Source organism: Carassius auratus, unplaced genomic scaffold, assembly GCF_003368295.1.
Source record: "Carassius auratus strain Wakin unplaced genomic scaffold, ASM336829v1 scaf_tig00216181, whole genome shotgun sequence".
Classification (NCBI taxonomy): domain Eukaryota; kingdom Metazoa; phylum Chordata; class Actinopteri; order Cypriniformes; family Cyprinidae; genus Carassius; species Carassius auratus.
This window is the reverse complement of record NW_020528444.1, coordinates 136,314-208,402: the sequence shown is the minus strand read 5'-3', so window position 1 is coordinate 208,402 and position 72,089 is coordinate 136,314. Positions and strand designations below refer to the sequence as shown.

The window sequence follows — 72,089 nt, the reverse complement described above, 5'->3', positions numbered from 1 at the left end:
ACCGGTTCTTCAATCGTGAACGAGTCAGTCTATTGTTCGTTATCTGGCTCGGCTCGGTGTTCTTCACAGCTGTTCAGTCAATGTACTGTTTGAGTAAATTAATTACTCCGGGATATTGGTTTGTTTGAACTCAGAGGGAGTGTCAGTCACATTAAAAAAGTTAACAGCTTAAGTCATTTGTGGATTAATGCGTATTAGAGATGCGAACCGTTTAAAACGATTCAGTTCGATTTGGTGAACTGAATGATTCGTTCGCGAAACGGAAATCCAGCTGATTTGATTTGAACTCTCTCTCACACAGACACGGAAGAGAAGACAATGCTGGATAAAGTCGTCGATTTTGCTATTTTTGGACCAAAATGTATTTTCGATGCTTCAAAAAAATCCAACCGACTCTCTGATGTCACATGGACTACTTTGATGATGTTTTTCTTACCTTTATGGACATGGACAGTATACCGTACACACAGCTTCAATGGAGGGACTGAGAGCTCTCGGACTAAATCTAAAATATCTTAAACTGTGTTCCGAAGATAAAAGGAGGTCTTACATGTTTGGAACAGCATAAGGGTGAGTTATTAATGACATAATTTTCATTTTTGGGTGAACTAACCCTTTAACAGAGACACGCAGAAATTGCAGGATTCATATTTAAATAGACTGTTCCGGCTTAATATTCACAGATATTATTCCATATCATGATTTGATGTAAGTGCAATGACCTATTTCTGATTAATTCATTCAAAATTTGGCAAATTCCGTGCCATTCCACGTTAAACTGTAAATTCCGTTTTTATGACTGTATTCCGCGATTCCCTCCGTTTTTCTGCATCGATTAAATCATAGGGGCCTAGTTGTGGTATGACAGCTCTATCTTGCAATGTACACACGCCAAGACGTTCTCTTTACGTTTGCCTGCGTCCTCAAATCAAAACACTGCTTGCAGTATGAGATTTCGGACGCAGCGCTTGTGTCTCCTTAAGCTTTGTGGGTGACGTAACATGTATCACATAAAAAAAAAAATCATTGCGAAAGAACCTGACGTGAGATTTAAAATAAATTTAAAGAGGCTTCGAGGCAGAGGAATTTGCCTTGAACATTTTTTGTAATCGAGTTACTCGAGGAATAATTTCAGCCCTAAACTGACCACCAAGCTAACAAAAATGAGTTGTCAGAACGTTTTACTAAAATTTCCTTCAAGTTATGAAAACGTTATTTTGGAATGTTTTGTATACGTTGAAAACGGCAAGTTTTTTTAATGTATTAAGAACATTTTTTGTGAGGTTTCTGCAAATGCTACAGGAACATTCCGTCCTTCCATTTTGAAAACATTACGAAAACATCATTATTGAATGTTCTTCAAATGTTTAAAATGTCCAGTTTTTTTCATGCATAAGAAAAAAAAATTTTCTTGGTGTATATCAGTGATCCTCAAATCTGGCTCGCAAGATCCACTTTCCTGCGAAGTTTAGCTCTAACCCTAATCAACCACGCATGAGTTTGCTAATCATTGTCTTCAGGATCATTATAAAATCACAGGCAGGTGTGTTTAATTAGAGTTGGAGCTAAACTCTGCAGGAAACTGGATCTCGCGAGCCAGATTTGAGGATCACTGGTGTATATGAATGTTATAGGAACATTCAAAAACGTTATGAAAACGTTGTAGGTGAATGTTCGTTAAATGTTTAAAATTAGAATTTTCTTTATGTATTAGGAAAGTTTTTTCTTGGTTTAAGTAAATGTTATAAAAACAGTCCATTCTATATTCTTGAAAACATTATGAAAATGTTATGAGTGAATGTTCGTTAAATGTTGAAAATATGAATTTTCTTAAAGTGTTATGAAAGTTTTTTCTTGGGTTATTGTGAACGTTATAGAAACATTACTTTCTATCATCTTGAAAACCGACACTGCCGCATCACTTCAAGATTCAAGATTTTTATTCGTCACATACAAAATGATATATAGCATATATAACCAGCAGTGAAATGTGAGTCAGGTCCACTCCATGGAGAGTGCAATTATTAAAGAAAACAACACAGATGAAAATATACATAAGTATATCTATGTAAGAATGAAATAAAAGTAAACAATAAAAATATAAGAATAAAATATAAAAAATGTATATTGTAGAATTAAATATAGAACGCAAAATAATGTGCATGAATGTAAACTGTAGTCTTAAATATTAAGATGTACAGGGATGTACAATGTGCATATATGCATTTTACTGTATTCTTAAATATTAAGATACACAGGAATGTACAAGGAGCAAATGTGCAAACAGGGTGACACTGTAGTGTGTCAATTTGAGGTAGTGAATAAAGTGAAAATGATAAAGTGAACATTAAGTGGAGGCATGAGGATGTTAGGAAGCGGGTTTTGAGTTTAAAATCCTGATGGCCTGGGGGAAGAAACTCCTCCTGAGTCTCTCGGTTTTTGCCATCAGGCTACGGTAGCGCTTACCAGATGGCAGCAAAGTGAAAAGATGGTTACTGGGGTGGATGGAGTCTTTGATGATTTTTGCAGCTCTACTTCTGCAGCGTTTGAGGTAGATGTCCTGCAGAGAGGGGAGAGCAGACCCAGAGATGTGCTCAGCTAAGCGCACAACTCTCTGCAGGGCTTTGCAGTCTTGACTGGAGCTGTTCCCATACCACACTGAGATACACTGAGTCAATACACTTTCTATGTCCCCAGAATAGAAAATTTTCAGGATTGCTGGTGAGACCCTGAATTTCCTCAGCTGTCGCAGATGGTACAGTCTTTGCCTGGCTTTATTAACCTGTGTTTGAATGTGAGTAGTCCAAGTCAGGTCCTCAGAGATGTGTACACCAAGGTACTTGAAGCTGCTCACCCTCTCCACAGGGGTCCCGCTGATCATAAGAGGAGTATAGGGCTGCTGCTGTCTCTTCCTGAAGTCCACAATCAGCTCTTTAGTTTTGCTCACATTCAGAGAGAGACAGTTGTCCTGGCACCATGATGTTAATTTCTCTATCTCATCCAAGTAAGCGGTCTCATTATTGTTGTGAATGAGGCCCAGAACCACAGTATCATCAGCAAATTTGATAATGGATGTGGAGCTGTGCGAAGACATGCAGTCATGTGTGTAGAGAGAGTAGAGCAGGGGACTCAGGACACAGCCCTGTGGGGCTCCTATGTTCAGGGTGATGGAGCTGGAGTTGTACTGGCCTAGTTTCACCACTTGAGGTCTGCCGGTGAGGAAATCAAGGATCCAGTTGCAGAGTGGAGAATTCAGTCCAAGGTCTATGAGTTTAGAAGCTAGCTTTAAGGGGACTTTAGTATTAAAAGCTGAGCTATAGTCAATAAATAGCAGCCTGTTATTGCTGTCAATGTGTGTGAGAGAAGAGTGCAGGATGTGAGAGATGGCATCATCAGTGGATCTGTTTGGGCGATAGGCAAAATGAAGAGGGTCCAAAGTATCCGGGATGGAGGAGCAGATGATGTTTTTAACCAGTCCCTCAAAGACCTTTATGACTATTGATGCGAGGGCAACTGGATGATAGTCATTCAGACAAGAGGGTTTATTGTTCTTAGGCAAAGGGATGATGACCTATTTTTTAAATGAGGTGGGAACCACCGATGTAGCAAGAGACTCATTAAAAATGGATGTAAACAAACCAGCAAGCTGATCAGCACAGGACCGCAGAACATTGCCAGAAATCCCATCAGGTCCAGCTGCTTTCCTTACATTCACTTGCTTTAGTGCCCTTCGAACCTCGTCCTCCGACACGGTGATCGCATGATGATGATGATCGCTGCTCTGACTGCTGCTTCCTGACACACTGATCGGCAGACTCATACTGCTTAGATTGCTTTCAAAGCGGCCGTAGAAAGTGTTTAGCTCGTCAGCCAGCGACGGATCTGCTCTCGCCTCTGCAGAGGATTTATTTCCAAAGTCACAGATGGTCCTTAGTCCTTGCCACATGCGTCGGGAGACATTTAGCTGGAAATGTGACTCTATGTGTTCCCTGTGTCTGTGTTTGGCGGCTCTTACTGCGCGCCGGAGAGCAAAGCACGATGCTTTGTACTTGCTCATGTTTCCCGACAGAAGGCCGGTGTTGTAAGCAGCAGTGCGTTTGTTTACTGCTGCACGGATTGATCTGTCCACCCACGGTTTCTGATTTGAGAATGTCCTTATAGTTATTGTATCCATAACTTGTTCGGCTAGCGTGTTTACAAAGCTTAACGATACATCCATGAACTCACTGACGTCAGATGAACTTGCGCGAAACATGTCCCAGTCTACGTCATCAAGAGCCGCCTGTTTCTGATTGGGCGGACCATCGCGTCACCACCCTCTGCACCGGGGGATCTTGAACGAGCCGTTGTTTATATTCCGGTGTGAGGAAAATGGCGGCATGGTCTGATTTGCCATGCTCCGTGAGCGAGCTTTGTAGGCATTCTTAAACTGAGTGTAGCAATGGTCCAGTGTATTCGATCCTCTGGTTGGACAGGATACATGTTGATAAAAATTAGGCATGACTTGCCTGAGTTTGGCTTTGTTAAAGTCCCCAGCAATGATAATAGCAGCGTCAGGATGTTTGTTGATGTTGCCGCTGAGCGCACCGTGAAGCTCAGACAAAGCCAAGCCGGTGTCTGCTTGTGGTGGGATGTAAACGGCAGTTATGATGATCGATGAAAACTCCCGAGGCAGATAGAATGGGTGGCAAATAATGGATAAATGTTCCAGATGAGGCGAGCAGGAGCGTGACAGAGTGGAGATATTCCTGGGGTCACACCATTTCTTGTTAATCATGAAACAAACTCCTCCGCCTTTGGATTTGCCGGCCTCGGCTTTCCTGTCCATCCGTAAAACAGAGAAGTTTTCAGACGGCGTTACAGCAGCGTCCGGGACCAAGGGCGTGAGCCACGTTTCAGACAAACAAAGGATGTTACAGTCCCTAATGTCCCGTTGGAAGTTTATCCTGGCTCTAAGATCGTCCATCTTATTCTCCAGAGACTGGACATTGGCTAGCAAAATGCTCGGTAAAGGAGGGCTGTGTGCTCTTTTCCTCAGTCTGTTGCGAATCCCAGCACGTCTCCCGCAGTGTTTCTTGTTCCGTCGCCTCGGGTGGTTATTCAGGTGGCCATTGTTCATCTTGGCGTTCCGGAGAATCTCAGATGGCCACGATGGGTTGGAGGATAAAGTGTCCTGAAACAGGTCAGTGAAGCGGTGTCCAATGTCCAAAAGTGTTTCCTTTTCATATATGATCAATGCAGAGGTAATGTGTTTAAAAAGAGAAAGCAAAAGTAGGTAAAAAAGTAAATAAAAACATAATCTAAGCGGAGTGACCTGGACGACGACCGGACTCGGCGGCGCCATCTTGGAGTCACTGAAGTGTACCCTCTCTTTCCCAGTGCGCGCAAACGCCTCTCTCTCTGCATCTGTTCTGTTAGCGAGTGCAGAGAAAAAAGTTATTTTGTTGTAGTCACGTTCATTTCCAATTTAACAGTTTGACACCAATCCTGCAATAAAGTGACTTGGCTAAAATAAGCTTCCTCATGTGCTGCATTATTTTCTGTGAGAAGTCCTACCAAGGCTATGTCATCAGAATATTTAAGTAAACTAACATTGGTGCTGTGCACAGTCATATCATTTATATAAATTGAAAACAACAAAGGTGACAACACACAGCCTTGTGGTGCTCCAGTATTTATAACAAGCTCATCTGAATAAACCCCATTCATTAAGACTCTCTGAGGGCGGTCAGTTAAGAAACTTCTAATCCAGTGAATGAGCCCACCATTCAGATTCATCCTATCAAGTTGTTCTAAAAGAATGTCAGTTTGCATAGTATTAAAAGCAGAAGTAAAATCAATTCTTATGCAAAATATTTCTTGTTAATCTCAGTTTCAACTGTCTCAACCTAATTTCGACTGTCAGCCATTTTGATTTTTCAAGTTCTGAAGGGCCGACATGATATCTATTGTTGAGGTTTAAAATCAACCTGACTAATTTATTCTGTGCTGTTTGAAGTTGAACTTTTATCCTCTTGGGTGTGCTACTGTACCAAGTAGTACAGGCACAATCAAAGTGTGGCTGAATTAAAGCATTTGCCAACATTCTTAAAGTTTCTTTATTTAGAAACTGAGCCTTACGTGACAGAAATGTTATTTTTTTGTTCACTTTTTGATAACCCTTTACCCATTCTTTCTCCACTCACAGAACTATTCAAATCACAACCCAAATATTCAACAAAGTTTTTAACTTCAATCCGAATACCACCCAAATAAATCCTCCTGAGAAGAGCCTGGGAGTAGACACTCGTGGCCCGGACTGTGATCGGGAGGATGAGAGGTGATCCCCAAGTGTCGCCCAGGACATTTGAATCAAACAGTGCGCCGTCCAGACCAGGCGAGTCCATCTGATCTTTATTAAGATGGAGCTTTTATACCTTGCTTTCTTTCTTATGAGGAAAGAGTTCAAAAGGTTTGTTTCCACAAACTGCCTACTTGGTACAAATATCTCACAGGCATCGTCTGTGATTCTCTCAGATTGCGTCTTTGCTCATTTACACTGTGTGATTGTCACTTGCTTGAATGAGCACCGATTTGCCTGTGATTTCAGCCATTTGTCGGCGATTTCTCAAAACCTGTCGGCGAGCCAAAAACTGGGATGAAATCATGCAGTCTGAACTTGGATTTACAGACATCACATCTGTGGGTAATGGAGTTGGCACAAATATCATTTTGAATATATGGCACCTCGGACAATAATGCCTGGCTCTGATTTGAACCCCAGAGACCAAGCCATGCAAAGTGGTCGAAGAGGCACCGTTATCGGGATCATCATTATCTCAGTCAGGTACGTTCAGTGGGGTTATTTCCGTGACTTGGGTAGATAGAGTTGTTGTTAAACGAATGTCCCCTTAAGTCTCTCTCATTGCCAGGTTGCAGAACAAGTAGGGTTTGGAGACATGGAAGTAGGCCTCTTTGCCAATTTTATTCATTCATTTTTTTTAATTGAAGAAATGATATAGCATACTCACATTTTGTCTCCATCCCAGCACTTTCACGGCAGCTACAACCATCTTTGTGCTGCCTGAAGGGATGCTGGAACACAGTACGGTAACAACATCAAGTGTTGTTGTCTTAGAGCAGATCACATCAAATCCATCTGGATCGGAGAAGCCTGCAGGACAAACAAAAATCTATGTTAGTTTATAATTACATTTGACACAGCCTCTATAAAATAGATGCAAAACATTCCTTAAAATTTATGCAGTAACCTATGTTGTGCCGCATCTTTTTAGATTCTGTATTTTTGTAGGGTATGTGACACTTACTATGACTGCGCGACACAAATATCTTAAAATTGTATCACAGCACTGAAGTACTTGTTCTTATTAGAGTTTTTTTTGCTGGAGGCACTCTGCAGATAACCTTCTACGGTGCAAAACCTCTATTTTCCACGCTTTCATAGGGCTGGCCATGGTTAGCTTCTCTGACGTTTGTGCGGCAGTGGTAGGAAATACTGAACCAGCAAAGTGCATATGACCATGCATTATTGCTGAATTACTTTGAACTTGCATGATTTCAAAGCAATGTTTTTATTTAACCCAAACAAAAAAGGTCCAACCAAATCCCCAACACTCATCTCGCACCCTTGATACCTGTGAATGCTGAAGTATTTGGCATTAAATTTAGGCCCTCTTTGCAGAACGAGCAGAATTGTTATGTCTGATTTGCACTACAGCTTGACAGACATCAATGTGATAAACAGACTTCAAAATGACTTACCTCTTTATTAACTGAAGAGCGATACTCATCAGCACGCTGCAATGTCGAACAACATACACGCTGAAAGAAATGGAAAAACATATTCAACACTGCATAGACCTACACAGAGATATTTGTTTCACAATGCATGCCCTTTCTGAATTTCCTTCTTGATACAATTAATGTAAAAATGCTCCTGGTTTCATTTAAATGTATTGTTTGTATTCCTATTAAAAGCAAATAAAATATTGAAATTAGATTTTTGTTTGTTGATATTTTTAACAACACTAACTAATCTTTCCTCTTTACTAAATCGGTACTTAAAAGTCTTACCTAACTCTAATAAATTCAGCCAGTCATAATTGGTGAATTCTTTGACGAAGCTGGCAACATGTGGATTCAGGGCCCTGTTTCTACGTTGCACCATCATGCCACTTTTATGGCTCTGCTGAAATTTGGCTTTGCATTTTGTGTTCTCTTGATTTATCCTGACCAAAAATCTGTAAATAGAAGATTATATCAAAATATAAATATACTGAATAATCAGTTATTATGCAACGATAGCATAAGTTGCAAAATTTTGAATGAAAATCAGTCCTAAGTTGACTACACTGGATACAGGTGTTCATTTTCTAGTACTCACCATGATCTGCCCATGCCAAACAGTTTGAATTTGTATGGATTCATCAATAGTTACCTTTGGCTGAATTCCAGGGTTGATACAGCCCCAGCTTGGTACTTCAGGTTGAAAATGTAGAAGGAAGCAAAGAAGACAGCCAGGGCAGATGTGAAGTCATTCTGGGGGTTAAATCTAAAAGGGTCCATCTACGCAGAGCATCCACTTTTTTGATGTCAGGATGGAATCTCCTGAAAAACAAATTTGAAAACTTGACCTTATAGGGCCGAATTATCTCTTAGAAGCAACTAAATCAACTGGTATAAGTCTGAATGACAACCTCACCCAGCATGATTAATCTTGGTGTATTTGGAAGAGTTAACTGAGCTTCAGCATCTGCATGGGAACTGGTGACCTGCATGCAAAAGGTCAGACAGAAGGAGTGCTTATGTGGGAGACAGCAATAAATCTTTATACAACTAAAAAATATATATTCATTGGCCATTATATGAATCCAGTATAATAATTACATCAACAAGAAGGGAAATGGCATTATCTTTCTCTTTAAAGAAGGTCATCATCAGCAAAATTACAGCAATTGTTGAGTCCATGTTTTTGCCTTGGAGACGTTTAATGTCGGCAAGAACAGTCTTCACTTCTTTTGTCCAGCGAAGAAGCGGAGTTTGGAAAAACTGGAGCACCCTCCTTCCTTTTCCAGCAATGCATTCTCTCAGCCTTTCGTCAAGTTCGGTCCCAGTAAGTGAAGTGCTGCATTAAAAGCTTCTTCATAAACAGGAAAGGCCATTCTCTTTTCAATTCATCTACACTACGTGAAGGTGTGGAGTTTATTGCAATGCGCTGACTTGCATAAGTTAAGGCCATCAAATCATTCACTCTTACACGGTCTGATCCACTTGGTTCTTCCTGAGAGAAAATTAATTTAAGTTCTTCTTTTGTATGATGTAGAGAGTCTATTGTCTCTCCTTCTGGTAATTGAGATGGCTGCCAGTTTATGCATCCATAGCTGTCAGTTTTTGCAACTTTTTTCTGGCTGTGCTGGGTGGACATCATTAGTATCAGCAGGTCTTTTTGGACCTGACCTGTTTAAAAGAGATGGTCTTCATCCCTCCTGGGGTGGCGCCACTCTTCTCTCTAGAAATATGGCACATAGTCTTAGTGTTTATACTTGACTAACTGGGGCCCAGGTCAGGAAGCAGACAGACTGGCTAAACCGACCGTCTGCTAGCTGCCTCCCGTCACAGAGGTCAGCTAATTCTCAGCACATAGAGACTCTTTCACCTAGATATCACACTATAGAGACTGTGTCTGTTCCCCGAACTAGAAAATACAAAAAACGTCCAAACCAAGTTAAGGTTAACAATTTAATTGAGGTTCAACAAATAAAAAACAAATGCAATATGGATAAACAAATGATAAAGCTTAGCTTATTGAATATCAGATCCATTTCTACGAAAACACTCTTTGTAAATAATATGATAACTGATCATAATATAGATGTGCTCTGTTTGACAGAAACTTGGCTAAAACCTGATGATTACATTATTTTAAATGAGTCCACCCCCCAAGATTACTGTTATAAACACGAGCCGCATCTAAAAGGCAAAGGGGGAGGAGTTGCTTCAATTTATAATAACGTTTTCAGGATTTCTCAGAGGACAGGCTTCAAGTATAACTCGTTTGAAGTAATGGTGCTTCATATAACATTATCCAGAGAAACCAATGTTAATGATAAATCCCCTGTTATGTTTGTACTGGCTACTGTATACAGGCCACCAGGGCACCATACAGACTTTATTAAAGAGTTTGGTGATTTTACATCGAGTTAGTTCTGGCTGCAGATAAAGTTTTAATAGTTGGTGATTTTAATATCCATGTCGATAATGAAAAAGATGCATTGGGATCAGCATTTATAGACATTCTGAACTCTATTGGTGTTAGACAACACGTTTCAGGACCTACTCATTGTCGAAATCATACTCTAGATTTAATACTGTCACATGGAATTGATGTTGATAGTGTTGAAATTATTCAGCCAAGTGATGATATCTCAGATCATTATTTAGTTCTGTGTAAACTTCATATAGCCAAAATTGTAAATTCTACTTCTTGTTACAAGTATCGAAGAACCATCACTTCTACCACAAAAGACAGCTTTTTAAGTTATCTTCCTGATGTATCCAAATTCCTTAGCATATCCAAATCCTCAGAACAACTTGATGATGTAACAGAAACTATGGACTCTCTCTTTTCTAGCACTTTAAATACAGTTGCTCCTTTACGCTTAAGAAAGGTTAAGGAAAACAGTTTGACACCATGGTATAATGAGCATACTCACACCCTAAAGAGAGCAGCCCAAAAAATGGAGCGCAGCTGGAGGAAAACAAAACTAGAGATATTTCGTATTGCTTGGCGGGAAAGTAACCTATCCTACAGAAAGGCATTAAAAACTGCTAGATCTGATTACTTTTCTTCTCTTTTAGAAGAAAACAAACATAACCCCAGGTATTTATTCAATACAGTGGCTAAATTAACGAAAAATAAAGCCTCAACAAGTGTTGACATTTCCCAACACCACAGCAGTAATGACTTTATGAACTACTTTACTTCTAAAATCGATACCAATAGAGATAAAATTGCAACCATTCAGCCGTCAGCTACAGTTTCGCATCAGACAGTGCACTATAGACCCCCTGAGGAACAGTTCCACTCATTCTCTACTATAGGAGAGGAAGAATTGTATAAACTTGTTAAATCATCTAAACCAACAACATGTATGTTAGACCCCATACCATCTAAGCTCCTAAAAGAGGTGCTTCCAGAAGTCATAGGTCCTCTTCTGACTATTACTAATTCCTCATTGTCATTCGGATATGTCCCCAAAACCTTCAAACTGGCTGTTATTAAGCCTCTCATAAAAAAACACAACTTGACCCCAAAGAACTTGTTAATTATAGACCGATCTCGAATCTCCCTTTTCTGTCCAAGATACTAGAAAAGGTGGTATCCTCACAATTATATTCCTTCTTAGAGAAAAATGGTATATGTGAGGATTTCCAGTCAGGATTTAGACCGTATCATAGTACTGAGACTGCTCTCCTTAGAGTTACAAATGATCTGCTCTTATCATCTGATCGTGGGTGTATCTCTCTATTAGTTTTATTGGATCTTAGAGCTGCGTTTGACACATTTGACCACAACATTCTTTTGCATAGACTTGAACACTTTGTTGGCATCAGTGGAAGTGCATTAGCATGGTTTAAATCGTACATATATGACTGCCATCAGTTCGTAGCAGTGAATGAAGATGTATCATATCGATCACAAGTGCAGTATGGAGTACCTCAAGGCTCAGTACTAGGGCCGCTACTTTTCACTCTTTATATGTTACCCTTGGGAGATATCATCAGGAAACATGGTATTAGCTTTCACACTGTAAACCCAGATTTTGTTTCTAATTAAACTTGCGAGGGATCATTACTTATTCTTTTAAGTTTAGTAAAAACCGGCTATCATTACTAAACAACATTAGTTGTTTTTACTATTTAGCTGAAAAATTCATTGCACTAATCAGGTGTAGCAGAGATTACTTGGTATGTTTAATTTTATAAGGAAGGGGAGGGGGCTAATTCATTCCAAGTGGAATGGTATGTAAAATAAGTATTGTAGCCTAGTTATCTTTGGACTTTTTAATACCCAAAAGCTTGCAGATAATTTGTTGACGCAGCTTTTTTCCATCTAATGTTACTGTTTGAACTTGTGCATGGTGTTAATACACTAACAATAGCTAACTAACGTTACTCAAAAAAGTGTCAGCTGAATGGCTCACATACCGGTGAGTTTGCTCGACTGTATCATTTAATATAAATGTAATTTTACACAATAGAAAAGCCATTCAACCGCTGTCGGGGCAAAGGAGTCTAGTACTCGCTCCCTCTCACTCTCTCAGGCCGGCTACACACTGGCTGCGTTGCGTGAGCGTGTCAACCTGCGTGGCGTGTCCGTTTATATTTAGACTCACATGTTAACAGGTTAGAGTTTACTGCCTGCTAGAAATAGAACCGACACCAATTCTTCACACGACACGCAAGCGTGTTGGAAGCGTTTCCAGGAAGAATACAAAAGGAAAATATGTTATGTAATTTTGACACAAATACATATTAATAAATGGCATACTGATGTTTGAAAGTCTATAGGTTTTGACATAAATACAGATAATATTCATATTAAATAATTATTTTCAAATATTGCACCTGTGAATACAGAACGGAATATTTTGTTGAACTGAGTCATTGAGCTAAAATTTTTCCTGTTTCTATTTTTACAGATCCTTGTGGTGTGAGGATGCTGTGGAAGTGTAAGTACTGTGAGTTTATGTGTGAGAAAAGGGGTTACCTTTTGAAACATTATCGGTTAAAACACAGAAACTATGGTAAGACTGTCTCATTTCCCTGCTTACACCAAAAATGTGTGTGCACATTCAAATCCATCAATGCACTTAAGGTCCACTTAGCAAAGATTGACCAGAAACCTTTCACTGTCAGTCATGTGATTTTTCTGCACCCTGCACAGAAACAGTATTTCTCACTCACCTGCGCAGTACACATTTAAAGGTAAATCAGTCCAGTGTTCATATAATGGCTGTAACTTTCACACAAATGTGTATTCTACATTTAATGCACACAGAAGTAAGGAGCACAAAACACACAACTGGAGGATGTTCAGACCAGAAATAGTCTCTAATGAAATGGCCCAAGAAGAACATGAGCCTCCAAATGACACCCTTGAATCAGAAGACAGTGAGGATTCTACCATTGAAGATCTCAATGATCTAGAGAAACATCTGGAGCACAACCTAGCAGCTTTTTTTTTAAAAGATGCAAACGGTCCTACACATTCCAGAAAGTACGGTACAACGAGTCATACAACAGCTGTACAGATGTGTGAACTATCCCAGCCACTGCTGCAGAATACACTCAAAGACATTCTGAAACAACAGACAGATGTAGATGATTCAGTTGTGGAAGAGTTAGTCAGGGCTGCCGCAAAGAGCAATGTGATCATCAAATTCTGTGGCAAGGATGGCCCCTTATCAACAACAAAAAGGAAAGCAGCATATGTGAATAAAAACTTCACAGAGGTTAAACCAGTGGGGAGTACATTATTGAAAGAGGAAAAAAATCTAGTGCTGTATATGTTCCTTTGCATCCAATGCTACAGAAGATGTTGAATAGGGCAGATATTTTGGACAAAGCTCTTCCCGTCCAAAAGCATCTGCAACATGAGTACAGTTCATACAGAGATGGCTCGTACTGTAATGACAATGACCTCCTTAAAGGGGAGGAATTCAAAATCGCTGTTGGACTTTATACAGATGATTTTGAAGTGTCCAATCCTTTAGGAACATCTAGAAAGAAGCACAAAATGAGTGCAGTTTATTGGGTGATCGCTAATGTGCCATCAAAATACAGATCCACACTCCACTCCAATCAGCTTGCTGTTTTGTGTAAAGCCTCTCATGTAAAAGAATTTGGCTATGCTAAAATTCTCCATTCTCTAATGAATGATCTGGCTTCTTTGGAGCAACATGATGTATATGTTGAGAAGTTGGGAGAATGTGTCAAAGGTACGGTTTTATATGTGGCTGCTGATAACCTGTCTGCTCATTCTCTGGCAGGATTCTTCTAAAGCTTTATGGTGGAAAGATTCTGCAGGTTCTGTATGGTGACGAGAGGCGAGATGCAAGCCAATGAGGTAAATTCAGGTGCTTTTGAACCCCGCACTATAGACACTCACAACCAGCAGGTGCAGGAGGTAAAACAGTTTGGTGTGAAAGGAGGGTGTGTATTGACTGACGGTCTGGAGCACTTTCATGTTGTTCGTGGGTACCCCCCTGACATCCTCCATGACCTTTTGGAAGGCATTGTTCCTGTTGAGTTAGCCCTCTGCATCAGACATGATTTCCAAGAAATATTTCACCATAGAAACACTGAACCATGCCATGAAAACATTTGAATATGCTTTTCATGACAAAGCTGACCAGCCTCAGCCAATTGCCCATGGCTTCTCTACCAAAGGGACCACAGGTGGTAATGGCCATGAGAACTGGGCCCTAATCAGGCTGCTCCCACTTATCATTGGCCATAAAGTCCCTGAAGGAGACAATGCATAGAACATTCTGCTGCTCCTAAAAGACATTGTTGAGTTAGCTGTCACAACAAAGCATACTGAAGAGTCGGTGCATTTCCTTGACTGCAAAGTGTCAGAACATAGAGACTTGTTGCAAACAACATTCCCAGATTTTAGATTACGGCCAAAACACCACTATATTGTGCATTACCCTGAGATGATCAAAGCATTTGGTCCCCTTTCAGATGTTTGGACTATGCGGTTTGAGAGAAAACACAAATTCTTCAAACGGGTCATTCGTAATGCCCACAACTTCACAAATGTAGCTCTCACATTGGCTGTTAAGCATCAGAAAATGATGGCTTACTATTTGGACACAAGTTAATTTTTCAAGCCTTCAATTGAAATGGACAAGGTCACTACTGCATCGATCACATCTTTTCCTGAGAATGTCCAACAGGTTTTCTGCCAAAGAGTTCCTCAGCTTACATCAGTTCTTGTTCCATCATCAGTCCATGCAGATGGAATTAGATATTGTGCTGACATGGTAGTCTCTGTTGGTTCATGTGCTGGCCTCCCTTCATTTAGACAGATCAAACAGATAGTGGCACCACATTAAAGTGGGGATTTCTAGTGAATTTTACGTTTTTTCTTTTGTTTTTGTTTTTTATGTATTTACCACTTTAATCTAAAGGGACAGTCACTATTTTCTCTTGTAAATCTGTGACACATTTAACATAGACACAACACAGACGTGGACACCACGCACACACACACACACACACCAACAACACACACAGCTTTAAATGGATTAATCACTTAATTGTCACAGGACATGCAGGTAAATGAAAGGAGAAATTGAATTTAAAATCCCCTTTTTTTCTACTCATAGTTTGGTTCATAAAATGGTGGTGTCTATCTGTAGATGTGTAAAATTATTTCTCAGCTATTTTTGTGATCCACATAGCAATGGCTCAGCAATTGAATGGCCTTTGGATATTTATATTTCTAATGACCTAATTATTGTTTCTATTCCCAAGATAACTACAAACCAGAAGATGCCCTTGAGGGTCATTCTAACAGAGGCGGATGTAAGAAAAGTCATCCTAACCACAAGGCCCTCTACAGTCACAGATTTGATAAGCAAGCTTAAAGAATCACTGGAACTTCATTATAACTGCAGTCTCCAATACCAAGACCCTGAATTCAATAATGAACTATGCAATCTGACACATATTGAAGAACTTCCAGAAAAACCAACAGTTAAAATCATGCCTGTCCTTGAGCTGGTACTTGTCTCATCTGATGAAGTTTTCAGTGACTCACCCAGATTTCACAACAGACCAATGTAAGTACATACATATTCTATACTTGGCTTTGCTTTTCTCAGGGTTTGTATAAACATCATATCACAATGCTACTCTATTAGTTGTATAATTCAATCCAAACATTGCTTGGTTTTTTTAAGCTTTCTTGTAGATAATTTATATGTTTTTCATTTTAGCTAGCTAACTTGTGGTACTGTGTTTAATTCCCAAAAGACAACAGAGCCAACTGCGATCCGGACACAGGTGCTCAGAGGGCTTCCTATCATCCTTGGGGAAAACCCCACAAACTTCTTCAAAGCAGGCTTTGTAAGTAAGCTCTTGCTTTCTTATAATTTTACCATTATTTTTTTCACCATGACACTCTTATGTTGATTAAAGTTGTTTTTCAAATGAGAAATATAATGTAATGATTGTGCTCTTCTGTTATTCTTTATTTAGGAATCAGATGATGATGATTGTTTTCGTGACCTCGACGTTGGGATACTTCTTATTGAGCGTGAAGGAGCTGTGCTCACATCTTCCCAGCATCTCAGTCCAGCCTCGCTGAAAATCATCGTTGAGGGATGATCTTAACTACCCCAAGACAATGAAGCTCACATTTCAGTTCATCCAACAGGTATTGCTCTTGTTAGGCCACACTGACCTAAAGCCAAAGCTACAGAGTTTGAAAAATCAGCTCGCAATGTAAAGAGATGTCAAGTCTACTGTAATAAACTGTTGACTTTTTTTTTTACTTCCTTACCTGTGGTGTAAATCTTTTTATTTTCTGTAAAACAAGCGGACCAACAGACACGCGTAAAACGCAGACACACACACAAACAACAGACACATTCAGTACCCACACGCAATACACATACAACACAGACCCACAAACAACACTGACACACCTACACACACTTGAAAGCTGAAGGAAGCATGCTGAAGGATGTGACTTGTGTGATAAACAACGTCTTATGTCTTTCTACTACAACTCCTCTCAGTTTTAATTAAGTTCTTCACGTTTATGTAGATGGAATTAGTTATTGTTCTGATATGTTGTTGGTTCATGCTCTGTTCTCCCTTCATTTAGGCAGATGAAACATCCTGTTTGTACGCGTTTTTTGTACATTTGAGTGGGAGTTTCTTGTCAATTTTGTTTTGTTTATGGATTTACCACTTCAATCTCAGGGGACATCAATGTTTTTTTCTTGTAAATTTGTGATACATTCAACACACACACACAGCAACACAGACACGGACAACACACACACACACACAACACACATGGACAACACACACGGACAACACACACACACAGCAACACAGACACGGACAACACACACACACACAACACACATGGACAACACACACGGACAACACACACACACAGCAACACAGACACGGACAACACACACACACACAACACACATGGACAACACACACGGACAACACCCACACACACAGCAAAACACAGACAAGACAAGACAAAGTTTTTTTCTTGTAAATTTGTGACACATTCAACACCCACACACACACACACACACAGCAACACAGACACGGACAACACACATGGACAACACGGACACAACACCGACACGGACAACACCCACACACACAAACAAACATATACGACACCCTCACACAATTGTTTCAATGATTTGAAATGACCTTTTTCAGATTAATCATTTTAGATTAAACGTGTTGATGTTGACCTGATGTTAGGTTTGTCATAAGATTGGCTGTGTTTTGCCATTTTTCTTACAAATAAAATGCATGCAGCATTTAGAGGTGTTTCTTTTTTTTCCATCCTATATAGTTGAACCAATGTTTTTTAACATATTTTTTTAAAAAAATCAAAAGCTAATTAAATTAGAGGAAAATACAGTAATTTTGTTAAATGTTGAGTAGCAATAAGTCATAAATATAAATACTAAGCTTAGGGTTCCATGTTAATACAACTCTACATGTTTAGTTTCAGCTTGTGTAAAAACTAAAGTGGTATAAGGCAACGGGTTTCCTCACGATTTGCGAGTAAAGTCAACTAATTCACGTTAAGAGTGCACTGTTATGCTGATGATACTCAGCTCTATATTTCCTCGCAGCCCGGTGAAACACACCAATTTGAAAAACTAATGGAATGCATAGTCGATATAAAAAACTGGATGACGAGTAATTTCTTACTGCTAAATTCTGAAAAAACAGAGGTTTTAATCATAGGGCCTAAAATCTCTGCTTGTAATAACCTAGAACACTGTCTAAGACTTGATGGTTGCTCTGTCAATTCTTCGTCATCAGTTAGGAACCTAGGTGTGCTATTTGATCGCAATCTTTCCTTAGAAAGCCACGTTTCTAGCATTTGTAAAACTGCATTTTTCCATCTCAAAAATATATCAAAATTACGGCCTATGCTCTCAATGTCAAATGCAGAAATGTTAATCCATGCATTTATGACCTCAAGGTTAGACTATTGTAATGCTTTATTGGGTGGTTGTTCTGCACGCTTGGTAAACAAACTACAGCTTGTCCAAAATGCAGCAGCAAGAGTTCTTACTAGAACCAGGAAGTATGACCATATTAGCCCGGTCCTGTCCACACTGCACTGGCTCCCTATCAAACATCCTATAGATTTTAAAATATTGCTTATTACTTATAAAGCCCTGAATGGTTTAGCACCTCAGTATTTGAATGAGCTCCTTTTACATTATACTCCTCTACGTCCGCTACGTTCTCAAAACTCAGGTAATTTGATAATACCTAGAATATCAAAATCAACTGCGGGCGGCAGATCCTTTTCCTATTTGGCGCCTAAACTCTGGAATAACCTACCTAACATTGTTCGGGAGGCAGACACACTCTTGCAGTTTAAATCTAGATTAAAGACCCATCTCTTTAACCTGGTATACACATAACTTACTAATATGCTTTTAATATCCAAAACCGTTAAAGGATTTTTAGGCTGCATCAATTAGGTAAACCGGAACCGGAAACACTTCACATAACACCCGATGTACTTGCTACATCATTAGAAGAATGGCATCTACGCTAATATTAGTCTGTTTCTCTTATTCCGAGGTCACCGTAGCCACCAGATCCAGTCTGTATCCAGATCAGAGGGTCACTGCAGTCACCCGGATCCAGTACGTATCCAGACCAGATGGTGGATCAGCTCCTAGAAAGGACCTCTACTGCCCTGAAAGACAGCGGAGACCAGGACAACTAGATCCCCAGATACAGATCCCCTGTAAAGACCTTGTCTCAGAGGAGCACCAGGACAAGACCACAGGAAACAGATGATTCTTCTGCACAATCTGACTTTGCTGCAGTCTGGAATTGAACTACTGGTTTCATCTGGTCAGAGGAGAACTGACCCCCCCAACTGAGCCTGGTTTCTCCCAAGGTTTTTTTCTCCATTCTGTCACCGATGGAGTTTCGGTTCCTTGCCGCTGTCGCCTCTGGCTTGCTTAGTTGGGGTCACTTCATCTACAGCGATATCATTGACTTGATTGCAAATAAATGCACAGACACTATTTAAACTGAACAGAGATGACATCACTGAATTCAATGATGAACTGCCTTTAACTATCATTTTGCATTATTGAGACACTGTTTTCCTAATGAATGTTGTTCAGTGCTTTGACGCAATGTATTTTGTTTAAAGCGCCATATAAATAAAGGTGACTTTGACACACACACACACACACACACACACATATATAGAGGAATACATTTTTGAGACTATAAAAACTGTTCTTTTATCATTTGTCAAATAAAATCATCCAAAATGCAGAACCACCACAAAAATAAATTGGTGACACTGACACATTGAAAATGTGCACACTCACTCACAAACACACACACACACACACATTTGTAAGGCTATAATTTGTCAAATAAAATCATCCAAAATGCAGAACCAATGCAAATATAAAGTGGTGACACTGACACCGACAATGTGTATACACACACACACACTAGCGATGAAGATGCTGCATCAGAGGACACTTCTGAAACAGATGAAGCTTCTGAAAAAGAAGATAACCCGGACCAAGATCCCATCGGAACGGATGAGGAAACATCAGATGAAGAGGATGCCAGAGGAGCCAGACACTTACCTCTCGAGAAATGGAAGCATTTGCTGGAGATCACTGCCACCCCCTGCAAAATATTCAAAGACAGCACTGGATATGACCCCAGGAGTAACAAGGTATGCATGTTCTCATGCTGAGGACATCAAGTCCACCTTTGATTTATTTTTGACAAAAGAAATTCAAGAGATTGTGCTTGAAATGACAAATGTGGAGGGGAGAGGAGTTAATGCTGAGTGAACGATCTGATTTGGCAGACATTCAGGCCTTTTTCAGTGTTGTCATTCTTGCTGTGGTTTACCGTTCTATTAATGAGAACATGCAAAGTTTATGGCATCCAGATTCTGGAAGGGCAATTTTTGGTGCAGTTATGACTTTGAAAAACTTCCAGAAAATATCAAGGGTCATCAGGTTTGATGACAAGCAAACAAGAACTGCTCGACGTGCTACTGATAAATTAGCAGCAATCCGACTGGTCTGGAACAAAGGGGTTGAACGTCTGCCGATGATGTTCAATCATGGCCCAAATGCAGGCATGTACTGGCCATCGGGACTACCGGGAGATTCCCGGTGGGCCGCGGTCTGGTTGGGCCGGTGCCTTATGTATTTATTTTTAAATCATTATTTATCGCAAATATATTCGTAAGTATATTGTTGTACAGTCCAATTCCGACCTTATGTCTCTCTCATATGAAGCCGCATGATGCTTTTTTTTTTTTTTTTTTTTTACGTTAGTCACAATAATTTATTTAAAACATTACAAAAAAGCAGTATAAAGAACAGATAAAACGGCGTGTGCGCGTGATGCTGATGCGAGCTGCGAGACGTGACGTGTTCACTGCTCATTGGCCAATCAGAATCAAGTTCTAGTCTTGAAAAGCGGCCGCTTTACAACTGCGACGAAATTCAGTATGTTAAATAATAAAATATCTAAGCGTAAAGGAGTGGCCGAACGTTGAGAGAGAGAAAACGACAAGCACTTGAGGCAGATGCCACCAAATGTGTCAAGATAAATCAATTATTTGCTGGAAGGCAAAAGACTGAAGACGTCCTCAGGGCGGACTTGACAGCTGAGGTGAGACAGAAATGTAATGATACACGTAGGCTACTGCATTGTTTTGCTTCAAAAAGTTAGGATAATCCAGCTGTAATATGCCACCACTCACTGATCTACATAAATTACATTTAAAATTCTCAGCTCTCAAGTTCTGTCCATTTTATTACAAAATTCGTTTCGCTTTAGCGCCCAGTTCAAGTAAACCGATCATCTGTTACTTTCTGTTTAAAGATACAGTACAACTTACAGAAATGTATATATGCCTCAGAAATAATATCGATCAGTTATCAGTCAAAACAACAGGAGAACAATTATTTCACAGAATGTTACATTTACCTCAAGAAAGCCCTTTAAAGACCATAGCAGGTTAGTTGAGATTGAAAAATAGCCATAAGGAAGGAGTATTTTGCTAAATATGTGCACTATAGTACATATTTATTATATTTTCACCTAAAGTATTTTACATTTGATTATGCAATATCTGTACCTGAAAACGGTGCTGTTTATGATAATTTTTTAAACATTTTTATTACTGACTGTTAACCTGTCTTTTCATGTTTGAACTTAATAGTTAGTGTTTATTGTGGTATTGAAATTACAATTGTGAAATGAGATTGCAGCTTATTTACAAAGAAAACAATAGCAATTTTATTTTTATCTTTGTTTATGTATTTATTTTTGGCAGGGCAAGTTCTGAACCCTAGCATTGAGCTCTGCATTTGAATAAAGTGACGTGAAATTCAGCCAAGTATGGTGACCCACACTCAGAATTCGTGCTCTGCATTTAACCCATCCAAAGTGCACACACACACAGAGCAGTGAACACACACACACACACACACACACACACACTGTGAACACACACCCCCGGAGCAGTGGGCAGCCATTTATGCTGCGGCTTTTTAAAGGCCTTTGATTATGTTATGAAAAATGTAAAATAAATCACTACACAACGTTCTTTGTCTTAATTACTCTTTTATTTTATTGTAGATCAGTGGTCTTTATAAATAATGCTTACTATAGTTCAGTGGTCTTAATACTAGCCTACTATAAGCAGCCAACAGGTCAGAGGTAATTTGCGTGAATTAATATAAAAAAAAAAAACAAGTGTTATGTTGCAGCAAATGAAATATAGTTACAGCAGAAATTGTGTACCCTAAGCATTAATATTTTATTAGAATAATAAGAAGCACATAAAATAAGACCTTTAGATATTTAAAATAAAGCCTGATAAAATAATTTACATTTTCTTTATTATTTTAATAGTTTTTCCTTGGTTTTGATAGTAATACATTCTAATCAGTAATTTTACATGCAGATTAATGTATGTATACACATGTAGTGTGTGTGTGTGTGTGTGTGTGTGTGTGTGCGCATGTTTACATGCATGGTGGGCCGGTCTGGATGAAGTCCAGGGCTCATTTTTTTGTCCCAGTCCAGCCCTGCCCAAATGTCACTGTGGATGAGTGCCTGGTGCCGTTAAGAGGCGCTGTCCATTCAAGCAATACATACCTAGTAAGCCAGGGAAATACAGCATAAAAATCTGGGCTACGTGATTCTGAAACGAGTTACGCCTGGAAAATGCAAGTCTACACGGGCAAGTCTGTGAGTGGACAGCCGGAAAAGAACCAGGGGATGAGAGTTGTGCTTGAAGTCACCGAAGGCCTGCGGGGTCACATAGTCTTCATGCCCTTTCCTAGGAGCTGCTAAAAAAGGAGAATCACAATGGTCGGGACAATTCGAAAAAATAAGCCAGAGCTCCCACCTGCCCTACTTGCAACAAAAGACAGAGCTCACTATTCTTCAGTGTTTGCCTTCACAGAGACACAGTCCCTTGTGTCTTACTGTCCGAGAAAAAGGAAAAATGTGCTTTTGCTTAGCACACTGCACAGGGACACCATAATGTTCGTTTAACATCAACTTTCCAACACGAGGGAATAACATCTTGGACTTTGTTTACACCACACAGAGAGGATCTTACAAAGCCCTCCCCCTCCCCCACCTCGGAGCCTCAGACCACATCAGTGTCATGCTAATGCCTGCATACAGACCGCTCATTAAAGACGCCAAACCAGTTTACAAACAGATTAAAATGTGGCCAGAAGGATCATCAGATGTTCTTCAGGACTGCTTCAACACAACTGACTGGGACATGTTTAAACAGGCTGCCACATGCAATAACACCACTGACCTCCAGGAGTACTCAGAGACTGTCACTGCCTACATCAACAAGTGTATTGATGATGTAAAACTCTGGAATAACCTACCTAACATTGTTCGGGAGGCAGACACACTCTTGCAGTTTAAATCTAGATTAAAGACCCATCTCTTTAACCTGGCTTACACATAACATACTAATATGCTTTTAATATCCAAATCCATTAAAGGATTTTTAGGCTGCATTAATTAGGTAAACCGGAACCGGAACACTTCACATAACACACGATGTACTTGCTACATCATTAGAAGAATGGCATCTACGCTAATATTAGTCTGTTTCTCTTATTCCGAGGTCACAGTAGCCACCAGATCCAGTCTATATCCAGATCAGAGGGTCACTGCAGTCACCCGGATCCAGTACGTATCCAGACCAGATGGTGGATCAGCTCCTAGAAAGGACCTCTACTGCCCTGAAAGACAGCGGAGACCAGGACAACTAGAGCCCAGATACAGATCCCCTGTAAAGACCTTGTCTCAGAGGAGCACCAGGACAAGACCACAGGAAACAGATGATTCTTCTGCACAATCTGACTTTGCTGCAGTCTGGAATTTAACTACTGGTTTCGTCTGGTCAGAGGAGAACTGGCCCCTCAACTGAGCCTGGTTTCTCCCAAGGTTTTTTTCTCCATTCTGTCACCGATGGAGTTTCGGTTCCTTGCCGCTGTCGCCTCTGTCTTGCTTAGTTGGGGTCACTTCATCTACAGCGATATCATTGACTTGATTGCAAATAAATGCACAGACACTATTTAACTGAACAGAGATGACATCACTGAATTCAATGATGAACTGCCTTTAACTATCATTTTGCATTATTGAGACACTGTTTTCCTAATGAATGTTGTTCAGTGCTTTGACGCAATGTATTTTGTTTAAAGTGCTATATAAATAAAGGTGATTGATTGATTGATGTAATGGTCACAAAAACCATCACTGTCCGGGCCAATCAGAAGCCGTGGATGACAGGGGAGGTCTACAAACTCCTGAAGACACGGAACGCTGCCTTCAGAGCTGGAGATGAGGTGGGCCTGAGAACAGCTAGGGCCAACCTGTCCCGTGTCATCAGAGAGGCTAAGAGACAGCACTCCAGGAGGATAGCTCATCAATTCAGCAACAGCAGAGACACTAGGAACCTGTGGCAGGGGATACAGACCATTACAGACTACAAGCCCCCACCACGGACCTGTGACAACAACATCTCTCTGCTGAACGAGCTGAACACCTTCTTCGCTCGCTTTGAGCAACAAAACAGCACCACTGCACAGAAGACTCCACCTCCTCCTGGTGACCAGGTGATGACGCTGACCCCAGAAAGCGTGAGGAGATCCTTCAGTAGGATCAATGCACGCAAATCTCCGGGTCCTGACAACATCCCTGAACATGTACTGAAAGACTGTGCAGCAGAACTCACTGATGTCTTCAGACATTTTTAACATCTCACTGAGTCAGGCTGTTGTTCCCACATGTTTCAAAACTACCACCATCATCCCAGTCCCAAAGAAGCCATCTCCATCCTGCTTCAATGACTACCGTTCTCTTGCACCTAGAGGCTCCGCAGTCTCCTCCCTGATGGCAGCAGAATGAAGATGATGGGTGAGTGGGATCACCTGCGATCCAGAGGGCCCTTACTCACATCCCCACTTGGAAACTTGACATGATAAATACTTACAAACACAAACCTTTCTTCAGCTGAATCACAAGAGCAGGAGCAAGGCGCAGCCTGATGACGTCACACCGGTAGACCAAAATAAAAGTCCTGAGACGTTTGGAGCAACATCACTCTAACTACAAGTGACCTCTTTGTATATCTTTTCAATTCTTATTTCTAATATTAACATTAATTAACATCTGCCTAATGTGATGCTAAAAATGCAGTTACATTTGAAACAACTGCCTCTTTCATTATACAGTTAAGTGCTCATCATATTACTGCATTAACACAAACAGGGCATTTTCAGTCAATATTAATCACATAAGCTACAACTTTAGACTCTGAGAAGACCATTGTGCTAGTGCTCTCTAAATGAGTCAGTTTGTACTACATTACTATAAAAGTCCTATTGAAGGTTAAAATGTTTATTTCATGCTGTAACTACTATTAGATTAGTTCACAGCGATCTGTCACAGCATTTATTGTTTGAATTATGGAATAAAATGGGCAGAATTTGAAACAGACTTTGTTTCATATCAAAAGTAACAAAACACAAAGGTTATTGCGAGTCCTCATGTGGCTGTAACGGGATCCTTTATTCTCTTTCCACACTGTTTGCACGTGTACGTCCCCTCGCCGGTGTGAACTCTCATGTGATCCTCGAGGTTAGTGTTGTTTGTGCAGCTCATTCCACGGTGCTGGCCCATGACGGTTTCTCTCCAGTGTGAGTCATTATGTGCTTCTTAAGGTGATTACTGTCGGTGAAGCTCTGTCCACACTGATGACATACACAGCAGCTCTCTCTCGAGTGAATACGCATGTGATTATTAAGGCTTTCTTTACGAGTGAAACTCTTTTCACACTGATCACAAGCGAACGGCTTCTCTCCGGTGTGAGTTCTCATGTGTGTCTGAAGATTTCCCTTTAGAGTCATTGTTTTTCCACACAGTTTGCAGGTGTACGTCTTTCCTCCGCTGTGAAGGCTCTTGTGGGTATAAAGGGTTCCTTGATGTGTGAAGCTCTTTCCACACTGATCACATGTGAACGGCTTCTCTCCAGTGTGAATATTCATGTGAGCCTTCAGATTTGCTTTCTGAGAGAAACTCCTTCCACACTGTTGGCAGGTGAAACATTTTCTAGCTCCAGTCTTCTGAGCTCTTTTTTCAAAGAAAGATTTTTCTCTGGTTATGAAATCGGTTTGATTCACATCATGACTCTCCTCTTTCAGCGACTTCATGTCTAAAGCAGAAAATGACAAATCTTTGTTTAAAGCATTTAAAAACCATCAATATAACAGTAAGCAGAGATAACGGGCTCAGATAAATAAAGGCTTCCTCCACAGGATGTTTTTTTTTTCAGTTGAACATTACTTAAAGGGTTAGTTCACCCAGATAGCAAAATTATGTCATTAATAACTCACCCTTATGTTGTTCCAAACCAGTAATTTAGATTTAGTCCGAGAGCTCTCAGTCCCTCCATTGAAGCTGTGTGTACGGTCTACTGTCCATGTCCAGATCATACATATGTTACATCATCAAAGTAGTCCATGTGACATCAGAGGGTCCGTTAGAATATTTTGAAGTATTGAAAATACATTTTGGTCCAAAAATAGCAAAAACTACGACTTTATTCAGCATTGTCTTCTCTTCCGTGTCTGTGTGTGAGAGAGAGTTCAAAACAAAGCAGTTTGTGATATTTGGTTCGTGAACGAATCACTCGATGTAACCACATCTTTTTGAACCAGTTCACCAAATCGAACTGAATCGTTTTAAACTGTTCGCATCTCTAATACGCATTAATCCAGACAGAACGTCTGACAGTAACGGTTCTTGACTAGTGAACGAGTCAATGTTTCGTTCATTATCTGGCGCGGCTCGGTGTTCATCTGCAGAGGGACTGAGAGCTCTCGGACTAAATCTAAAATATCTTAAACTGTGTTCTGAAGATAAACAGAGGTCTCACGGGTTTGGAACGACATAAGGGTGAGTCAGTGATGACATAATTTTAATATTTGGGTGAACTAACCCTTTAACTCAGGAAACCTTTAATCATTCGATGTCCTCAAACATCTCTACTGGACCTTATTTACTTAGCTTGTTACTAATTCTTGTTTGAATATCTGTTGTTATTTGTATCCTGTAATATAGTACATTTACATTTAGTCATTTAGCAGGCACTTTTATCCAAAGCAACTTACAAATGAGGACAGTGGATAGGGATGCACGATCATGATTTTTCATGGCCGATTCAGATACAGATTTTTTACAAGCAAACTGGCCGATTCCGATACCAATTTCCAAAATGTTTTTTTATCTTTAAGCAACAAACAAGAAAGGCAATAACTGCATAGTTCTACAGTCCAAACAACACAATCAACACACATTCAATAAGATGTTTCTTAATCAGCATTCAGTATTTGTTTTAGTTTTTAAATTTGGTTTTAAAAAAAAAAGGTCTTTACCATTGAGAGTAAATAAAAGTATCCAATTAAAAAAAATGTGGGTAATGATTCACATCTATATTTTTTTACTTGAGACAATGAAAATATATAACTATCATCTCAAGTAAAAAAATATAGATGTGAATCATTACACTAAAAATGTTTAACTGGATGAATGAAAGACCTTTTTTTGAGTGTGCTACAGCAGGTGATTTCTAAATAAAATTAAGTCGATGTAATTTTAAGGTAAAATAATTATCCTAATGCAGAACTGACGTTTACTTTTTGCTTTTCATATGTGTATGCAAGTTCTAATAAAAAAACAAACAAAAAAAAACATTTCAGTTTTGTCACAGTTTAGTCCGTTTTGTTTCTTATCTTATGAACAGCTGCCTGTGTCCTGCACACAGATTTCGAAATACGTCCACACATATGACATAGCGAATGATTACAATGTAGTATGTGCACGCGGGCGCACTTCCGTAAAAATCAGCGCCAGCCAATGAAATTGCCATTTGAGCATTAGCTCCGCCCACTACCGGAGAAATCGGTATGTCTTCTGCTTGTTCGATTTTTGAATATGAATAATTCTAAATGAACTCCATTATTTTGACAGGAGAAGACAACAAAGAATAGTTTCCATATAGCGTGTCGATTCAGCGTGGTAAGACTCTCGCTCTCGCTCTCTCTTTGCATGTGTGAGAAACAGCGCTATCAGTAAAGCGACGGTGAGTCGTGCGTCTTCACACAGAGTTTACAGAGCATCAAATACAGGTGTGCTGTGCATCCATTGAGATGAAATGAAAAGTTCAGATCTCTTGATGGAGAGAGAACTCTGAAGCTCAGATGCTGAAATTAATGCAAGCGTCATGTGCTTCAGTCTATGTAGTAAACAAACCTTGCATTACATTACATTACATTACATTTAGCTGACGCTTTTATCCAAAGCGACTTACAATTGCTATATATGTCAGAGGTCGCATGCCTCTGGTGCAACTAGGGGTTAAGTGTCTTGCTCAGGGACACATTGGTGCCTCACAGTGGATTCGAACCCGGGTCTCTCACACCAAAGACAAGTCTTATCCACTGTGCCAACACCACCCACCCCTGCACGTCTCTGCCATTCATTAATTCACACAGAGACGCGCAGAACACGGATTCATATTTCAAACAACTTTTGCGGCTTAACATTTACAGATACTGGTCCATATGGAGATTTGATTTGATTAATTTATGCTAACTTTGACAAATTCCATGACTGTCCATATTAAAATGTAAGCTTCATTTTCATGACTGGATTTTGAGAATCCGTCCTCGTTTTCTGCTTCGGGGAAATCATAGCGCTGAACCGGGTTTGAACGGGACCTCGGTACTACCAATACTTAAAGAAACCTGACACCGTCACATTTACATTTTCTTAGTACTGACTTTCTTAGTACGGTCTTTTGACAACACTACTGTAGATGATGATAACTTCAAACTCTTTGCAATTTTTCTCCTTTCTGATATTGCTCCACTATTTTTCGCTGCAGCATTGGGGGAATTGGTGATCCTCTGCCCATCTTGACTTCTGAGAGACACTGCCACCCTGAGAGGCTATTTTTATAACCAATCATGTTCCCAATTGACCTAATAAGTTGCAAATTGGTCCTCCAGCTGTTCCTTATATGTACATTTAACTTTTACGACATCTTATTGCAAGCTGTCCGAACTTTTTTGGAAAGTGTAGCTCTCATGAAACCTAAAATGAGCCAATGTTTGGCATGACATTTCAAAATGTCTCACTTTTAACATTTGATATGTTATCTATATATTGTGAATAAAATATAAGTTTATGAGATTTATAAATTATTCTATTCCTTTTTTATTTACATTTTGTACAGTGGCTCAAATTCTTTTGGACTCGGGTTTGTATAATGAAAATCTCAAACTTTACTAAATCAGCAATTGCATGAACAGATGTTTTCAAAAAGACTAATTCAGTATTGAGAACGAAAACCAACCTGTTTGTTCCTCAGTCTCTTCATGTTTGAATGTTTCTTCAAACTTCATGTTTTTTCTCTCCTCTTTAATAAACTCCATCTTTATAATAGTGTGCGTCTCAGTCGCTTCATGTTTGACTCTCAATGTTTCTTCAATCCTCAGGTCTTCACGCTCCTCTTTAATAAACTCCATCTTAATAATAGTGTCGCGTTGATCTCAGTCACTTCAGCAGGAGTTTTCCCTGTGTGTTTAAGATGAGAATAATTAACAGAAAGAAAAATAAACCCAAACTAAATCTCCAGAGCCCCTTTCAGATCAGGTAGTTCCTCACTTTCTGCTGAGATTGTTCGCCAGGTAAACAATATACTTTAATGTATTTGGAGTTCCTATGATATTTTTTTTAGCTTTTAAAAACTGTCTGGTTTTCCAGTAGTGGGCGGAGCTAATGCACAAATGACAATCTCATTGGCTGGTGTTCACCTATTACCGTCCCTGTTTTGATTTCAGCAAATCAGTTCGAGCTAACGCACACAACCTGATTAATATTCATGAATTTGGTAGCTCGCTAATCCTTAGTGCATTTTATAATGTGCTTATTAGTAGAATTCATATTATTATTATTATCATTATCATCTTATAAGCAGTGCTTTAAGTGGGCCGGTACGCACCGGTACTCAGTACCGCCACTTCCAAATATAGCTCTTGAGCGTACCGCCACCTCTCCGTGCACCCAGACGTGCTTTTAGCGTACTGGTACGCTCATTTGGACATCTGTTTTAATAGAGGTTTTAATCTTTAGCCTGCGCTGCCGCTTTTCAGAGCGCCCTGCACAATGCACGCTTCCTAATTCGTCCCATCGAGAGCAGAGACTACATTACCCATTCACCCTTGAGTTTTACTAGTGAAAGCGCATGCGATTGCGTCGCTTTTCCCGCTGTCAATATTAACTCCGGAGAAAATGCGTGATACGCACGCGTTAAGTTCTGTAATATTCAAAGACAGTGAACAACACCTTATACGCTCTCTTGGCTTCAGACTCTGAATATTAAAAGAACAGCATGGTCAGATTCAGATGACTCGATAGCTGACTCTTTACCAAATCTGTACGATCCCAGATAGCACACGTACGTCGCGGAGACGTCTGTGCGATGTCGTCTTTTGCATCTGGCAGATGTATATTTTAGGGCGTTTGCTCATCTGGCATACGTCGCCGAGACGTCCCTGCCAGCTGTTAAGACGACGCCTAGTCTATGTATTCCAGACGTAAATAAATTAGAACGTCTAGGATCCGCTCTTTAAACGATGTTAATCAGATGTTCATACGTCTGCAAGATGTCTGATTGATGTAGGATAGACATCATTTTATCAAAACTTCCCCCTCCCATTATTTTAATAAAATACCTTTGCGATGTTTTAAATAATCCTCCCTCATGCACGTTACAATTACCAAACATAATAATTAATAAATAAACCACACGATCAACTAAAGAACATACATTTGTTGATTTTATTTATATATATAAAAAAAAAACAGGCAAAAAAAAAAACATTTGATTTATACAAAACAAGATAACAGTTTATGCCAACAACAATACACTATTTGTAACATATATACAGGCATTCCAAAAAAAAAAAAAAACACATAAATTAAATCCTCCCTGGGGCCAAGCGTAGGAAATCTTTAATAAATTTTTCCGCGTCTGCTTCGGTTGGAGACAGAAGGACGGGGTTCCTCATAGCTGAAGCTGTATGTTAAAAGAAACAATTACAAAAATGTAAAAAGATCGAGCAACCTGCTTTCACTTATATTGCAATGAACGTCAGATATTTTTTTTCTTTATCTGGTTCTTCTGAATAAATTGGACAAAGTTATCTAAATAGCATAAAGAACAAATAATATTAGCTGCTGGTTCGACGCCAACAGCCAAACAAGAAGAAGAAGCACGTGAACTATGCACGTGAGTTAGGGTGCATGCGTCAAAGCTCTTCCCGCGTTATTCAACTTAACCATGTGCCCTGCTGTGCAGAATACACGTCTAGATTAGTTGCAAGGGAGGATTTGCTTAAGGTACGTGTATATTTTAAAACTAATTGTTGTGTCAGCGATCGGTTTTATAATAGCTTCCAAATTAAGTTGTGTATGATGACTATCACCTGTTTGTTAATTAGCGAGTAACGTTAACGTTATACCATAAGTTGTTTCGCGTGCGTTTTGGTTGGGCAAATGGATTTCTAAAGGGGTTAACTGATGTTTTAAGTCTAATTTAAGTTTTTCACAAGTAATTTTTTCTAAATATTTTTGATAATGGCTGATGCCACGTCAGGTTATGTTTAACCAATTTGAAACCTGTTATACATTATTTTAGTTGTACTGACTAATGTTGTAATGACAGCTCCGCCATTAATTCTATTGCTTGTATTTGTACAACATTATTGAACTTGCCTACTAGGAGTGCTCCGATGTGTGATTTTCGGATGCCTCTCTTGTCTCCCCTCCCGCACCAGTTCAACTGTCGGGCGACGTCAGTGGAGAACACCTTGGAGCAAATCCTCCATACAGTTTTCTTCATGCTCGGCCCGCCACTGATGGATAATCTGTTCACCTTCAACAGGTACATTTTAAAGTAATATTTTAGCATTAAATTGACCTGTATTCTATACACATCCAATTAAAAGATTGGAACAATTAAGATTTTGTAATTTTTTTTTGTTTTGTTTTGTTGAAAGAAGCCTCTCATGTTCACCAAAGATGCATTTATTTTATTGAAAATGCAGTATAATTTAATATTATGAAACTATTTATAGGAACTATATTTAACTATTTTAAAATATAACTTACTTTTGCGATGCAAAGCTGAATTTTCTCAGCAGGATATGATCAAATCTATATGCTGATTTGCTGGTCAAGAAACATTTATTATTATTATCAAAGGTGAAAATGGTTGTACTGCTTCAAGTTTTTGTGTAAACCATGGTGCACTGCTAGAACAGTGTTATATATTTTGCTGACTTGTGTACTTACATTATCCGATTCCCAAATGTTTCGAAGAATGTTTAAATCCAGAGAAATAAGCAATTTTAACTAGTGACACAAACCGTGTCCATATGTTTTAATAGACCGGTGATGACCACACAGAGTAGGATTATAATAGAACTTTCAAATACATCTAGTATGATACGCCAACATAACATCTGATTTTAACCACTGCAAATCAGCGTTATTTCTAATTTTCAAAGATTCCTCTAAAAAATAATTAATTATGGTTTCCATAAAATATAATGAGTAGCAAAAACTGGTTTTGATGATAATTGACACTGATAAGATGAACCATTATTAATAACTGCCATTAATAATTGCTATTAACTGATCAGCATATTCTAATGATTTTCGAAGGGTCATGTGACACTGGAGGCTGGATTAATGAGTATATAAAAATATTTTAAAATAGCTTATTATTGGAATGTTTCAGAGTATTACTGTTTCTGTTATATTTTTCATAAATTTTATACATTAGCAAGTAAATGCAGTGCGCATTAGAGACTTCTTTCAGCAACATTTCAACTTAATCATTCCATGCTTTTGACTGGTAGTGTGTAAACATGCACACACATGTTAGCACACAAACAGTTTGTTTACATTTTGTTAGTAGTTGTAGGTTTGACGGTTTCAGTGATTCTTACCATTCTCTGCATAAACCCTCTGTCTACCAATCTTTGTTCCAGCCTATCTAGGTCTGCAGTAGATGCTAGAGGAAAGACACCACCCTCTTCCTCTTCAGCTATCTGCATTTGGGGTACAACACGCCTGTTCCCCACTAGAGACTGGACCAGTGAAGTCAGATGGTTGATCTTCATGTCCATTTTCTCTAGTGTTTCCAGAATTGCCCTTTCTACAGCTGCAATACATAAGATAATTTAACTTGGTATGTAGCTTTGATGAATGAAATGATGCATTTTGCAACTTATTTAAATTAATAAATAACGTACGTGTACATTGACTTGGTACAGTACTCAAGACTGGATTTTCCTGTCTCCCACCAGAAGTACCTGTAAGTATAAATTTACTGTAAGGTTTTAAATGTTAGATGTAGTGTTACATGCATCTGCCTTGATGTTATCAAAAGAATGTCACATTATTTAGGGTAAAATGTTTACCATTTTCAAAAAAAATTTATCCTGACCCTTATATGCATTTCAGTGTTTTCTGGTTTGCTAAAGAGCCTCACTGGAGCTCAAAATGGAGTTGGTAAGTAAAAACTTAAAGTAAGCTAATGATGATGGTTTTAACATCAATAATAAAAAAAAAAATGGGTAACTGGGTAATGGGTAAAAAATGGGTAACTGGGTAATGGGTAAAACACAATAGCCCTAGGACGTCGGGCTAGCGATTTTGCGAGCTCTGGGAATGTTTTCTGTAGTCCATATCTTAGTTTGATTTGTTCTTGTGCACAGTTACATTAAACCTTAAAGTTAAGATAATCTTTGTCTTGTGTAGCCAGGCCTTCAGGCTGACAACAGAAGGTCTGAACCCCTTTGATTGGCCAAGGACTACCAGGTAAAGCAACCAATGACGATTCATTGTGTGTAGCATCATCTTTAGGGGCATGCAGATGAAAAGTTGATGCCACTCCAGTAAATGACTTAGTTTAGTTTATCATGGTACGCACTTATTGTCAAAGTTATAAATAGGGCTGGGTATAGAGTTTGATACTTTTTAGGCACCAACCGAAATGAGTATCCATAAAACGTCTTGTCATTCGATACCAAACTTCGATACCTAAGGGGTTAATCTTGTCAACATCAGTGAGCCAATAAGCCTGCAGCACTAGGTGTGTTCGACAAGAAGCGGCAACGCGCAGATCGATTGGTGTTGACATCCGCGAGAGCAATTCAAAAACCTAAAAAGCAGTCTGCTCTAACTCTCTTGGTCCTGCAAGGAGCTGCGTCAAATCGAACACACCTACTTGTTTACACCGTTTACACTCAGAGAGATGTGGCTCACATGTAAGGCTGCAGCGTGAAAGTGTCCCAACCCCCTTATATAACCTAAAAATTAATTGGAATTTAATACTTTGGGTTTCGTTAAATTAAACCTACAATATAGTAATGTACAACTAACTGGACTCCCTGTGTAATTTATGGCACTAGCTGAAATGTTTTATCCATTAAATAATTTTGGTTATAGTTCATTTAAGAGAGACCAAATTTGTTCAGTCAATCACTGTTTACTAAAGAAAGCAATTTTGATTATTTTTTTCTCCTGCTATACTAAAATCATACCTACCATGACTTCAAAACCAATGGTATGTACCAAATAATTATTATTTATTTTTTTTGGTGTAACTTCATTTAAATTATTTTTGGAATGTGATTAAAATAAACAATAATGCTGTCATGTCCTATTATTTATTTATATAACATTAAATCCATAACAATATTTAATATGATTTGAAATGGTGTGCAGTTTGATTTAGTTCAATTCTACTAAAACGTGCAGATTATTGTACTTTCAGAACAAACTGCTTCCTGTGAATGTTCCGGTCCATCATGTCTGTATTCCTGGACATTGTTCATGTTATCAGACATTGTGTTTTTCCCCTTCTTAACTTACTCTGTGTTCTTCCTTGGTGTGCCCCTGAGGGTCTCAGGACAGAAAAGGTGTGCTCTGTGGATTAAACAGATCATGCATCTTATATTATCTGGTTTTAAATGCTGTAAATGAAGTTTTTCTCATTTTCATCTCCTTATGCTAATAAATGCTCTTGTACCTTGTGTGTCAGGTGGATGAGCACTCCAGCCGTCACCATGATGGTCTGCCTGAGAGACACCCACTGGAGCTGAGAAAGATGGACTTGGTGAGATTTGCTTGTTACTCAGACAAGTAAATGCACATTAAAATTCTAGCTAATTGAATTTCAGAAAATAATAAAAACAAAGAAAAATATGAATTCAAATCTATTTTTAAAGTAAAATCATGGCATCAATGCCATCCAGAAGAAAATAAGTCAGTAAATGGTAACATGTACACAATCAGTCAAAGCTTTTTGAACAGTAAGATTTTTAATGTTTTAAAGAATTATCTTATGTTCACCAAGCTTGCATTTATTTGATCCAAAATACAGTAAAAGCACTATTACTGTGAAACACATTTTGCTATTTAAAAAAAAAAACTGCTTTATACAATAGTAGGGGTAGAGATCTTTAGTCACCTTACTATCCGATTATGGGAGTCACGATCCGATTCCAGAACGACTCTTGATCTACTTTTCCCACCTCATTAATTAGTTTACCAACTTGAGAATCTTAAAATCCTTTAAATATATAAAATATTTAAATATTCTTACATAAGTAATTTTACAAATTGAAAAAAATAACTAAAACAGTTGTATGTAAAGAATTGTAACCTAATATAACATAACTAACTAGCATTCATTATAGTATATTTATCTGTCTAAATCATCTTGTCTCACTTACAGATTTGACTGGTAAATGATAAAGAATGATAGCCTTTTGTATTGAATTGCATTGCATATCAGGGATGACAGATTGATAAAAAGACATGCTATTTGTGACTAGATGTAACTTTTGATACTTTCCAGTTAAAGTGTCTCTCTGATTGATTTAGCCCTATCAGTACGGCTCCCATGAAAAAAAAGAAATAGTGAAGACCTCTGACAGTCTTACAAACATTTAGTAAGAATGTAGTAGAATTAGTAGAATGTCATGTTACATTTTATGTTATGTAACATTTTCACTGTTTACAATGGCAGGGCCTGCCATCTTGTCTTTTTGGCTTGTTGTTTCTGATTGCACTTTAACCTCAAGAGGGAAATCCCGATCAAATCCCAGAAGGTAAAATCAAAACAAAATGAAGTTATAACTTGTTTTGAACAATTTCTTTGTCATTTGAATATTGATTTTAAGTGTTGGGGGGTGGGGTTGATTTAAATCGTAAATCAGATTTTTTGTGAAAAAATCTGGGATTTTTTTTATTTTTTTATAGGCCATATCACCCAGCCCTACTAGGTTATTAAAAAGCTGACTTTTCACAGTGTATGCTCCTAAACCAGGGGTGGTGAATGTTGGTCCTGGAGAGCCGCAGCCCTGCAGAGTATTGCTTCAACCCTAATTAAGCACACCTGAACAAGCTAATGAAGGTCTGAAGGGTTACTAGAAATTTACAGGAAGGTTAGTTTTAATTAGGATTGGAGCAGAACTGCTGCGGCTCTCCAGGACCATAGTTAGCCACACCTGTCCTAAACCCTTCTTACCCAGCTATTCATGGTAGATATCCATTTTATCATGTGTTCATTTGTGTCATTTCAGATTACAACACCTTTATAGCGATTAAATGTAACTTACTCAGTGTTCTTCCTTGGTAGTCACCTGAGGGTCTCAGGACAGTAAAGGTGTGCTCTACGGATTAAACACAAAATATTATTCCGTTTTAGATTGTGTGAAGGGCTGTGAATGCTGCGGTCACAAGACTTTGAGCATGCAAAGTTTCCTTGGATGCTGCAACAATTGTGATATGATGTCATGCTCTGCAGTGTTGTTTTAAAAACTAAAAAAAAACTTAAATTCAACACACAACGCATAATAATAAATTTAAAATTTAAAAACACACAATCTACTCCACTTTCCTGCAGCGCTGCAGTTTTACATACATGTTCTTTTAATTCAGCTATTATGCTGTGATGTATCAAACTGCTATTGGTCATACAGTTTCACGTGATGTGAATTCGCAGGTCAAGAGTTCAGCAAGCTTGAACTTTAAAATGCAGCGAAATGCGAACCTTTTCACAAAAGCTTGCGTTTCCGATTTGATGCATTCGCATGCATATTAATGGAAATCAATGGAAAGAAAAGTGCAGTGTGATCGCCCCTTTATTCTATTTAATGTTCTTGTACCTTGTGTGTCAGGTGGATGAGCACTCCAGCTGTCATCATGATGGTCTGCCTGAGAGACGCCCACTGGAGCTGAGAAAGATGGAGTGGGTGAGATTTGCTTGTTACATTTTGCAAATTAACAAACTAAGGCCTGCAACACACTCAGCAGCCAGAATTCCGTTTTATAAATTTTTGGGGTCTAAAATCATGAGCCATGTGAAATCATGCAGATCAGTATAAGAAAATTTGAGGGGAGTGGGGTTGGTGGTCATGATGTTCGAAATCCAGGGTTTTTCCTGGGTCAAAAATGGTCTTCGGTTGTGGCTGACGGTCATCCACACAGTAAAAAGAAAGCTATCCACGTGATTTGCCAAATACTACAATACATTTTAAATAAATGCAGTGAAACAGTATGTGAATTTTGCTTATCCTATTAGTTAATGAAATATAAAAATAATCACTGTCAAGTAGGGCTGGAACAGAATATTAGATTATTTGAATATTCGTTAGTTGGGTTGGCATTCGATTTTCAATTTTGAGACTCGAATATTCTTTTTCATTCAACCTTGAATATGAATTGAGTGAATGTCATGATCAACGTGAGGCGTGCCGCTTCTAGCTCCAGGGTTCGTACAAGGTGCTTAAAGTGCTTGAAGTACTTGAATTTCACTTTTTGAAATTGAAGTCCTGGAAAACCCTTGAAAACAACCATATTTTTGAGAGGGTACTTGAAAAATACTTGGATTTTTAAAGGGCAGTATATAAGAAATAAGTGTTGAATTAACAGGGAAGTCGTGGCCTAGTGGTTAAAGAGGCTGACTCCTAACCCTAAGGTTGTGGGTTCGAGACTCGGGCCGGCAACACCACGACTGAGGTGCCACCTTGAGCAAGGCACCGAACCCCCAACTGCTCCCCGGGCGCCGCAGCATAAATGATACCCACTGCTCCGGGTGTGTGTTCACGGTGTGTGTGTGTGTGTTCCCTGCTGTGTGTGTGCACTTTGGATGGGTTAAATGCAGAGCACGAATTCTGAGTATGGGTCACCATACTTGGCTGTATGTCACTTTCACTTCACTTCACTTCATTCTTTTTTTCAGTTGGTGCAATTCAACATGCTTTTTGTTTCAAAGACATTTGTCATTCATTTTTTTCCATATATGTGTATGTGTGTGTGTGTGTGTATTTATTTATTTTTATGTGCAGCCTCAGTACATTGTATCGTTAGACACTTGATCGATGTATCTATCCATATCGATGGGTCCTTAATAACTTTGCAGTTATTTTGCAGTTATTATTCACAAAAAAAGATCAAGCACAGATTTATGTGCAATTAACTTACTCTGGGCTCTTCCTAGGTGGTCCTCTGAGGGTCTCAGGACAGCAAAGTTGTGCTCTATGGATTGAACACAAAATGTTGTTCAGTTTTTAAGATTTATTTAAATGCTGTGAATATGTTTCAGATTTCCTTTATCCATGATTATGGTCTTTTACCTTGTGTGTTAGGTTGATCAACACACCAGCCGTCTCCGTGATGGTCTGCCTGAGACATACGCAGTGGAGCTGAGAAAGGTGGAGTAGGTAAGTTGAATCAAGCAGTTTAAGTCGGTTTACAATGGTTCATAATCTTAAAGGGACAGTTGCTTACAAATAAAAAATGTTTATTGTATAAAGTGATTATGACTCTTCAGAAGATTGGAATTAAACCACTCATATTGTATCCGTTATTTCTACAATCTCTGTATGGACTATGGAAATGTAGGAACAGAAATCCCTGTGTTCATTGAAGACATTTTTATTTGTGTTTTGAAAATAAAGTTTGTGGGTTTAGAATGACATGAGTATTCACAGAGGTTTCTATGAATGAACTAACCCGTTAATTGCATCAAATGCTGATCTTCCTTTAGCTTTCCAGCTAGCCAAATACAACTAATTATTTACCTTGAAAGCTGGGGAGACTCTCACACCAGTTCTGCTGTTGGTCTTCCATGTCCCTTTGTTGCTGATTGACAAATGCTGTTGACAATTGGGGGGGGGTTTCACTTTTGGTGTTCTGGCTGTTATGCACCTTTAATCTTACTTATTTCATACTGGGTCATTCTGTGTCAAATCAGCCAAATTTCAGAAACTTCCCTGAATCAAATTTGATATTTCCAATATTTTTTTTTCTGAAGAAAGAAAAACCAAAATATTGAATGTCACAGATTATTGTTTTTGTTTTTTTGACATATGCAGCAAAGATTGCTGAAGTCAACAGATTTTACTAATAAAGCTACCAATCTTTATGTAAAAAAATAAAATAGCAATGCTGTTACTTTTTAATTCCCTTGTAATTTGGCTGATAAATCTTAATTTTGACCCCCCTCTAAAAAAATCATGGATTACACAGTAGATATAAATCCATGATATTCATTTTTTATTTATTTCAACAGGGAACCAAAAAATATATATATATATATATATATATTTTACTTTCAACCTCTGGTTGAGTCAACATGGAATGTGTACTTTTATTTATAGTATTCATTTTTTTATTATTATTTTTCATTACCTTTTTTGTTGCGTTTTGGAATGGCTGGAGGTTTTGGTGCAGGTGGAACACTTGCTTTGTTTGCAGCTTTTCTTTTTTTAATGGGTGGTTGATCTGCTGCCTCTTCATCTGGCGAGTAGATATGATCGGTACTTGTTTTCTTTCTAGGAAAACAAAGATAAAATAACAACTGCACACATTCATTGCCTCTTTGTGTTATGTAGCTCATAGAAATGTGCTCAATAAATGTTGTGCTTTATTTCTCCTTAAAGGGTTAGTTCGCCCAGAAAATAGAATTCTATCATTAATTACTCACCCTCATGTCGTTCCAAACCCCTAAGAAACTTCGTTTCATCTTCAGAACACAAGTTAAGATATTTTAGATGAAATCCAAGAGCACTATAGTGGTTCAGCTTTAATTATGAAGTGACAATAATACTTTCAACAATTAATTTTTTTCTGTGTCAGTCTCTGACATGCATTCACGAGAGGTGCTGATGCAGGAGACAGCATTTTGACAGAGACCCGAATGCGCTATATTAACAATGACTTTAATACCTTTCTGTGGTGGTAGTGGCATTGATGTCTATGGGGTGTTTCATCAGTAATATCTTCATTTGTGTTCCAAAGATGAACGAAGGTCTTGTTGGTTTGGAATGACTGTACCAGTCACACTGAAGCTCCTATTCAATAACTTATACCATGGTCTGTCTGGATATTCTGATTGGCTGGCAGGTATGTATTAAAACAGTTTATACTATGGGGCCGTTGAATGCTTGAATCTGATTGGCTGACAAATGTTCTGAGGTGTGCAATTATTTTCTGGGAAATGCACGGCGAACGTAGTTCCAGGCAGCTGAAAAATAGTGAAAAATAAAAATAATAGAAAAATACTGCATATCTGAGGTGTAACGCATCACAACCTCGGGTGTGCATTATTTTTCTAATAATTCAACTGCCTGTCGTCAATTATTCCTTAATGCACAGGTAGTTCCAAGTCAGTTTATATCACTGTTCTGTATTAATGCGCTGATTTCATTGACTTTCAGGAGCATAGAAACTTGTTTTTAATGCTGTCCTGTGATTTTTATTAATAAAATAGCTTAGATACTGGATTAGGGTAAGGGATAAGATAGCTGTGCATTAAACGATTCTAATGCACAACGTGGAGGCAAAAAAACACTCGACGTTAAGTGCATTAAAATCGTTTAATGCACAGCTAGCTGTGCATTATCCCTTACTTAAATTTTAAAGATAGATGACATATGAAGGCAAATGATGCTATTTTCATTTGACAAACCATTTCTTTTGTCTTTTTGTGAGGACTTACTTGGGAATCCTTTTTCCTGTAATTTCAGGTTCTGAGTTTATGTCAGAAGTGTAGCTGGCCTTCTTCCAGTTGTTGGCTACATTCTGAAAAGATGCTGGAAAAAGAAATGCAGGTATGGCCTTTATTAAAGCTATGTGAGATCATGTTTTACAGTGTGGATAAATGATGTGCAAACATTCTGAAAAATTAAATTACAGGTCTACTCTGGGCAAGATCATGTTTAATTTACAGCATTATTTACTCTTACCTGACTCATGCAGGATTCTTGCTCTGTGTCGGGTCCACCCTTTCTCTGGCTGTGGTGCCTCCATTGTCCTAACACTCTTCAGCAACCTGTCAAGGTCTTTATATGGTGGCCACCAGGAGTAGCCATCTGCATACCAGGACTTGGCAGCTGGTCCAGTCGTCCCTTCTCCCTCAAACTCCACGATTAGGTACATTTTTTTTTTTCTGAAAACCTGAATAAACCCATATTGTTTATTAACTGATTAATTTTCAACAATGTAATTGAAATGCATGAACTATGAAACAAAAAGTGCTGATAAAGAATTACTCCGTATGTAAAAGAGGAATTGAAACGAATTGATTGTGATAGGGGACAAGAAAAATTTTGCTCTCGATTTCCTCAAACTTGCAGAAATCAACTGTTGTTGAGAGGTCATCCACTAAATGAATGCCAAGTGTAGAGGATGGCAGTGGATAGTCAAACAAGGATTCCTGGTGGTTGAAGGTATTGTAAGCAACATAAATTTCATCCCTTAATGAAATGATGTTTTGCAGCTTAGCAACTTTGCCGGCAATGCAAACGTGACTGTTTGCCTAATCCAATTTCAGAGTGTGTTGGCTTGTTCTCAACTCTTTATATTGTGTCGCCTCATGGAAGGATGCAGGTAGAGGACCAGTCGCATGTGGTTTTTTGAGCAGATGTGGCCTGGTTTTGTGAGTTTTTTTGCAGCATCTTTGCATTTCTGAGAGTCTTTTTACTATTTGACTCAGTGGGCATGTTGGTTTCCTCCGAAGTCTTTTGAGTTTGTTTAGGTGATTCTCATACTTGAAAGCACTGAAGTTGTCAAGGACACCATGCTTTTTCGCATCATCTGCAAGATGTACAAGACAGTGTGCATTGTAGGACAAGAATTGTGGACCATACAGTTGACCAAAGTGAGAGACAACGAGCACCAGTAAGTCATTGGCATAATCACAGTATTCTTCAATCAAACTGTTGTTGCACAGGATGAAGATTCCCTCAAAAAGTAGCAAGAAATTTTTGTACACCTGTGTGTTAAGGAGATCTTTCATCATGACAGGTCCGGCATACAGTAAAAACTGCCTAAACTCTGTTGTCTTCCACCTATCAATTTCTCTCAGTGCCCTTGGTTTCCTTGCAAGTTCCATGGGCACACTTCTCCGAGCATTTAACAGTCTTTCTGACAATGTGTTTATTTGAAATCCTGACAGCCTACAAGTCAGAGGACCCATCTTCAGCCACAAGAGAAGAAGCCGTCTCACGATGGTGCATGTAGTCGAGGGGGAAACCAGAGACCATGTTTAGGGATGTTTCTTCAAGAGGTGATGGACCATGATGATGATCAGCATCTGTCTTATTTCTGAAGCTCTCATTAGTTCTTAAAGGCATGTCAGTTCTTGGAAATGTCATTCTATTTTCTAGGTACAAACCATCCTGTGTGCATTTTTCATATCCATGATAGCCTGTGTGACCTTTAACATTTTTCAGGAATGCACGGGCAGGTGCATCACAGACCATCAAAGAGAGTATTAAATTTAACATCACTCCATCAAATTCAAATCCTTTAGCTAATTAATTTACTTCAGAGATGAATTCTTGAAGGTACTCTGCTAGGGATGTAGGTTTACTTGTGCCACAAAATAAACCTATTGTCACTGGTTCCTCTTGTTTGATGTTTTGCAGTGTCCCTAGGATGGGCCAGAACTGTGATGCTGAGCTCTTATAAAGTGGCAAACCATCAATGCTGACCTGAAGCTCCGGCGTGTGAATGTTGCGCAGAATGTCAACGTTCTGATGTAGCACCTATGCAATTGAATTCAGCACTCCGAAATGGTAATACTGGCCACCAGCCTTGTCTTGTATTTCAGGGTTTAAACGCACAGTTCCTAGCATTGTCCTCGAATCTTTTGGCAGATTTAAACTGTGTAGCCGTAGAATGTTGAGCAAAGAATTCAATGCCACATGTGTGATTTTGTGTTCAGTAGCCCAGGATGCCAAATCATAATTTAATGAATTTGGATCTGATTCTGTGTCTGATTCACTGTCATCAGGAACACTTCTATCTTCAGTCTCATCAACATGAGAGAGACAGTCCATTAATGTATCTTCATCATCATTTTGACCTTGACCGGTTTTACTGTGCATCCAACCCAATTCTTTCCCCCAAGTTGTTGCCTGTATTGTCTGCAGTTGCTGATCCACCTTGTCCTTTGCTTTCCGTCTTAGTGTCCAATAGGATGGTTCATTTGAAGCCATAGTATTAAGACCTTAATACAAACAAACCTATTTTTTTGTTGTTTGTTTACTGGCCTACCAAGTCATATGCATTAACATAATGTACATACCTTTAGTTGGTTGACGGATGGTAATGGATAACTTTCTGTAGTCAAATTAAACAAAGGACATAGTTAAATGCTGAAATTTAAAATGACTACATAAATATACTATTACATATCTAAATTTTAATCAGAGATTGACAGTCTTCTGTAATTGAGGTTTAAACATAGATTAAATTCTCTTTTCATCACAGTGTTCTTTTAAAAACATCAGTTGCACCTAAGAGATCTGTTCACATATAATTATACATTTACACAGACAAAAGTTCGGTACTGGTTAGATTTTCATGTGTTTGAAAGAAATGGTATTACGTAAGACTGTTTATTTTATGAAAATACATTTTCACTGTAAATATATTCAATGTAAATCTTTTCACAATTGTGTGCATCAAATCAGCGTATTAAAATGATTTCCAAAGTATCATGTGATCACAGAAAAAAGGTAATATTGTGAAATATTTTTGGAAATTAAAAATATAGGTGTCTTATTTTAATATACTTTGATATATAATATATAATATATATATATATATATATATAATATAATTGTTCTGAGATGCAAAGCTGGTTTTTCAGCATCATTACTTCAGTCTTCAGTGTCACATGATCCTTCAGAAATCCTTCTAATATGATGATTTATTATAAGTGTTGGAAATAGTTGTGCAGCTTAGTATATGTGTTTTATGTATTTATTTATTTTCTTTTGAAACCAGTGAACATTTTTCAGGATTCTTTGATAAAAGTTAAAAACAACAGCACTTATTTAAAATAGAAATCTTATGCAACAATAACAATAATGCCGTGCTTGGTGTCTATCTAATCTTCAGGTGAGAGTTGAATGGCGCTTAGTGTCTCGCGAGATTTTAATTGGGTTTCCTCTGTTTCAAGCAAGGCATTCGATTGGATGGTAGGTGCTGATGTCGCGCTGCAAGAACAACATGGCACGGGTTCAAAGCCTTATTCAACTGAGAAAATTGATCAGCGTCATGGTACAAGCGAAGTCTGAATGGTTTGGTAAGGTGAACTTGAAACGAAATCCCGCAACCGTGAGTTTGTTAAACTGTTGTCACTGAACAGGACTTTTTGTGACCTCGTGTATGTTAACTGGACATCATATACGTTTAGTGCTTGTGTAACTTGATCCGGGCCGCTGTTATTACGTTAGCTCGGAGCCTCTGTTCATGGTTGACTTGCCTTACATTTGTCAGAGCTGGTGGGTCTAAATCAATCCGAGATAGCCCATTACGACGTCCAATACTAAAGCAAACTTGTAGGAATGAATGAAAACTAGTGAGCAATTTCGAAAAGTCGCTGAGTGTAAATCTTACTTGTTATTGCGGTGTAAAATACAAGTGCATTTGATTGTCCACTTAGTTTTTGGACCATCACAAATGGGTGTCCCTGAAAAGTATACTATTTGAGGGTACAGAGCGATGGATTTTAGATTCAGTGCAAGTGCAATGTATAGCAACATTTTACATTTCTACGTTATATTCCTCAGTACCAATAGGCCATAGCCAATCAGTATTGAGCAGGGCAGCGCTTCAGATTATCCCGCCCGACCGATGATTGGATTCGCTCAGAATGGCGTTGAAGTGAATTTGATGACGTACATCAGCTGTTTTCGCGAGGGGAAAAAAGCGCCCTTAACATTTCGGTATTTAGTTTAAGTTAGGTTGTTTGTATTTAAGTGTATGTGTTTACATGTATAATGATTCTTATCTCGAATATAATCAAACGTAAAGATATCAAAAGGCTGATTAATCCAAATAAATGTTACTTACCAACCACTTGACGAACTGACGACAAACTACAAACAAACTTAAAGATGACTAATTAACTTTTAAAACAACAGTAGTAGAAAGACATGTAATGAATGAACAGGAACTTAATATATACAACTGGTTCTATTTACAGATTATTAATGTGGGGAAAATAATCAAAAAATGTTGAGGGTACAGTAGGCTGAGGAAATCACAACGGTCATCTGATACAAATTACAACGGCCATCGCATATATGTAGCCTACGGTCACGTGACATTCATTCATATATTTATTTTTAAATTTTTTTTATTATTTTTCTGAGCTTAATACAAGAAACACAATGTGTTCATGTTTAGAGTTGTTATAAATATTGCTACAGTTTAATGGTTTAATATTGCTTAAATCAGATGTTTGTTTGTTTTTTTAGGGTGAGGGTTACCTCAAGGACATAATGTCAAAGGTTACTTGTTTGCTACCTCTGTTTATTTGTAAATTTAATGGGTGTTTTTTTTCACCATATGTTGAAGATATTTTAAAATTTGTTTATTTTATTAGTTATTATATTTATTAGGCATTTTAAATTTAATTTGACAGTCAGTACTAAAAGAGTATGAAAATATTGAAATGTGTACATTTATTGTTTTCTCTCTGTGTGTCACATTACACTTGCCCTGAATATTTCAGTGCCACACAATTTGCCACAGTGGCAATGGTAATTTTTATTAATTATTTTTTCTCTATATGAAATTGGATATTTGGCAGTAAAGCGCTCAAGTTAAGTTGGGTGAAATATAAATTTGTTTAAACAACATCTGTGTTAAGTCTTAAAAAAAATAAATATATATATATATATATGAAAATATTTAGTATTCTGACAGCTTCTCCGAGTTGGGTCTTTATAGCTTTTGCTTTTCTTTATATTTGCTCATTAAAACTCACCATATTCCATAGTACTAAACATTTTTTAGGTCATGGTAGCCACATGTAAAACCATGAATGCCTCTTCACTACACAGTAAGAAAAAAACAACTTTTCTCTACAAGTCTGGTAATCATGAAAAACGGTAACCTGAACACATTTAGTATAGAGATAAATGCAAAAATTACCATAGCTTCATAACAAACAATTGTTATTATATTCTATTATTTCTGTAACCATTAATACAGGCTTGAGTCCTGTCTTACTGTGGATGTTGGATGTAGTGATTTTTACAATGGCAACCCACAGACTCAATGTGGACACCTTGTTGTAAAACACTTTTTATTATTATTATTATTATTAACTGTGTATTATATTTATTCCTTTTGATATATGAGTGATGTGTCTGGCACACATTTTCTTTTTCTCTAGTTTCCCTGTTTCTTCTGCCTTGGCTGCACCAGCTGTGGAAACCAGACCTGGTGAGGACCCTCTCCTCCATCCTCAACTATTGAACCTCTTATATCACTCGGATGAGGTAATTAATTAAAGATTGTGTTGTTGATCAGTGAATAGTTTGTTTTAAGCTGCAAATAATTTTAATATTTCTGATCAATTTGATAACCACTATATTTAACCGCTATATTCAGGGTGTCTGCAGGTCCTCAAAAAGTCTTTAAATGTCTTAAATAGTGTTTTCCTAATATAAGGCCTTAAAAAGTATTTAAATGTCTTAAATTCAGATAAGATGTGTCTTAAATATATTTGGTCACTTCAGTCTGATGGACCTAATGACTGTTTATAATCATTGGACAGACCGAAGATTTTTTTTTTCTTCCCCTGCGTCATCAGAGTGAATTGAACAATACAAGTTTGCGCTGAGGCTCACTCTTTGTGAGAGACTTCAGATAGAACAAATAAAATGGCACACATAAACATGATATAGTAAAGTAATACCTTGACAAGTGAGCTATCTTGAACAATATTCTAACAACGAAAAAAAAAAACATTGACTACCTTTACAAGCTGTTAAAATTCGGGTTAAGGTCACTATTTGGGTTTCTGAAACATTCGGGATTACCCGTTTACATGCGTGAGCAGAGAGAGTTATACATGTATACATGGAATGTGTAATCAGTCGCCAATATCCCGATGTAAACGGCGACGCACGGTAAGTGTCTGGACGTAAGACGCAATATGCGTCATTTCCGATTCTTCTTCCTGTATCCAAAGACTCAAAAGACCAAGATTCCTTGCGAATAGAACATGCGCAGAACACACATTTTGATGGGGATATGCCGAAACGCGTTTACAAGACCAAATATTCGGGTTAGAAAAGGGCTACCCCAGGTATAATATCCCGGTTTTTAAAAACCGGGATATGAGCATATCCGGGTTTTTGCCGGTGTTTACATGGCCGTGCACGACCGGGTTATTGCTAATATCCCGGTTTTGAACGGGTTATTGGCTGCATGTAAACGTAGTCATTGAAAACACCTACAGAGTGTATGCATTACGTGTGTTCATTTAGAATGTGCACTGCATGATTCAGTCTATTAAAAGACATCGGGGGAAGAACATGTGTATATTAATACCTCTTAAATATAGTTAATCAATTTTGGTAAATTTCACATGGCAGAGTGCCTTTTTTTTCCTCAAAAAATTACCATATATAAATGTAATAATTTTTTTTTTTACAACAGTTTCATAAACTATACGTTCTATTAAGAGACTTGCGTTTTTGCACTATTTCACCAAAAAAATAATTCCAAACAAAGCCACAGTGCTGTTTTGCGTGTCTAAGCAACATGAAGGCTTTTTGTTCCTGAATGAATCAACTGTTTTAATTACTCACTTATTAACAGTTACCTGCTGTCACCTACTGGTGGTTTTTAATGTCAGATTTAAAGTATCTTTTTAATTCAATTAAATTCAAGTTTATTTGTGTAGCGCTTTTTACGATACAAATAATTACAAAGCAACTTTACAGAAAATTAAGTTTCTAAAATATTTAGTAGTAGCTTATAAGTGGTGACTGTCAGTTTATGTGCATATGACAGGATTTTTCAGAAAAATTAATCAAAGACGTTGTCAACCAGACAATGAACATTATTAACAGCAATTATTATATGATGCAGTAACACTTGTAGCAATATTTATTAGTTCTGTTTGTTGATTCAGGGTCAGCATCATCTGGGTCCTCTGAGGGTCAGCATCATCTCTTCTCAGGTGTTCTGGATCCAGACTGGAGCTTGTGTAAATCCTAGTTACCACGGGATGAAGATCCCAGCCGAAACAGAGAAACAAATAGAGACATCATAAGCATAGCTGGTAATGTTCCAACACAGTAAAATTAATTAGTTTAACCCAAGCTAAAGAATAATAATATATTTTATATGATGTGATGCTCTTTTTGTGAACATTGTTACATAAAATGCTCTTACTCTGTTTCTTTTCTTCACCCAATACTTTAGGACAGACCAGCCTGTGATCTCCTAAGACACCCAGATTCAGCCCTGGTCACGATCTGTCCCACACCTGTGTCTCCTCACAGTCCATCACCAGTGTCTGCACCCTGCATACTGCCAATAATATGGTTTTTTGTTCTGGAGAGAGATGCCATTCACAACATAATCTCTACACAATATCAAACTCAAATAATTTAGTCTTGCCTAACAGTTTCCCTGATTTGTTACTGTTCACAATGTAGCATGGTCTTGCCTACCTTTGTCCATTCAGTTATTAAAATGTTTTTAATATTTGTATTGAATATATCTCAAGGTTATTATTTAAAAGCAACTTCACTTGATCTTTCCCTAGAAGAGATAATAGGTGTGTTTGACTTGAAGCAGTGCTGTGCAGACCGATCGAAGTATGACATCACGGTACCATGAGAGCAATAAGACGGCTTAATATATAGGTCCTTCTCAAAAAATTAGCATATTGTGATAAAAGTTCATTATTTCCATAATGTAATGATAAAAATTAAACTTTCATATATTTTAGATTCATTGCACACCAACTGAAATATTTCAGGTCTTTTATTGTTTTAATACTGATGATTTTAGCATACAGCTCATGAAAACCCCAAATTCCTATCTCAAAAAATTAGCATATTTCATCCGGAATTTGGGGTTTTCATGAGCTGTATGCCAAAATCAGTAAAGGTAAAGAACTACATGAACTAAAGCCATGAATCACCCCTTAATTATAATAATCAGGGTGATCAATTCTGTCAAATTCAACATTGCTCCAACAGCCCTGTCTGTAATTCAGCAGTGCTCCTGAAGACCACAAATAGCAGGTTCAGTAGTGTTTGAGAAGGCTTAAAGCTGAACTTTCCAGGAAGTTATATAGTTATGTAGACCGGTAAGTGTTGATGGGACTAATTATTGAGTAGAGTATTGCTCAGAATTATTCTGGAGTTCACTTATAGGCAGGATGTACAGTAATTGCATTAAATACTGTATAGACTATTGAACATTTGTCTAAAACAATAGTGAATTTAACAAACATCTCAAGTTTAACATTTACAAGTGTGTAAATAGTACAGTAATGTTATTACACTTGAAGTACAAAATAATCATAGTTACTTTATTTGGAGTAACTTGCTCAACATATATATATATATATATATATATATATATATATATATATATATATATGTGTGTGTGTGTTAAGTACAATCACTAATCTTGAAATGTTGAACACTTAAAACCTACAGTCAATGATCTTAACACGCTGTACAAAATAACTTCCACACGCGTTTATCTTCATTAACAGGGACAGTTGGACAAACCGATTTAAAAGTGCATGATGGATTACGTTGTTAAAACATTTTTTTGTGCTTTTGTTCTTGTTTGTTTCCAGTAAAGTATGTCACCTTTTGTCTGATCATTTAGACATTAATGTTAACGAAAGCGCACAGTGTCATTCTGTGCACATAAGTAAAGAAAAAGTGTTTGTGTCTCCTTGAAAACATCAATGGAATATAATACATTTAATAAATAAATGTATGTCTACAAAATAATGTGATGTTTGCTTTTAAACATGCTATATACGTTCTTGTACTAAGAGCAAATCACAGAACATGGATTTTAAATGATCGTTATTTCTTCAAGTATTTCCCTTTAAATTAATCAAGTATAGCAGCTTCCAGTTCTCGACGGACATGCCGGCATATTTCGGGTGATAAAGATACGTCGTATAGATGTCATTTAGAGGTAGGGTAGACGTTTAATTTAACAGCTCAAACAGACGATCTACAGACGATCAAAATACGACTATAAAAAAGGAATCCGATGTTTATCAGATGATGCGCTCTTCAGCAGACGTCTCCGCGACGTACGTGTGCTATCTGGGATATCGCTGCAGGTCAGAAGCAGGCTAATGAAGTAATGCAGCAGCTCTTTCAGGAAGGGTGACCAGACATCCCGAAAAATTCGGGACAGTCCCGAAATCTAAACTGTTGTCCAGAATCCCGAATCTGGCCCTAATTGCAAAATCTTGAGTAGTTATTGTCTGATAAACATTAAAAACTGTCTGCGGAGGTTGAGTCGTCCTGCAACCAGCCCCCGCCGGCTGCTCATTGGCTGCAGCATCTTTTCTCCAAGTTCTAAAAAAATACCGTAGGCGGCTAGGCACGAATTTAGATATTTATTTATCTAATTAATCCATATGCACAAAGACAATACGACCGTTTTGTCCCCTTTTTGTTTTAAAGCTTGATGAAGAGAGAGAGCGCAAGTTGCTGCAGCTGCAGCTGCGATGAGGACAGTCAGTGATGCACGCGTACAGGAGTGTTGACAGTTCGGGCACTGTGTACAAAAATAAGTTTAAGCTCATTAGAGTTAAGGTCTGATTTACTCACTGTTACAAATGTCATTTGTTTTTTATGTTTTTTTAATTTTTACAATGGGGATGAGGGGAGTCATAAAAAAAAACATATATATATAATAGAGTACCGGCACCTCTTTTGGGCCACTTAAAGCACTGCTTATAAGTATTATTTTCCCTTTTTTTTTTTTTTTTACAGAAACACTGAATGTCCAACAAAGCACTACCACCAGCCAAGTTCAGTTAAAATATCCATGCATTCAAACATTTTAACCAAGTTTTAATTCTAATTACTAAATATCTATCATTAAATAATAATGTTTTTTAATATTATAATGCTCACACGTGTTGAGTTATCATGAGGCCCACAGTAACCCAACATTAAATCAGTTAACTGACCGTCCACAGCTTTAACCTATCACATCTCTAACTGAGAACTAATCGATTAGACTCTCGCACGTGTTGAGTGACTAGTAAGACAATTCTCAAATAACTATTACGATGAGTTTTGTTCCACCCACTTAAATGATAAAAGTACGCTGTAAAAATGATTAAGACTGTGTCTGTTCCCCGAATAGTGAGGTCAAAATATGAATATAATGTAGGATCTAGAAAAAATCTTATCGTAATTAAACCAGAAAAATGTAAAGTAAATGAACAAAAACACTTTTTAAAGTTTGGGCTCATAAATATTAGATCACTCACACCAAAAGCAGTTATTGCAAATGAAATGATCACAGATAATAGTTTTGATGTACTCTGCTTGACTGAAACCTGGCTAAAACCAAATGATTATTTTGGTCTAAATGAGTCGACTCCACCAAACTACTGTTATATAGTGATATTCTCAATGTTACCCAGAAAACAGGATACAGGTTTAACTCTTTTGAAATACTTCTGCTAAATGTTACTCTGTCAGACATGCAAAAGAAATCTAATGTATCTCTTGCTCTGGCTACTGTGTATAGACCACCAGGGCCGTATACAGAATTCCTAAAAGAATTTGCAGATTTCCTCTCAGACCTTCTAGTTACAGTTGATAAGGCGCTAATCATGGGAGATTTTAATATTCACGTTGATAATGCAAATGATACATTAGGACTTGCGTTTACTAACCTAATAAACTCCTTTGGAGTCAAGCAAAATGTCACCGGGCCCACTCATCGTTTTAATCATACACTAGATTTAATTATATCGCATGGAATCGATCTTACTGCTATAGATATTGTACCTCAAAGTTATTACAGACCATTTCCTTGTATCGTGCATGCTGCGTATCACTGATATTAACTATATGTCTCAGCGTTACCGTCTGGGCAGAACTATTGTTCCAGCCACCAAAGAAAGATTCGCAAATAACCTGCCTGATCTATCTCAACTGCTAATTGTACCCAAAAATACACACGAATTAGACGAAATTACTGATAACATGGGCACTATTTTCTCTAATACATTAGAAGCTGTTGCCCCCATCAAATTGAAAAAAGTTAGAGAAAAACGTACTGTACCATGGTATAACAGTAATACTCACTCTCTCAAGAAAGAAACTCGTAGTCTTGAACGCAAATGGAGAAAAACTAACTTAGAAGTTTTTAGGATTGCATGGAAAAACAGTATGTCCAGCTATAGACAGGCTCTAAAAACTGCTAGGGCAGAGCATATACACAAACTCATTGAAAATAACCAAAACAATCCAAGTTTTTCATTTAGCACAGTAGCTAAGTTAACAAATTACCAGACGCCACCTGATTTAAATAACCCACCAACGTTAAATAGTAATGACTTTATGAATTTCTTCACTGATAAAATAGATAACATTAGAAATACAATAGCGAATGTAGATTCTACAGCGTCTAACACTTCAGTTTCATCCATCGCACCCAAAGATAAACTGCAGTGTTTTACAACCATAGGCCAGGAAGAGCTAAATAAACTTATCACTGTATCTAAACCAACAACATGTTTATTAGATCCTGTACCCACTAAATTACTGAAAGAGCTGTTACCTGTAGCCGAAGAACCGCTTCTCAATATCATAAACTCGTCGTTAACTTTAGGACACGTCCCAAAACCATTCAAGCTGGCGGTTATCAAGCCTCTTATTAAGAAACCAAAACTAGATCCTAGTGTACTGGCAAATTATAGGCCTATTTCAAATCTTCCATTTATGTCTAAAATTTTAGAAAAAGTTGTGTCTGCTCAATTGAGCACCTTCCTACATAAAAATGATCTGTATGAAGAATTTCAGTCAGGTTTCAGGCCCCACCATAGCACAGAAACTGCACTTGTTAAAATTACAAATGACCTGCTCCTTGCGTCAGATCAAGGCTGCATCTCATTTCTAGTCTTACTTGATCTTAGTGCTGCGTTCGACACCATAGATCATGACATACTCATAGATCGATTACAAAACTATACAGGTATTCAAGGGCAGGCTCTAAGATGGTTTAGATCCTACCTGTCCGATCGCTACCATTTTGTTTACTTAAATGGGGAGTCATCTCATTTATCATCAGTAAAATATGGAGTGCCACAAGGATCCATCCTAGGTCCCCTTCTATTTTCAATATACATGTTGCCCCTTGGTAATATTATTAGAAAATACGGAATTAGCTTCCACTGTTATGCTGATGATACTCAGCTATATATCTCAACGAGACCAGATGAAACTTCCCAATTATCTAAGCTAACAGAGTGTGTTGTAGAAGATTGGATGACAAATAATTTTCTCCAATTAAATTCGGATAAGACAGAGATATTAATTATTGGACCAAAAAACACTACACAGAATCTTGTAGATTACAATCTGCAACTAGACGGATGTACTGTTACTTCCTCTACAGTCAGAAATCTGGGTGTTATATTAGACAGCAATTTGTCTTTTGAAAATCATATTTCCCAGGTTACAAAAACTGCATTCTTCCATCTTAGAAACATTGCCAAGCTACGAAACATGTTATCTGTTTCTGATGCAGAAAAGCTAGTTCATGCATTCATGACCTCTAGACTGGACTATTGTAATGCACTTCTAGGTGGTTGTCCTGCTTCTTCAATAAACAAGCTACAGGTAGTCCAAAATGCAGCAGCTAGAGTCCTTACCAGGTCCTGACCATCGACAGCTTTAATCGATCTCATCTCTTATTGACAATTAATCGATTACCCTTTCTCAGCCCAACATTAAATCAGAGAAATGTGAGAGGGGCTTAGGTCCATCTCAATCAGATCCCTAGAAAGAGAGTCAGTCAGAGCGAGTTAATGATTAAAACATTAACAAAGCATCTTAACGAGAACAATTATAACATCATACTACAACTAAATATAGTAAATAGTAATTAATATTATATAATAGCAATCTTTTAAAGTTCTGAACACTACACAACAATCAGTCACACACAAACATCAGAAGCAGCAGCTTTAACGTGCTTCACAATAAGCAATGGCGCGGGAAGGGGGGTGCTGCGGGGGCTGCCCCTGGTGGGGGGCTGTGGACTAACCTAATATTGTACTTAAAAACGTGAAAAAAAAAAACAGACATAACATTGTGTTTAATGTGGGATTAAGATATAGTGTATAAGATATAAACTAATGATTAATTATTGTAATATTTCGTTGATAAAAGACTAACCTAGCCTCCTCAGGAATGCTTCCGTCACCTCACACTTGTTTGGTCATGGCTAGCAATAAGCAGCAGAAACGTATTTCTGACTTTTTTTCGGGTAACACAGTTATGAAAAGTAAAAATAGTGATGGGAATTCTTCTCAAACAAAGGATGTCATGACCATCCCCGTTCTCAGTGGCGTTTTCTCCCTGAAGCCAAGGGAAGCCATCTCTTCCGACAATCACTATTATTGTAAATAAAAAAATTATTTGACTTGTGACTTGGCCTCTCATTTCTATGGAGAAAATGAAATAAATGTAGAATTTGTCATGCTTTGTTCCGATCAGAATAATGGGCGTTTACTAGCCGCTCTCAAGCGCACGACCGCATGCATAATTTTGCCACAAAGAAATGATTATGAATTTGTCAAAAATAGCAAGGAGACATTTAATTGTTTATTAATAAAATGGTGTTTTCTGTGTCGCTGCAAAGACGATGCGGACTCGCCATGAACGCCAGAGAGAAATGCACATTTCATATGGATTAGGCCTACATATTCAGAGAGTAGCCTATTTCTTTTCGTTTTGAATATTTTCGTTTAAAAGTAGACATTTTTAAGCTTTCTATAATAGATAGCCTATATTTCTCAAAACTGTCTGTGAGGCACAAGCTGAGTTTCTGCGCCCTCCAGTTCACGTGCAATACAAGTGATGTGCCGGTGTCCTGACATTTTATCCTACCCTGTCAGATTTTCCTACGCGGGTTTACTGCGCACGCGCACATCAATATCGCGTCCTTTGTCTCATGCTAAACGACGAGATTTAATGTATCTGCATTACTGTAAGGGTAGGTTTAGGACTGGGGTAGGTGTAGACTTTAATAAAAACGCAATCTTATTGGTAGAAAATAATATTTATTGTTGGTTTCCTGTAACTGTATCCCTTTTAGCTACAACCGCGAATATAACACATAATTACTGTATTTGCAGTACTGTAAGGGTATGATTTGGGTTGTGGTAGGTGTAGACATTAATAAACCATAACTTTACAGTAGAATTTTCGTTGTGGAATTGTACTACCCACTGTTTTGGTGGGAGGTAGGAAAATCTGACAGCGTAGGACAAATCGACAGAACACCGGCACCTTATTACATTGTCTGCTAATATATTTGCTTGTTTATTAAATACAGGCAATGGGTTGATAAAATATTGATCAAAATTAAGATACAATTTATACAAAACGAAAATCTTTTAACAAAACTTTCTACAAAACAAAACTCAAAGTGGTCAAAATCATGTCTTACCCACTCCATGTCTCATAGGCTATTGCGCATGATGTATCATATCTTTCTCATGCTGCATGCTCACTTTCATAATAAACATTGGTTAAATAAATAAAAAAATTACATTAGCCTATAATATTTAAACAAATATGAAACCAAATATGTTTTCTTTAATGGCTACAACACATAGCCTAAACAGTACAGAGATTTTTTTATTATTATTTATTTATTTTTATTAAACATCAAAGTACAAGTATAAAACAGTAACAATCACGCCAGGGGAGAAGACTAGTAGAGAAATTTCATCTCGTCAGTCACAACATAATGACGTCACATATTTTCCAACAGAGCAAATGGGCTAGTTGCATATCTCCGCCATCTTGGATTTCCGGTCTAGCGAGTGTGTGCGTAGATATTTCCGGTTTCGCGGGTCTTGTTATTTACTGCAGAAAATGGCGTTTTACACAAGGTGTTTGCAAGATCTGCCAAATATTACTATTAACGATGTCCACCGCATCATTCAAGCCTCCTCTTCTGCACCAAGAAGTAAGCGTGAGAAGGGGTTTAAAATGTATGTATCCAGTTACATCGATAACTACGAAGGTAAGTGAACACTGCAGAAATAAAACTGGTAAATAGTTATAGCCTAGCTAACTGCAACAGCCAGTTATATAGATATTAGTCTAAATAACTAGCTAGGTAATTTCACTATTTACACAGTGTTTTAGTCTAAATGTGCTAACGATGTCATGACATTGTTTTTAGTATCAAACAAAGATCACACAGGAAGAGTGAGCGTCAGGGCTACTTGCTACAGATCTATGAAGAAAAATGAGAAACCACACAACCTTAGAGTCAGTTAAATGTCTCAGCTGTGTTCTGGGGTTTTTATGAGCCTTATTCTAGATTCTGTATAGCTATATATTCTTGTTAAGGAACCTGTTCATACACTGGAAATCTAAATCAACTAGGTAGATGACGGTAATGTTAGCACCTGAAACAGGTTTCTAACATAAGCAAGCAAGATAGTTTATAGGTTTCATTTAACTGTAGCAATAAAATCTCAGAAAAAAATCTCTTTGCCAGAATTCAAAATATTTATTTAGCTCTCATGGAAACCCCGAATGTGGTTGTGACAGCTAATGTTCACTGTTCAGAGAAGTTTGTTCAGCCTGAACCTGTTCAGTGTTCAGTGTTCATTGTTTTACAAACATTTTTAAATATTTGCCTGGTTTCACAGAAAAGGCTTAAGCCTATTCCCAGACTAAAATTCATGTTTAATCTGTCTTAACTGAAAGCAATTTGCAGACATATCTTAAAATATGTCAGTGCCATTGTTTTGTCTCAAGATGCACCTCAGTAATTGTTTTTTCCCTCTCTAAGCCACGTTTATAAAAGCTACTTAATTTTTTTTAATTTAACTGAGGTTTAGACCTGGTTTAATCTAAGCCCTGTCTGTGAATCTAGGCCACTAAGCAAGAGCAAGATGAGACTGTGACTACTTGGACAAGGCTCAGTCTGCTTTCATGACCATTTAACACATTCTGATCAGCCACTTCTCAACTTGCTCATCCTTGGTTTTGTTCTGCAAATAATTTGAGATGACAACTTGTCATTGTATAACTGTAACGTTACAATAAATAAATGTTTGTTTTTTTGAAGATCGTCTTTGTGGATTCATCCCCTGTTGAGATGTGCAATGCTGAGTGTTCATGTGTGGCTGGAACAGCACTGTGCAATCATACTGTTGCACTTCTTTACCAAACTGCGCACTATTCCCAACTGAACCTTACGGCAGTCCCCCCCGTTCTGAGTTGCACTGAGACAGAACAACGCTGGCACAAGCCAAGAACTATGGTAAGCCTCTGATCATTAAAAACAAAACTTTTTAACTTTTCATTAGACATATTTCATAATAATTTAATAATTCTCAGGGTGTGAAACCAGGTAGAGTCGGTGATATGGTGGTAATATCTACCAAGCCAAAGCAGAGGACTGTTGCTGATGGTGTAAGGTAAGGGGGGTGGTGTGTATCACATTTTGGAGGAATTAGAATTATTTTTTCAACAAATTATATTTTGCAGAATTTGAAACTTAGTGTGTTTAAATAGTACAGGGACATCTTATATGCTGAAGGATCAATTGAATTTTGATTCCTTAAAATTTAATTAATTGCTGCTTCAATCGCTATATATATATATATATAATGTAAATCCTTTCTTCACAGGAGCACACTTTACAAAGCAGTGCAAGGAGATTTGCCTGATCAAGACGTGCTTAAAGTGTCAGAAATTTACAAGGACTTTTCAACAGACATTGCACCACTCATTACTACCTTGTCTATAAATGCTAACATCGCACTAGTTGATTCTGCTCTTGGAAAAGTCCAAGAAGGCAGCCCCATCTCCTTTCACCATCCAGTGCCAGTGAGCCGGACAGTAATTTACCACCCAGATTGCCCTCCTCCACCACTCCTACCTTTAGATGGTTACAGGCTTGAGCCCACCAGCTGCCAGTTTGTTTGCAGTCACCAACAGCAACTACATCTGCAGTCACTGGAGACTACGTTGGACATGGCCAGGAGAATAGAAGCTGCCACAAGGAAACAGAGTGACTCTGTGGAGTGGTACAGAGTTAGAAAGCCACGGATCACCTCTTCGCGCTTCAGGGAGGTGTGCCATGTCCGCGGCCAGAGCTCCTCAGAACACCTTGCTGAACGAATTCGGAGAGGAACAGCACAAACAGCAGCAATGAAAAGGGGCCTAGCACTGGAGCCTGTAGCAATTCAGGAGTATTGCAGAACAAAAAACACAAATTTCTGGCCTTGTGGGTTTGTCATCCACCCAGATGTCCCCTGGTTAGGGTCATCACCTGATGGTGTCATTTTTGACCCAACTGAAAGACCCCCATTTGGCCTGCTTGAAATAAAGTGCCCAAATGCAAAAAGCTATGTTGACTGCAGCTATTTAAAGTTACACAGTGGTACCATGCAACTAAAATCACAGCACAGCTACTACTGGCAGGTCCAAGGCCAGCTCTTGATTACTGGAATGGTGTGGTGTGACTTTGTTGTTTTTGCAGAGGATGACATGTTAATTCAGAGAATATATCAAGACAATGAAGTAGCCAGAATCATTAGAGAGAAAGGAGACTACTTCTTTTTTTATTTTTACATGTGAGTATTACACAGGTAATTGTACAGTACATCATTGAACATTAGTTGTTTTAATCACATGTACAGTCACTTTTGAATAGTCAAACTATGAAAATGTAAATACTTTGGAGATTTCTTAATGACATTAAAAATTTCATAGTATATTACAAAGTTTTGAAGTGTTGCATTTTGATTTAAGGGGCAGGGTTGTTTTTGAATACACATGGATTATACAGGTTGATTAAAAACTCAATTAATTCCGAGATGTTAATGTACAATTGGAGAGCTACTGTCCTGCTTATTTCAGCTCCAACCCCAATCAAACACCTGAAGCAGCTAATTAAGGCGTTCACAGTTACTTGAAATTTAAAGGCAGAAGTGTTTGATTTGGGTTGGAGCTGAAGTCTGCAGGAAAGTACCTCTCCAGGAGCAGGGCAGTTTAAGGAAGCTGAATGTAAAATAAAAGGTAATATGAGGGTTTAATTTACAAGTTGGCAATTTTCAAACAGCTCTATTTTGTTAGAATGTTCATTTACATACTGTTAAAACTCTCTTCTAGTTAGCTGCAGAAGACACCTCATTTATTTATAATTGCAATTCAGTGAACATTCTAGCAATACAAAGCTGATTTAAAATGAGCATACATATCTTTTCAACACTAGCATTACCTTTTCTTCTGACATTCAGCATTTAACTGACCATGACTTCACCAGCGGTCCATTCTGGTAGTTGACCAGAAAGCAAGCTACACTAAACAGCTGGTCAATGCTGCCACATATTGACAATGGTATGGGTTTGTCAAACAGTTTGTTCTCCTTCACCCTCCGGATGCATCTCTCAACATGTACTCGCAGCCGGGCAATGGATTGGGTCTGTTGTACATCCTGCCTGGACATCTGGGAATTCTTTGACCGATAAGCAGGTCGGTAAACCTTGCAAGGAACGAGATCATCTACCAAAAAGCCCTTGTCAACCATAATGGCCATGTCTGGTGTGAGGCATTTAATAATTCCTGAAAGTTTGAAAATCTCCCGGTCACTCATAGAGCCTGCATACAGCACTGAAACAAAGGTAATGGCACCATGTGGTGCAATGCCAATCATCGCCTTCAATGTACTGTGTGATTTGTAATTCGAAAACACCTCACTCTGAAGTAGTAGAGAGGAGGGTGTTTGGCAGTACAATTCAGTGCAGTCCAGCACCACTTGAGTGTCAGGGAAGTCTGCAAACTCTGGTGGTAAGAGAGCTCTGACGACTTCTTTTGGTATCCACAGGCGAATTGAACCAAGTAGATTGTACAGAAAGTGTGTCCAAGTCACAATGATTCGGCTAGCTGTGGTCCGATGAACACCAAAGCGCTCTGCTAGATCCCTGAGAGGCAGACCCACAGACAAGTGCATCAGAAAAAGCAGCAGCTCATCTATTGGTGCAAGTTTCTGTGAAAAATTAATAAAGAGAGTTTAGATACAGATTCATTTGTGATTACACTGTACCACTAAACCTTATTGTAAATTATTTACTATTTACTTACATACCGTTGTTTTTGTTTGGGTCAGCTCATCAAAGCTGTCAGAGGCAGCCCTTGCCCTGGTAATTCGCACCATCCTACTTTTTGCAGCAGGCTCCACCAATTTCCAAAAGGCCAAGAAATGCTTGTAAGAAGCAAACCTAAGTATAATATTATTATAAGACAAGGTTAATTATCATGAAAATAATGACATGTATATTCCTTCCATTCTATTGAGATAACTGTTTTTTTTTATTAGTGTGCATGTTTGTGACAGAATTGTGTGAGTAAGAGACAGTGAGTGTGTGTGTGTGTGCGTGCAGAGAGCGAGTGTGTCTACAAGGGGTTTGTGTGACAGAGTGTGTGTGTGCGCGCGCACGTGCAGAGAGAGAGAGAGAGAGTGTGTATGAGCGGATTGTTTGCGTGCAAAGAGAGATCTCTCACACACATTTTAATAGAACATAAGAGCTATAAACGCAGACTCACGGTAATAGATAAAAAGGACAATATAAAGAGAAAACATGTGAATGTTATGCTGTTCTAACAACATTACCAACCTCGTGTAAAAACGAATATTGTCGTCTGATCCAGCGATGCGGTGTAAACCAAAACGGGACTGTAACTGTACAGTTTCCAACTGATATTGTAGATCTTCCAATTTCCTCTTCAGTTCGTCATAACTCATTGCCATTTCACCTGCCATTACTGATGTTGCTGGAGTGACAGGGTAGTCATGATCAGGTGCCGTTTGTGGTTCACTCATCTCAGATTCAGGCGGAGACGTCTCTTCTGGGACGGAGCATCTTGGTCGACGATCCCAAACATTCTCTCTCGGTGTGGGAAGAGTATAGTTGTTCCATGCAAAAAGAGAGGGAATAACTCCCCTTTTAAGTTTTCTCAGTCCCCCAGGCGTCAAAACAAAATTAGCTCCACAGAAATGAACACTACACACTCTAGTATTTTTTGTAGGACTGAAGTGATCCCTACGGATTTTCGTTAACCACTGGGCACGAACTTCAGCGTCAACAGGGAAAGAATGAAAGCTTATTGCGCTGTTGTACCGAGACGAATTAGTGCACTGAGGTACACAGCAATGTAGGGAAGATGTTCTCTCCTGTCGCTGATAAACGACTTTATTCTTTTTTATTTTAAACATGCTTATTTTTGCTAACGAAGACACAGATCTTCACTTCTTCCCTCACAGTTCTATATGACCGGAAATAAGTATGCACACACTTGCGCCCCGGAAGTTAAAGGGCGCCATCTTGTGCAACGAGCCCATTAAGACGTAACTTAAATACTTAGAGGAGCTGATTCACTTAATAGGGAGTGAAACGAGTCGCCTTTTTCTGTTTCTCGTGTTATTCATTAACTCACGAGAAATTACACAAATTAACATCGGATAAAGCATTTCAGTTTACCTTGAAAAACATTCGCTTTTCCGTGGATTTAAACACAAAGTGATTAAAACCTTCTTCAGCCGAATCATAACAGAGCCGGAGCGTGGCGCTGCCTATGACGTCACATCGGCATACCAAAATAAAGGTCCTGTTTCCCACGCATGATTATCAATGTCGACTGATTCGTAAAATGTTATTGTAATGATTTATTTGACCATATTGCCCAGCCCCATGTCTAATATAAAGCCTTATCTGCCTGCAGATGATAGACAACTTTTGATTTAACATATGAGGAAGTACACTGACATGGAAAAGCCCTGAACATTAAAAGGGAAAGAGGAAAAATATAAGACTGTTTTCAGAAAGTGAGGAACAGGTAATTTTAGTTAAGACTCATGGAAGTTAGTAAAGAAGTAATGTAATCAGTTAGTCTTTTGACTTGGATTATTTGCTGAAATGTGATATTTAATACAAATTCCACAGCATTCTTTTAAAAAGGCTGTTTTTTCTCCCCACTTTGGAACACTTTAAATATCACTTAGCTATGTATTCCAACAGCATGGATGTTTTGAGGGAGCTCAAGAACAAAGGTATGCTTAAAACTCTGCACCACTCACAACATTATTACACAAGCCACTGAACTCATACACACTCATCTCACTCTTGAGATAGTTTCTAAAACTGTGACAAATTATTGTAACATTCTCCATCTATTCCATCTAGTCAATCCCATTGTTTAATGTAATGTTAACCTAACATTTACTTTTTTAGACTTATTTCTCTGAAGAGACATTTCAAGAGAAATCATAAACGGTTGTTGAAAAGTCATTGAAATATAGTTGACCGGAAAATATGATTGAAAATCCATCGATTTTTGGTTGACCGGGAGATCAACGGGAGGTATACCCAACGTACTGCACCGGACACAGCTCATTTCTGGACCCTTGGCACAAGCGTACAGTAGGGCTGTAGTACTCGAGTCCGGTCTTGAGACATTTTTCTGTCGTCTCGGACTTGTCTCGGACTCGTTGAATTTGCACTCGGACTTGTCTCGGACTTGGCCATTGGACTCGCCAAGTCTTCTAGTTGGTCTCGAACGAGTCCAGCAAAAAAATAAAATAAAACATTTCTCCTTCAATACAAAACCACATTTGCATGATGTCGCGACTGAAAACGTGTGGAAAACGCTAGGCGCGCCGCTCTCCTTATTTCCGAAGCACTGTAGCCTGCGCTTGCGCTCCAGTGGCGTCTGCTGTTGCTGGGCAACCATGACCCGCTCTTCATGATGACGCAGAAGTTTCAGCAAAGAATAAATGGAATTCCAGCACTTAAAATCACTTGCAGTAGCTCTGCTAATAGATTCATTTAAAAAATGGCTATCCTTGTACAACTATGATCATCTGTTTCTCCATCTTGCCTTAGCTTTCAGTATTGTTCCGGGAAAGGATGTGCATGACCAGTGGTGCACTTACTGCGACCTGAAAAGTTTAGATGTTTCTAATTTAATTTTCTACCTGTTAGATTGTGTTTTATTTACGTCTACACCTAGATAGCCTTTTTTTTAATCAATAAACGCGTATTAATGTATAGCCTTATGCAACAATTACATATGTAAATTTTAAAAACTATATATATGACATTACATATTTACATTTTCATGTAACAGCCAGTATTTGTATCTGTAACAATCACAAAATTTTTCCTATCTGCATTCGGATACAACATCGTACAGTTACTTGATAAGACTGTTATGACTTTTTATATATTTTCGTAGTTATCACTGAACAAGTATGTCGTGTTAAACTGAAATAATTATTAATTTCTAAAATAATATTTATCATGCAAGCAGAGAGTCATGACAAACGTTTAGTGATCATTTGAACACGACTGAATCCATTCAATGCACACATTTTGATTACGCAGAACACTTTAAGCGAGTCTTAATGTTAATGAACTTCACTAAACAGATGTGTGTGTTCCGCGCAAACCAGCAAAAGGTAAAGATGCAAACATGTAGGACAAGTAGACAATGTATCCGTATCTAAGCTGATCATTAGCCTACTCTTGAGAAAGAACTGATTTGGTTTTTGAGAGACTGAGACGCGCAGCGCGGCTGTTTGATTTGTGAGCGCGCTGTGCTTATTCCATTCATTCGTATCATGGTAGCCTAAGCTTTCAATATTTGCCTTTTAAATATATACAAATAATATAACGTGTAGCTATGATGTATTATTATAGGTAAAATTACTCTTGCAACGCTCTGATTTCTGAGAGATAAACAGAGAGGCGACAACAATGCTGTGTTTGATTTGCTCTCTTTTCACTCATAAAGTTTACATTCATTCACTTCTGGCGCTGATGCCCTGGCTCACCTGTTATCTAGCAAACACCAGACTGTGTCAGCTTCAGCCGAGTATTCAGGCAGAATTATTCCTTGAGCGTTATTCGTTTTTTAAGCCATTATCCGTGCCATTCCGAATAAGGTATTCGGCTTCAGGCACAACCCTAACTATTACATTACATATTTTATTTTTACTTGTAACATAGATAAGGTCATATAGTAACAGCTCCACGCAATATTGCAATTCTAAAATTCACGTCGTACTTGCAAACACTTTGTATGCATTATGGTTAATGCATGCTGGAGTAGTCGATTGTTTCTGACAGAGCTCGACTAGTCTATGCAAGCACAAGCACAGTATGACAAAAATTTCGCTGTATTTATGTGCGCATGTCCAGTAGAGCCAAACATATCCACACTGTAAAAAATAAGTGTAATTTTAACTGTAAAATTTTGTAAAAACGCTACGAAAAAAAACTGATAATAGGTTAACAGTAAGTTCCCGTACTATATACAGGGAAAAACTGTAAAAGATCTAACAAAGCATTTAATGTAAATTTACAGTAAAATTCTGTTAATGATACAGCTTTTAGAAGTAAAAAAAGAACAAATCAATGTATAATTTACAGTCTAAAACTGTAAACTGATATTCCCAGAATTCACTGCGTGACACTCCACGTTTGAAAGTATTTTGTTTAAATAATCATGTTTTTAAATAGTTCTTGTTATCAGTTATGTACATTTGAGCTTTATGTTACATCTTCTGTTGCTTAATGAAAGTTTTTTGCATTATTTAAGTATCACGTGTGTTACCATGATGGTGTTTTGTGTTTCCATAAATGTGCACCTTCTATATGTTAATATATACTTCTGTTTGTGGTGAAGCTACTTGTGATGAGCTTTGATACTTCATGTGGCTTTCTCTTATACAGTACCATCTTTATTATTATGGTGGTTGTCAGTATTTTCAAGGTACAAAACAGATTTAATTTTGTGTGTTGTTGAATTTACTGGTTTATATTCACATTTTCTTGTTTGTAAATTACAGCTTTATATTGTAAAATTAACAGTTTTTGACGTAAATGTGTTTACAGTTTTCTGTATTTTTACAAAATTATTCTGGCAACCACAGCTGCCAAAAAGTTTTTGTAAAAACAACAAGAAATTTTTTACAGTGCATTCTAGCCTTGCTGCACGCATTTGTCATATCCCGAGCTTTGCGTGTGTCTGTGCACTGTGCCAAGGCATCAGTCATATACATTTTTGACCACAGATATAATGTCAACAAAAAATAAAGTACATAAAAATTATTTGACCTTACAGTTCCAAACTTTGTTTGTTTATCCAAGTTTAGCTCCCAGGGTCGGACTGGGGGTAAAACCAGTACTCATTACCAGGGCCCCAAAGGAAGAGAGGGCCCTTGAAAAGTATGAATCTGAAATATATATTTTTTACCTGGATATTTTCATGGGTGGGGGCCATGGGGGCCCATCAGGACTGCCTATGCATAGGGCCCAGGATCTTGTTTAACGCCCCTGTTAGCTTTAACCCTAATTAAACACACTTGAACCTAATCAAGCTCTTACTAGACACACTAATCTTCCAGGTGTTTTAAGGCCAGTTGGAGCTAAACTTTTTAGGACATTGGCCCTTCAGGATCTAGTTAGGAGACCCCTGTCCTACAGAGTTGTTACTTTGCACATGCTTTTTGATCATTACAAATAATAATGTCAAATTATTTTCTTAGAATAGGAGATATGCTTTCTCTCGCATCACAAACATTATCAGTAGTTAAGTGTGTGGTCTTGAAGAGGACCCTTTTTCCTTTCATTTAGACTCGGTCTTGGACTTGGACTCGAAACTTTTGGACTTGGACTTGACTTGGACTCGAACCTCTTTGGACTCGGTCTTGACTCGGTCTCGACTAGTCCTGGACTTGGACTTGACTTGGACTCGACAAAGCCGGACTTGACTACAGCTCTAGCGTACAGGTAAGCTTGCTTAATGTTCGATATGAATGACTTGTACTAAATCAAATACTAGGCTGATTTTTAACTTGATGGTTAGTGTAGTAACCGACGCAGTGCTGCAGTCACTGAAATTGATTTTTGTTTTACCAATATGTCAAAATCTGCCAAAAGTACTTTGTGGTTGTCTTATATGTTATAAAGTTAGCAAAACCTCCGAGTCCAGTCTATCGATGAGTCTACTGATGAGTCTATGACAGTCTATGATAGCTAGCTCAAAATACGTGTCTGTACCCATTGATAAGTGTCGTAAAAATCTGTTAACACAGCACCGTTATTTCTTCTGACCGCCAAACCAACGCTAGCATAGTGCTCCACCTAGCGCTACCAACAGTGACCGCGGCGAGCGTAGCCCACGTACTGGTACTTCTTAATAGAAACATCTTGTGGCACGAATGTACCAATACAAATAAATACAACATCTCCAGTTATTTAGCTGAGCATCAATTGTACGTTAGTACAATAAGTTTAATTTAATAAGAGGCGATCTAGAGTTGAAATGTTTTATTTTTTATTATTTTTTTATCAAGTGATCAAAGTGTTTGTTGTCGCTGCGATCAGTGGCCCGGATGCTGTGTACAGTCTGCACTGTATAAGGTCTGCACTCGGACACGCGCTTCAATCCGTTGTGGAGACCAGACGGTCTATTCGTTCCGGTGAAATTACTAAACATACATATACACAAACGTATCCCTGTCTGATATTCAACAACTGATAAACATAATCAGTTTTGATAAATACATTTAAAAAAAACATACGAGTGTGGGTTAAAACCCAAACCCGGACCTCTGACACGCAAGGCAAAAGTTCTACCACTGAAACATTTGAGGTGACAAACAGATATATTGTAGCTTGATATTCACTATAGGAAGAAAGTGCAGCATAAAAAATAGCATATTTTAGCATTAAAATCCCTTTAACATTTATGGTGATCTGAGGGGGCGGGGGAGTCCAGTTAATGGGGCGTAATTCATTAGCTTTAATGAGAATTGTATATTTTATAGACCTACATTAAAGTGTGTTGCGTTTTTTATATTTTACATTTATTTCTTGAATGCTACTATTACATCAACTGTAGCTGAAAAGAATAAACCACTGCATTTTTAATTTGTATATTATGTTGTTTATATGAAACTTTCTTTGTTTTTATATTTTTAATAACCGATTGCTTACCTGAGTACATATGTATAAAGTACAGTCACACTGTATGATTGTGAATTTTAATTGCTGTTTTTAACAGAGATTTTTGTCTTTTCTGTTCTTTTACAGATCACTATTGCACACCAAGTAAGCAAAACAACATTTTTGATTTCATTTTATTTTATTTCTGCAAACAACTTGCGCCACTTGCAATTGCACAATGACTTCACGCTGGTCAAAGAGGCGGAAAATTAAATCAATGCTTAGGACCACAGAGTCAGAAATCCTACAGCAGTATGAGAAAACCTACACTGGTTCCAAAATGCAAGGCAACACTGTTGCAGAACAGGAACATGTTGAATTTTCAAGTGTAGCATTGGAGTCAGGTGAATCTAGTTTAGTTGTGAAGCAACCAAGTATAGGGGAACTTGAGCAGAGGTCAGCAATCAATGAGTCCCATCTCTCATTAGACTCTGTTTACGACTGTCCATCACCTAGGCCTGTTGATTCAGAATCAGATGTTTCTGATGCTGAAGCTCCAACATCAGAGTTAATGTCAAGTCTCAGATTTTGGGCCTCCTCCTTTTCGGTCATTAGGAGCATTGACTGCACTCTTGAGCATTTTGCGAGTGTTTCATCCAGAATTGCCAAGAGATGCTCGGACAATTCTCAAGACACAAGGTGAAATAAAAACTGAGAAAATGGAAGGTGGGGAATATTATCACTTTGGCCTAGCTACTGGATTTATGTCAAAACTGAAATCTCTGAAGCTGCCGGCTAATTTGACCACAATTAAGCTGCAGTTTAGTATAGATGGTTTACCACTATTCCCAAGCAGCAAAACTCAGTTCTGGCCCATTTTAGCTACCATTAATGTTGATTACAGAAAATCGCCAATCCTTGTCTGCCTTTTCTGTGGCTTTACCAAACCAAAGAGTGTCTTTGAGTTCTTGGGTCCATTTATTGAAGACCTTAGCGGCATATTTCCTTACGAGAAATATTTAGCGCAACTAAAGCACCTATTGTGCAAGCCTCACTTGCCTTTACAGCAAGTAGTAAAAAGGCTCTCAGAATCACCTGCACCAACCTTGGACACAGTGAAGAAAGGACAAAGATTCATGCATCCTCATTATGGTGGTCCATTGATCTCTTCATTAAGTTGTGGGGACCAGTTCTGTAAGCTTGTTACAGAAAAGTACACAATATCATCTAGGTCTGGGGATAACCGTTTTCAAATTGTAGATGACATTGCCGTTGTTGAAAACATTGTCAGGGTAGGTCAGGACACTTACATAATGTTTCGCAAGTTTACCAAAAAAGAGTCCTATGGCCAAGTATCCCTTTCCATCTGAAAACATTGGGGTATACACAGTTTGGGGGTTGTGCAAGAATGTCGGTGTGACTAGGCTTCAGCACATCGGCAAAAGTACATAATTTATCCAGACAAAACCAAGTTCATCGCCATTCCCATCATTCATACCAATAATTTTTTTTCCAAAATTTCCAAATCAGTTCATATAATCAGTTTATGCAGTCAGTTCATCAGTTTATAAATACGTTTTTTTCCCTTGCTTTTTTTCTATAGTCTTTGTAATCCCCTGATATAAAAAAATGACCACATGGTGCTGGTATAAGATTTGTGGTATAAGAATCTGAACATACCCCTGTCTGACATAATTTCTCCTGACTCTTACTGTACTTGACGAGGTACAGATGAGGCAGATGAGAACTGAGGTTCATGATGAGGCAGCGAGGAGCCTGGACCGATATCTCAATAGAGATTGTGACACCACTGACATCCAGTCTGAGGAGGAGAGCCACCATTCCCTGAAAAGAAAAAGAAGGTAATAATGAATGTACAATTTCCAGTTGCACACAATTGGCAGATGCCGAAAATGAATGTCACCCACCCCTCCCATCCGTGTGCAAGCTTAGGTTTCACTCACGGTCGAGCTGTTATCACGCGTCTGCCAATCAAAGATTAAAGGGATAGTTCACTTTGAAATTACATTTTGGTTTGTTTTAGGTTACCTCAAGGGCATCCAAGATGTAGGTGTCTTTGTTTCCGCAGTAGTTTAAATTTTTATATTCAAATTTTATATGTATGTGTGGGTGTGTGTGTGTGTATAGTATGAGTTTTTAAAAGAAGAAATTTTCGGCTTCAGTTTTGGTTTTCAGCCAAGTGCATTCCTAAATTTTCGGTTTCTGCCCAGAATATTCATTTCGTTGCATCACTAGTTTCAACCATTTGTTGTTGATGTGCAATTAAACAGTTTAACAATTTGTTGACATGCGCAAGTTGACAATTTAAGTGCTTTGCTCCCTTGTTTACTTTTAGACTGAATCCAGTTTAACACTTAGACGAGGAGCCCCAGAATGAAGGCAGATTCACCCCAGCCCCAAAAGTGTTATTTTCAGGTAGTGTTAGCCACACTGTGGCATGTGTGTGTGTGTGTGTGTGTAGAGACTCTAAATATGCATTACACACATTTTCCCTTTTTTTTCATTTTCACAAAGCAGCGACCCAACTAGCCAGTCAGAACAGCCAACCATCACCACCTCCACGAATCTATCAGACCCTCCAACGCCCCAATTCCCCAATATTGTCTTACCCCAATGTCCCAGCATCGTTCCCTGGTGATGAATTGGTGTTCTCTCCAATGAATTTACTCCTGAAGGTATGCTTTTAAAAAGAAGTAATTAAATTCAATCAATTCAAACATTCAAAATCGAGCCAAATGCAGTATATCACAGTTTACTTTTCAACGTTTCACAGTTGTTTCAGATTCTTCAGAAACTGTCAGGTTGACATTAAAAGACAAATGAAATGTGGGTGAAACTTGTTTACTGTTTTTCATAATTATATAACTTGTAGAAAAACTTATACACAATTGTAAATAAGTATAAAAAATGGCATTGGTTTTATTTTTAGTGCTAAAAAGTTATATATTTTTTTAATTAGCATATTTTTGTGTTTTGCTTCCGTACCGAAATTGGTACCGAGAACCGTGGATTTTGGTACCTTGACAACACTATCAGACAGTTTAAGGAAGTTGTGCATATCAGTGAAGTTTTCTGACAGAATAATGATGTAACTAAAACTACCATTGCCTGTCGGTTTGTGCCATTTAACAGTGTCTGTTCTGCATGGTCCAGGGCCTCCATGGTCTGGGAGGGCAGCTCCAAGGGATCCGACAGTGGCTGTACCGCAGACTCTGATTGTCCACACCTGCAGAACCGGTGGAATTGCCTAAACTCCTCCCGCAGGTCCTTCACCTGCTTGGACAGCTCTGTCACTGCAGTAAGAAGTTTTTGCATAGCCACATCTATTGACAAAGCAAATTTTACAAACAAATTTCAGAAGATGTTGAACTAAAATATTACTCCGAGCAGTCAGTGTAATGTTTTTTTTTTTTATCATTGTCATACACTAATGTTCAAAGGTTTGGGATCACCAAAATGTTTTTAGTATGGGACCACTCTTGGACTGCTGTAAAACCATTATTTCATGAGGCTGGTTATAATGATTCCAAATGGAAAAATGAATGATGGTAAGAAACTTTTTAACAGTTGTTTATTTTAGCAATGTCTCCCTCCATTGGTTTAAGCTAACAGTTGATAAGTGGTAAATCCTTCAATGATTTAAATCATTGAGGAAAGAAAAGCCTGGGCCACTAGGATTTAATTGTACTTACCTTTTAACTTATGAAATTTAAAGACATTTTATTTTTGGTAAATAAAAGGGGGTTGTAATTTTATTACAATTAAAACATGGAAGAAATATTTTGATTTATTTCTTTAAAAAACAACAGTAGTAGCAGTATCACATACATTTGACTAAATAATAGTAATATTTCTAGCACAATGCCTTTATGTAAAAATTAACTTTTAGGCCTAATGAATGAATATTTGTCATTTTAACTGAACTAAAGACTGGTGGTGATTCTTAAGATATGTTTGGTCATTGAGGGTTTCTGTAAAAAAAATAGTAATAGATCATATCAATTATTATTAAAAGATAATACTACTACTAATTCTACTATCATACTAATGTATATACAATGCACTATGGATTGATGAGCTGCTGGGTTCATGAATATTAATCACGTTGTCTGCGTTCGGTCAAACTGATTTGCTGAAATCAAAACCGGGACGGTACTATTCAGCGCCATCCAATGAAATTGCCATTTGCGCATTAGCTCCGCCCACTACCGGAGAGACCTTCTGCTTGTTCGAAAATGAATATGAATAATTCTAAATGAACTCCATTATAGGGCTGGGATAAACGATTATTTTTTAAACGATTAATCTAGCTATTATTTTTACGATGCATCGATTAATCTAACAATTAATTTTTTCAGACCGATTCGATTTCAATTATCTCCCCATTAATTGACTACTAACAATTTATACATGTTGATTTACATATCTGAATGAAAAAAACATGAATTTCTTAAAATTGCAATATATGTTTATTGCTCTAAAAATTACAAAATAAAAGACTGACTAAGAATGCATTACTTTGCACTTATATAGAGATAGCATTCAA

The 72,089-nt window shown here is 38.1% G+C and overlaps 2 protein-coding genes and 1 long non-coding RNA gene across 3 annotated transcripts; 1 reads left to right on the top strand and 2 right to left on the bottom strand.

Annotated features, from left to right (window-relative positions):
* Positions 1–25,344: 25,344 nt before the first annotated feature.
* LOC113097304 (gastrula zinc finger protein XlCGF49.1-like) lies at positions 25,345–62,139 on the bottom strand. The gene is made up of 3 exons (XM_026262546.1): positions 62,054–62,139; positions 29,264–29,484; positions 25,345–26,059 (listed from the first exon to the last, which is right to left on the bottom strand). Exons 2-3 carry the CDS (start codon positions 29,433–29,435, stop codon positions 25,506–25,508), a joined length of 726 nt encoding a protein of 241 aa, XP_026118331.1. The 5' UTR covers positions 29,436–29,484; positions 62,054–62,139; the 3' UTR covers positions 25,345–25,505.
* LOC113097305 (uncharacterized) lies at positions 36,337–41,424 on the bottom strand. Its single transcript, XM_026262547.1, has 8 exons — positions 41,238–41,424; positions 40,991–41,084; positions 39,682–39,824; positions 39,072–39,146; positions 38,625–38,693; positions 38,473–38,526; positions 37,155–37,223; positions 36,337–36,659 (listed from the first exon to the last, which is right to left on the bottom strand). The coding sequence occupies exons 1-8, from the start codon at positions 41,299–41,301 to the stop codon at positions 36,571–36,573; spliced, it is 657 nt and encodes a 218-aa protein (XP_026118332.1). The 5' UTR covers positions 41,302–41,424; the 3' UTR covers positions 36,337–36,570.
* Positions 56,427–57,954, top strand: LOC113097310 (uncharacterized). The gene is made up of 3 exons (XR_003288820.1): positions 56,427–56,574; positions 57,634–57,828; positions 57,906–57,954. It is a non-coding gene; the product is annotated as an uncharacterized LOC113097310 (long non-coding RNA).
* Positions 62,140–72,089: the final 9,950 nt, after the last annotated feature.

Bases quoted from the DNA above. Each gene is read 5' to 3' on its own strand.
- LOC113097304 (XM_026262546.1), bottom strand. From the start codon at position 29,435: ATGGAGTTTATTAAAGAGGAGCGTGAAGACCTGAGGATTGAAGAAACA. The intron at 26,060-29,263 runs GTTGGTTTTCGT...TTTCTGCTTTAG, and splicing joins AGAGACTGAGGAACAAACAG to ACATGAAGTCGCTGAAAGAG.
- LOC113097305 (XM_026262547.1), bottom strand. From the start codon at position 41,301: ATGGAGGCACCACAGCCAGAGAAAGGGTGGACCCGACACAGAGCAAGA. The intron at 39,825-40,990 runs GTAAGTCCTCAC...TTGTTTTCCTAG, and splicing joins ACAGGAAAAAGGATTCCCAA to AAAGAAAACAAGTACCGATC. The intron at 38,694-39,071 runs GTAAATAATTAG...CACCTTTCTCAG, and splicing joins GAGTCTCCCCAGCTTTCAAG to CTCCACTGCGTATGTCTCAG.